Consider the following 72,089-nt stretch of genomic DNA (forward strand, 5'->3'; position numbering starts at 1 on the left):
TTAAGTAACTGTAGTGGTTAAATACAGTAATGTGTTTACACCGGATAATTCAGTGCGTTGTAGATTATGTAACGGGTAAACCGGGCCTTGGTAACCCTTTACCATTCACACTGCTGGAGACTACATGCGCTTCTATTAATGACCGTAATTAAAACCGAAAAGGAAAGCAATGAAATTAAATACGTTTGATAATTAGTCTATAATGACACATTTTCTTGTATTTCCATAGGCCTTATCTTAATCAAGCTACTGAAAAAAACCTCCAGACTATCATATAGGCCTAAACGTTTTGGGTTTTGCTTGCCTGCCCTCATATTTATTTAGGTAAATGCGTTGGTTGGGCTATGTTTTAACCGGGAACTATAGAATAAAGACCGAATCGCTGCAACAAACAAACGGCCGTGAGTTATTACATAAGTCCTGGTGACATAACCTCTGAGCGCGAGCTCGGGACGACAGCCAGGGCGCAAAGAGCAAGCGGGTTGAAACCGGAGTAGCCTGAACTGCTTGTACAAGGAAGTTCGTTGCAAAAATGTAGTTGGCTGATATTATCCTCACGTGAAGACAAGACGGAATATGGAGAGAGAGTGACAACAGAGAATGACAAAATGATAAAGACGTCAGAGTAAATGAGCGTACTGACTCTAACAGAGATGGTAGTGTATGTTTTAAAGCGCATGCGCCGTCGCTGTCTCTAGAACAGCAGGTAGTTCTATATATTTAGAATTAAAGATCCAAAGTTGTTGAAGTTATTTATGGTGCCTTGCATACTAAGTGCATAGCAAAACGTGCGGTAGAATAGACAATAAAAAGGGGTGTGTAGACACGCTTGTCCCAGGAGTGTGAAGTGCGCGTAGTGTGTGTTAGAGCCAGGTGCAAGCACACGCAGTTTGTTTTGACGGGGGGAGTTATGGAATATGAGGAGCCCGAATCACCGGAACACATCACTACAGAAGAACCAATCAAAAGAGGTGAGATATATTATCTTGATTATTGATAGGCTAGGCCAAGTGTATTCATGTATAGGCTATGGTAGGCTAGGCCTAGTCTATTCAGTCATTTACATTTCACAAATGTCAATTATTTGCAGATGCAACTATTATTGTTTTAGCTATACATTGTGGATTGGGTGAACTGAAAAGGTCACAGAATTGCATTTTAAATTAATGCACATTTAAAGGTGAATGCATGTGTATGTGTGCACATTGCAATATACTCTGTGTGTGTACGTATGTGTGCTTGTGTGTGTGTGTGTGTGTGTGTGTGTGTGTGTGTGTGTGTGCTTGTGTGCGTGGATGCACACACACAGACACACCTGTTTGCCAGTCTATACCATTGACTATTGTGTAGTGTGAGCACACCTAAGGATTACAGAAGTGCTGTATGAGTTTTGGTATACAGTCACTGCCCCTTTCTCCCTCTCCTCCCCCATCACCCTGTCCCCTCCTTTAAAAGAGCCTCATTCTAATGCTTATCTCTCCCTTCTCTCCTCCCGTTTCTCTTATCTTTAGCTCCTTCTCCCTTTTTATCTCTTATCCCTGTCACTATGTCTCTCTCTTACACATTAGTTGTCTCGTTCTCTCTCTCTTACCCCCCTCACTCTGTCTTTGTCACATCACCAAGGCTCCCGCCCTCCAAATTCTTTCTCTGCCTTCCCCCTCATATCCTCCACTCTTTCTCATCTTGCCTCATTCACTCTCCCTTCTCCCTCCTCCCATCTTCCCTATCCCTCACTCTTTTTCTTCTTAGCCCATTCACTCTCCTCCCCTCCCTCCCTACCTACCTCCTCCCCCCCTCCCTCCCCCTCTCTCTCATTAACTCACCTCTCTTCTGTTGTCCACCTGATGGTGTAACTCTTGCTCCTTGAGGGTAAACATGGCAGTAATCCTCTATAAAACCAGGGATTAGCTCTTAGCTGTGTGGGCCTGTTTTGGGCCTGCTGCATTTCCCAGCACTACACAGTCTAAAATCAAACCATGGCTTTCAACTTAGATTCCTTCAGTCTCTATCACACATACTCCATAGTCATTCATTAAATGATGTCATCCATCAGGCCTAAACCACAGGTGTCAAACTCATTCTATGGTGGGCCGAGTGTCTGCGGGTTTTAACTCCTCCCTTGTACTTGATTAATCAATGAAGGTCACTGATTAGTTAGAAGCTCCCCTCACCTGGTTGTCTACTCTAGGTCTTAATTGGACACAAATTGAAATTCAATAACAAGAACCAGCAGACACTGGGCTCTCCATGGAGTGAGATGGACACCATAGTTCAATATAGGCTACAGACTCAGATTGATATTTTCATCTTTATTCCCTAAATTTAACCAGGTCTGGCTGAGAGGGTGCACTGATACAAATATCCTGCAATGATGCCACAGTTGTCCTCTAGATACTTATCTGGCTTTAGAACCCATTAAAACCCTTTCTCATGGTGCCGTGACAATGCATGCTACTCTCTCTGTTACTCATTGATAGGACATCATGATAGCTATACAGTTATGCAACAGAAAGCTACTCTCTTCTATACTGTGTACATACATGCACGCACACGCACACACACGTAAATGCACCAGCAGTCGCTCCCTTATTACATCACATTGTGTGTGGAGTGTGTGTGGGGAGCTGATAATGTGTAACATGCAGCGGTTATCTCTCTGTGTGTTCTTCTGTCACTCTCCAGCCTGCAGCTGCTATATCTCCATACAGAGTAGGATAGAGAGACGGGGAGAAGAGAAACCCCTGGAAACAGCTTTTGATTAAATAGCGCCGTCTAAATCTTAGCAAGACTTCCATTGTTAGATAAAGCATTGATTTAAAAAGACAGAATGCTGCTGTTTGATTTGATTGAGAGAGCAAGGGAAATAGACAGATAAGGAGAGAAAGAGAGCGATAGAGAGAGATAAGATGGGGTGGGTTGGTATTGATGCTGACAGACCTGTATTTTTGAAAAGTAGAGCACATTGAGGAGTTAGAAGAAGATAGCGGTTTCCATTGCCTTCATGTTGGTCTTGTGTAACATGGCCTCTTAGTCCCCACACTGTGGCTTGGGCTGATACTCAGTGGCATGGGTCAGGTGTCACTGCAGTTCTCACTGGAATCAGATCATTAGCACTTAGGTTTAGGATTTAGTTTAGTTTGGAATCACATGAAATTGACTCATGATCCGACAGCATGGTTGACGTTCTTCCACTGAAGGTTGAAAAGCGACTCAAATCCTTACTTTTTGCGTACAATCGCAAACGGCAGTGTGTGTGTGTCTCTGCGTTTTCTGAGTCTAGGTGTGTATGTTTTCTGTGTGTGTGTCAACTGCTCTGCTCTCACCAGACCTCTGTGTTCTGCTTATGAAGCAAACGTGATTTGATGAGGAGGGGAAACAGAGGGAAGCAGTGAAAGCCGCAGCAGATCTTCTCTACCCCAGACATAAAGACCCAGGCTACCTCTGCCTCTGTCTGCCTCCACCCAGCGATGCTTATCTCCCCTGCCCTCTCTCAACACACACGCACACACACTAAAAATACACACCTCAGCTTGGAAACAACCCACATACACACACCCAGTCTAATATGAACTTTCTCACAATTGTGGTCAGAAAGCTAGACTCCCACCTTCCTCCACTATAACTGTGTCTGTCTCTTACTCACCAAGGTGTGTGTGTATAAATGTGTGTGTGTGTGTGTGTGTGTGTGTGTGTGTGTGTGTGTGTGTGTGTGTGTGTCTGCGTGTGCCTGAGAGAGAGTTCAAACTCCATCCACACTCTGCTTGTGTCAGCTCCTACTCTCCCAACTGTCTCTTTTTCAAGGCTCTTCCACACCAATTAATTTTGTACAACAGACACTATAAACACATCAGGCCCTGTGTGCAGAGGCCCAGCATCATCCTGGCATAGATTCAGTTCTCCTCTGTTGTGTCAGGGAGACATAGACTCAGTCCTCCTCTGTTGTGTCAGAGAGACATAGACTCAGTCCTCCTCTGTTGTGTCAGGGAGACATAGACTCAGTCCTCCTCTGTTGTGTCAGAGAGACATAGACTCAGTCCTCCTCTGTTGTGTCAGAGAGACATAGACTCAGTCCTCCTCTGTTGTGTCAGAGACATAGACTCAGTCCTCCTCTGTTGTGTCAGAGACATAGACTCAGTCCTCCTCTGTTGTGTCAGAGACACATAGACTCAGTCCTCCTCTGTTGTGTCAGAGACATAGACTCAGTCCTCCTCTGTTGTGTCAGAGAGACATAGACTCAGTCCTCCTCTGTTGTGTCAGAGACACATAGACTCAGTCCTCCTCTGTTGTGTCAGAGAGACATAGACTCAGTCCTCCTCTGTTGTGTCAGAGACATAGACTCAGTCCTCCTCTGTTGTGTCAGAGACATAGACTCAGTCCTCCTCTGTTGTGTCAGAGACACATAGACTCAGTCCTCCTCTGTTGTGTCAGAGAGACATAGACTCAGTCCTCCTCTGTTGTGTCAGAGACACATTGACTCAGTCCTCCTCTGTTGTGTCAGAGAGACATAGACTCAGTCCTCCTCTGTTGTGTCAGAGAGACATAGACTCAGTCCTCCTCTGTTGTGTCAGAGACACATAGACTCAGTCCTCCTCTGTTGTGTCAGGGAGACATAGACTCAGTCCTCCTCTGTTGTGTCAGAGAGACATAGACTCAGTCCTCCTCTGTTGTGTCAGAGACACATAGACTCAGTCCTCCTCTGTTGTGTCAGAGACACATAGACTCAGTCCTCCTCTGTTGTGTCAGAGACACATAGACTCAGTCCTCCTCTGTTGTGTCAGAGAGACATATACTGCGTGCACAATTATTAGGCAGGTGAGTATTGTGTTCTTATCATTGTTTCTATTCACATTTTCGAATTCCAAACCATATTAAATTGAATGCTTATTGGATTTAATCATTTTCAGGTGATACGTATTTGTGTAAGGAGGGAGGGTGTGGCGAAAGTGAATAACACTTTATATCAAGGTGTGCATAATTATTAGGCAGCCTCATTACCTCAGGTAAAATGGGCCAAAAAATAAATTTAACTGACACTGAAAAGCCAAAAATGTAAAATGCCTTTCAGACGGATGCGACACTCTTTAAATAGCTAAACTATTGAGGTGTGACCACCAGACATTCAAACGTTTTGTTGCGAATAGTCAACTGGGGCGCAAAAAACGCATGGGGAAGAAAAGATGCAAATTAACTGCAAAAGACTTGAGAAGAATTAAACGTCAAACTACCAGGAACCCATTATCCTCCAGTGCCACCGTATTCCAGAACTGCAACCTACCTGAAGTGTTCAGATGTACAAGGTGTCAAGTGCTCAGAGACACGGCCAAGGTCAAGAAGACTGAAACAAGACCAGCACTGAATAAGATTCACAAGTTGAAGCGTCAAGATTGGGCAAAGAAATACCTGAAGACAGATTTTTCAAAGGTTTTATGGACAGATTCAATGAAAGTGACTCTTGATGGACCAAATGGATGGGCCCGTGGCTGGATCAGTAATGGACACAGGGCACCACTTTGAGTCAGGTGCCAGCAAGGTGAAGGATGGGTACTGGTATGGGCTGCTATCATTGAGGATGAGGTAGTTGGACCTTTTCGGGTTGAAGATGGACTGAAACTCAACTCCCAAACCTACTGCCAGTTTCTGGAAGATTCTTTCGTCAGTGGTATAGGAAGAAGTCCTCAGCATTCTAGAAGGCCATGATCTTTATGCAGGACAATGCTCCATCACATGCATCCAAGTACTCCACTGCTTGGCTAGCCAGCAAGGGCCTCAAAGATGCCTGAATAATGACCTGGCCCCCTTCCTCACCTGACTTAAATCCTGTTGAGAACTTGTGGGCCCTTCTCAAACGTGAGATTTACAGTGATGGAAGACAATACACCTTTTTGAACAGCATTTGGGAGGCTGTGGTTGCTGCTTCAGCGAAAATTGATCGTGAACAGATCAAGAAACTGACAGACTCCATGGATGGAAGGCTCATGGCAGTTATTGAAAATAAGGGTGGCTATATTGGTCACTGAATATTTTTAAAAGGTCAAAAATGTTATATAATTGTCATTTTGTGTTACTTATCTGTTACACTTACTCTAAAAATTGAGAATAACAAGTGAGTTGAGAGAAATTATTTTTGTAATTTAGTTGCCTAATAATTCTGCACACTAATAGTTGCCTAATAATTGTGCACACTTATATATTTCCCTGAGAAAGACCAAACTCACTTTTCCTTTGTTAAACATTCAGGTTTGAGGTTCAATAACATTTTGGATTGACTGAGAGCATTGTGTTTGTTCAACAATAAAATTAATCCTGAAAAATACAATATGCCTAATAATTGTGCACGCAGTGTAGACTCAGTCCTCCTCTGTTGTGTCAGAGAGACATAGACTCAGTCCTCCTCTGTTGTGTCAGAGAGACATAGACTCAGTCCTCCTCTGTTGTGTCAGAGAGACATAGACTCAGTCCTCCTCTGTTGTGTCAGAGAGATATAGACTCAGTCCTCCTCTGTTAAGTCAGAGAGACATAGACTCAGTCCTCCTCTGTTGTGTCAGAGAGACATAGACTCAGTCCTCCTCTGTTGTGTCAGAGATACATAGACTCAGTCCTCCTCTGTTGTGTCAGAGTATTAGACTCAGTCCTCCTCTGTTGTGTCAGAGAGACATAGACTCAGTCCTCCTCTGTTGTGTCAGAGAGACATAGACTCAGTCCTCCTCTGTTGTGTCAGAGACATAGACTCAGTCCTCCTCTGTTGTGTCAGAGACATAGACTCAGTCCTCCTCTGTTGTGTCAGAGACATAGACTCAGTCCTCCTCTGTTGTGTCAGAGACATAGACTCAGTCCTCCTCTGTTGTGTCAGAGAGACATAGACTCAGTCCTCCTCTGTTGTGTCAGAGAGACATGGACTCAATCCTCCTCTGTTGTGTCAGAGACAGACTCAGTCCTCCTCTGTTGTGTCAGAGAGACATAGACTCAGTCCTCCTCTGTTGTGTCAGAGACATAGACTCAGTCCTCCTCTGTTGTGTCAGAGAGACATAGACTCAGTCCTCCTCTGTTGTGTCAGAGAGATATAGACTCAGTCCTCCTCTGTTGTGTCAGAGACATAGACTCAGTCCTCCTCTGTTGTGTCAGAGACATAGACTCAGTCCTCCTCTGTTGTGTCAGAGAGACATAGACTCAGCCCTCCTCTGTTGTGTCAGAGACATAGACTCAGTCCTCCTCTGTTGTGTCAGAGAGACATAGACTCTGTCCTCCTCTGTTGTGTCAGAGACATAGACTCAGTCCTCCTCTGTTGTGTCAGAGACATAGACTCAGTCCTCTTCTGTTGTGTCAGAGACATAGACTCAGTCCTCCTCTGTTGTGTCAGAGAGACATAGACTCAGTCCTCCTCTGTTGTGTCAGAGACATAGACTCAGTCCTCCTCTGTTGTGTCAGAGAGACATAGACTCAGTCCTCCTCTGTTGTGTCAGAGACATAGACTCAGTCCTCCTCTGTTGTGTCAGAGACATAGACTCAGTCCTCCTCTGTTGTGTCAGAGAGACATAGACTCAGTCCTCCTCTGTTGTGTCAGAGACATAGACTCAGTCCTCCTCTGTTGTGTCAGAGAGACATAGACTCTGTCCTCCTCTGTTGTGTCAGAGACATAGACTCAGTCCTCCTCTGGTGTGTCAGAGACATAGACTCAGTCCTCCTCTGTTGTGTCAGAGACACATAGACTCAGTCCTCCTCTGTTGTGTCAGAGACATAGACTCAGTCCTCCTCTGTTGTGTCAGAGAGACATAGACTCAGTCCTCCTCTGTTGTGTCAGAGAGACATAGACTCAGTCCTCCTCTGTTGTATCAGAGACATAGACTCAGTCCTCCTCTGTTGTGTCAGAGAGACATAGACTCAGGCCTCCTCTGTTGTGTCAGAGAGACATAGACTCAGTCCTCCTCTGTTGTGTCAGGGATACATAGACTCAGTCCTCCTCTGTTGTGTCAGAGACATAGACTCAGTCCTCCTCTGTTGTGTCAGAGACATAGACTCAGTCCTCCTCTGTTGTGTCAGAGACATAGAATCAGTCCTCCTCTGTTGTGTCAGAGACATAGACTCAGTCCTCCTCTGTTGTGTCAGAGAGACATAGACTCAGTCCTCCTCTGTTGTGTCAGAGACATAGACTCAGTCCTCCTCTGTTGTGTCAGAGAGACATAGACTCTGTCCTCCTCTGTTGTGTCAGAGACATAGACTCAGTCCTCCTCTGTTGTGTCAGAGAGACATAGACTCAGTCCTCCTCTGTTGTGTCAGAGAGACATAGACTCAGTCCTCCTCTGTTGTGTCAGAGACACATAGACTCAGTCCTCCTCTGTTGTGTCAGAGAGACATAGACTCAGTCCTCCTCTGTTGTGTCAGAGACATAGACTCAGTCCTCCTCTGTTGTGTCAGAGACACATAGACTCAGTCCTCCTCTGTTGTGTCAGAGACATAGACTCAGTCCTCCTCTGTTGTGTCAGAGAGACATAGACTCAGTCCTCCTCTGTTGTGTCAGAGAGACATAGACTCAGTCCTCCTCTGTTGTGTCAGAGACATAGACTCAGTCCTCCTCTGTTGTGTCAGAGAGACATAGACTCAGTCCTCCTCTGTTGTGTCAGAGAGACATAGACTCAGTCCTCCTCTGTTGTGTCAGGGAGACATAGACTCAGTCCTCCTCTGTTGTGTCAGAGACATAGACTCAGTCCTCCTCTGTTGTGTCAGAGACACATAGACTCAGTCCTCCTCTGTTGTGTCAGAGACATAGAATCAGTCCTCCTCTGTTGTGTCAGAGACATAGACTCAGTCCTCCTCTGTTGTGTCAGAGACATAGACTCAGTCCTCCTCTGTTGTGTCAGAGACATAGACTCAGTCCTCCTCTGTTGTGTCAGAGAGACATAGACTCAGTCCTCCTCTGTTGTGTCAGAGAGACATAGACTCAGCCCTCCTCTGTTGTGTCAGAGAGACATAGACTCAGTCCTCCTCTGTTATTTTTACATTTGAAATGTAACCTTTATTTAACTAGGCAAGTCAGTTAAGAACAAATTATTATTTACAATGACGGCCTACACCGGCCAAACCTGGACGACGCTGGGCCAATTGTGCGCCGCCCTATGGAACTCCCAATCACGGCTGGTTGTGATACAGCCTGGAATCAAACCAGGGTGTCTGTAGTGACGCCTCTAGCACTAAGATGCAGTGCCTTAGACCGCTGCGCCTCTCGGGAGCCCTATTGTTATTGCCAGAGAGACATAGACTCAGTCCTCCTCTGTCAGAGAGACTGAGATGAGCCCAGTTGGGAGTGAGTGGGCTGATAAGGGACATGGGGCTGAAGCTACAGTAGATCATTGAACTAAGATGTGAGAGAGGAAGTGTGTCTTGTGTTCAAGCAGCATTTAACTTGTATTTTCTTTGCTACAGGAGACACTGTGTCCAAGAAGACTCATTTGAGTAAGTGTTTGTGTTTGTGTGTGTGTTTGGTTATGTGTCAATATGCCTGTCTGTTCAAGCCCATGTGTTATGTGTGTGCTAGTTATATGAGCATGCAGTGTGGTTATGTCAGGATTGCTAGTATTTGCACACGTTTGCACCTGTGCTGAAAAATGCACACACACACACACACACACACACACACACACACACACACACACACACACACACACACACACACACACACACACACACACACACACACACACACACACACACACACACACACACACACACACACACACACACACACACAGGTTTCTCTGTGGTGCCAACATCAACATTATAGCTCTGTTATGCACCTGTGGTACTTTGTACAGACAGTATTCTCCTGTTTGCTGGATTTAGGTTTGGAGATAAACTCTATATTGGTATTCTGGCATCTGGATGCAGATAGTATCAGATAGTATCTCCTTCACATGTGGTGGTGTTTCTGGGCTGTTTCTGCTCCTGACTACAACACACCTGTTAGTTTTGAGTGTAGGGAGAAAATTGAAAAATGTCTGGTCGGTTTTCATGATACTAGTTTTCACTTTGAATAATAATGATACGGATGATGGAATGTGTATCATCAGAAAGATCTCTCTTTATTTGCTGTTTCAGATGTCAGTCCATACTCAATTGGCTAGTTAGGCTGTCACTCTGTGCTGTGGGTACAGTCCTATCCTCTTGACGTGTTAGAGAAGTACAGTATATGTCCTTTCATGCCAATAAAACTTTTTTGTGTTTCGATGTATATTTGCGGGAGATAGAACGGTGGGTACAGAGAGTGGTTAAGGCTTTGAGGGTGACTAGGTGAGTGGGTTATGCACAACAAAGAACGGGAAAAAAGTTCCGTAAGAAAAGAGCGAGAGCGAAAGGGGAAAGGCCCTCTGTCTTTCACACGCACACACACACTGTGTGACTGACAGAGCGCTTGAGCAGTGACTAGCGGAGACTCTGAGGCCTAAACATGCTGTAGGCGCACTAAGATAGTCACTCTGCAAGAGAAAGGACAGACAGAGAGAGAAGAGAGAGAGAGATCAAGACAGTGACAGTGACAATTTGACAGTGATTGTGAATTGAGGGTGAGGGTGAGAACAAGAAAGAGAGAGAGAAATAGAGTTTGTGAAAGTGGGACAAGAAGACTGAGAAGTGGAGTGAAGATGATGCGAGGTAGGAGTGATGGCCTTGATTTAATGTGTGTTACTCTGTACAGCACCGTATCTGTGTGTGTGTGAGAGAGAGAGTGTATACTGTACTGTAGCCTACATTTGATGTATGTTTGTTTGGCTTTTTTTCGTCCCCCATTCTCCTTCCGTATTCCTCCAACTCTTCAAGTACATCAACGTATCCGCTCAGTCATATTCATTTCTAAACTCAAAACCTGATCATGTAAACAGACTTTTCAGAGTGATTATAGTGCGTTGTGTTTCAGCCTGTTGGCATGTCCAACATCCTCCCCAGATCCTGGTCCTGTTTCTTTCCAAAACCTCCAACAACTTGACTCTGTAGCTGCTCTTCAAGTTTACATTTCACATTTGAGTCATTTAGCAGACACTTTTATCCAGAGCCACTTACAGGAGCAATTAGGGTTAAGTGTCTTGCTCAAGGGACACATTTTTCAGGGGTTCAGGGGCTCGGGGATTCGAACAAGCGGTTAAGAGCCCAACTCATAACCGCTAGGCTACCTGCCCCCCCAAGTGTCTGTGTATTTTTGTTGCTACCTGCCCCCCCCAGGTGTCTGTGTATTTTTGTTGCTACCTGCCCCCCCAGGTGTCTGTGTATTTTTGTTGTAGTTCTTCTAGAAGCATAATGGAGTCAGAATAGAACCGTTTCGTCTGATTCTACAGGGCTGTAGAAGTGATATAATGTAACCATTTACTTTGATAATACTCTTGAAAATAATGTATATATTTCAAAACATCTTGCACAGCATTATCACTTATTGTAAAAATACACAAGTCATGTAGTTATAAAATGTCAAGGTGGAAGTTGGGCCTAATCAGTCTTCAAAATATTTGATAGGTTTTGTCTGAATATGTAAACGGTTAACTATGACTACTTGTTTAGGTTGTTTTGAAACCAAATGAGGGATCTTTGAAGCCTCTCATTGGTTAGTAAGTGGGCACTAGGACATTTAAGTGTCATTACTGTGGTCGTGGATACTGTCCTGATATGACTAAGTATTTTACCTGCTTATGTTTCAAAGACTTAAATTACAGCAACACATGTCCATGTTCTCTCACTACCACTCACACAGTCTGTGATGTGACACACGAGAACTACCACTCACACAGTCTGTGATGTGACACACGAGAACTACCACTCACACAGTCTGTGATGTGACACACGAGAACTACCACTCACACAGTCTGTGATGTGACACACGAGAACTACCACTCACACAGTCTGTGATGTGACACACGAGAACTACCACTCACACAGTCTGTGATGTGACACACGAGAGAGGAACAGGGACTGTGTAGGCTGAAGGGGAGAGAGGGATAGTGAGTTTGGCATGAGACTGTACTGTGATGTGAGATGGTCCTCTCAGAGCATCCTCTGCACCAGTTTCTATTTATGCATCCATTTGGCGCCATAGGGACTCACCCCCCCCCCCCACCGTAGCACAGCTGCCCCTCTGTGGTTGGCGTCTCAGTGTGTGTGTGGTAGTGTGATATACACTGAGTGTACAAAACATTACCAGGTGAAAGCTACCAACCCTTATGTCACTTGTTAAATCCACTTCTATCAGTGTAGATTGAGGGGAGGAGACAGGTTAAACAAGGAGTTTTAAGCCCTGAGACATGGATTGTGTATGTGTGCCATTCAGAGGGCGAATGGGCAAGTTAAAATATTTAATTGCCTTTGAACGGAGTATGGTAGTAGGTGCCTGGCGCACTGGTTTGTGTCAAGAACTGCAGTGCTGCTGGGTTTTTCACACTCAACAGTTTCCCGTGTGTATCAAGAATGGACCACCTCTCAAGGATATCCAGACAACTTGGCACAACTTTGGGTAGCATTAGAGTCAACATGGGCCAGCATCCCTGTGGAATGCATTCGACACCTTGTAGAGTCCATGCCCTGATGAATTGAGGCTGTTCTGAGGGCAAAGGGGCTGCAACTCAATGTCAGGAAGGTGTTCTGAATGATTTGTACACTCAGTGTATATCTCCTGTGTGTTTGTCACTGAATATAACATGATGCAGATGTCATTTCTAATATTACACACACTGGGTTCTAATTTTAATGTCAAGGAAGGAAAGGTTTCACCTTAGCTCCTAAACCCTGTTAGAATAATTAACACAACTGTAGACTGTTTTACAATGATGACATTACTTAAATACAACAGTGAACATTTATGCATTTCGAATCTTTCATTTTTCTCTGAGAGTGGCCCACCATCATAGCCATATAGGCTTGATTCAGGCGACATTCTCCATTCACAAACAAAGAGTCTGCTGATGCTTCTGGGGGATTCCTGTTCAGATTGATGTTCTCTTACTTCAAAATACTTTCCTTACGCTGTTGGGGGTACATACAGCTGCACACACATACACACTTCCAAAGCACCTCACTTTACTTCAAAGAGTTGATACCAAAATCTGAAGTAACACATTCACCCCCAAACATGACAAATGAAAGCGAGCAGTCACACAGTCACACGGTCACACACCCATCACCATTACTTGGTTTACCTCACAACTCATTATTGTTCCCCTTGGACTCAGTCTGGGGTTCAAAACAGCCTTTCTAAAATGCTTATGTTGAAATACGTAAGGTGCCTTTGTTATTGATTGTGAAGATTTCAGTTCTTTTTTTACTTACTAGAGCCACAGTTCTTGTGACCAGACAGCATGGTATTACTCACAAATTACACGTTCCAAAAGAACTATTCAGAGGCTCCACTCAAAACAAATTCAGTGTGATGCGTATCATTTCATTTATGATATAGTCTTCAAGCTTGTCATGTAGAGAATTCTCATGGCAATACTGTAAAAAAAAAGTTATTTATGTTATTTATCTAGGATTATCTTGCATAAAAATTTAGTTTTACACTATCTCTCAAAGCGCTTTCAATTGTATAGCTCCCACATCCACTTTCAATATAGCACCCACCTGGGTGATGCACAACTTCCATTTTGAGGCATACTGTCCCCACATCAGCTATCACCGCTCAATAACCTACCAATAACAAATACCTTACATTAAATGGATCTCAAACGGCACAAGAAACTTCAAAATATACATTCAATTAAATGTGTCTTAAATTCCAGAGATTCCTTTACTAATTAAGTTAGTATTATAAATATGTTATAGCACATTTACAAAATGTTTTAATTGTTAAGCATTAAGAGCATATTAAGGTTAAGTGTGATGGATACGTATTTGATATTTACAGTATATATATTTCTTAGTCTCAGATGTTTAATTTAAAGTCATTTCATTCTAATTATGATATTTGCTTCTATATTTTGTAATGTTTCATATTAAGGTTTTTCAAATGTGGAATGGATTCATTTATAGCAAATTTTGAAATCTACCAAGAAGTAAGTAACATTAAGGATCAGTAATCAACCTAAATACATTTACATTTATAGCTATTTTATTCTTTGATCATATTTAATAAACATTTCTGATTCCCTTTGGAACATTTTTATAGTCAAATTTGTCCAAATACTGCTTGTCAGTAATAAGAAATCTATTCATATTTATATGATTAAAAATCATATCATATCAAGTAATCGTTATCGAGACCAACATTTTATGACAGAAAAACATGAGTTATTTTTGGTCAAAACATGTCAGTGTGCCATCAATTAGATTTAAGATTTTATTTCAAAGTATTCACACAATGTTCCAATGTTATCTCAAGTAAATCTCTTACTCTCTAAGGATAACCGTATGCCCCGTGTTCTCTTTGTCATGCATCTGTATGTTGGAGGGTGTAATTCTGCGGTGTGTTTCCGTTGGAGGAAAGTTGAGGTTTTTTGTCCGTTTACAGAGCAAAATGCAGAATGCTGACAGGGGACTTTATACAAAGACAAGGGAAAGGTGCTGAATGGCACTCGCTGCTCATGTCAAAGATATTCAACCCCTTATGAAGGACAAAGGACATTTTATATGAAAGGCCCTTTTTTTATTAGGCTGCATAGCCTCTGATAGCAGCTTTCTACTGCCCTTCTGCATTAGCTCAATGAACCTTGTCATGGAAACCATCACAACCTCACTGTATTTGATTTGACTCGCTTTATGGATAATACAGTGCCTTCAGAAAGTATTCACACCACATTTTGTTCGTGTTACAGCCTGAATTCAAAATTGATTAAAGTAAGATGTTTTGTCACTGTCCTACATACAATACCCCATAAAGTCAAAGTGTAATTGTGTTTTTTTACATTTTTACAAATGAATTACAAATTAAAATCTGAAATGTCTTGAGTCAAGTATACAACCCCTTTGTTATGGCAAGCCTAAATAAGTTCATGAGTAAAAATTTGCTTAACAAGTCACATAATAAGTTGCATGGACTCACTCTGTGTACAATAATAGTGTTTAACATGATTTTTGAATGACTACCTCATCTCTGTACCCCACACATATAATTATCTGTAAGGTCCCTCAGCTGAGCAGTGAATTTCAAATGCAGATTCCACCACAAAGACCAGGAAGGTTTTCCAAGTTTTGACTCATGGGTGTGAATACTTACAGTTGAAGTCGGAAGTTTACATACACTTAGGTTGCAGTCATTAAAACTTGTTTTCAACCACTCCACAAATTTCTTGTTAACAAACTATAGTTTTGGCAAGTCCTTTAGGACATCTACTTTGTGCATGACACAAGTAATTTTTCCAACAATTGTTTACAGATAGATTATTTCACTTATAATTCACTGTATCATAATTCCAGTGGGTCAGAAGTTTACATACACTAAGTTGACTGTGCCTTTAAACAGCTTGGAAAATTCCAGAAAATGATGTCACGGCTTTAGAAGCTTCTGACATAATTTGAGTCAATTGGAGGTGTACCTCAAGGCCTACCTTCAAACTCATTTACATTTACATTACATTTAAGTCATTTAGCAGACGCTCTTATCCAGAGCGACTTACAAATTGGTGCATTCACCTTATGATATCCAGTGGAACAACCACTTTACAATAGTGCATCTAAATCTTTTAAGGGGGGGGGGGTTAGAAGGATTACTTTATCCTATCCTAGATATTCCTTAAAGAGGTGGGGTTTCAGGTGTCTCCGGAAGGTGGTGATTGACTCCGCTGTCCTGGCGTTGTGAGGGAGCTTGTTCCACCATTGGGGTGCCAGAGCAGCGAACAGTTTTGACTGGGCTGAGCGGGAACTGTGCTTCCTCAGAGGTAGGGGGGCCAGCAAGCCAGAGGTGGATGAACACAGTGCCCTTGTTTGGGTGTAGGGCCTGATCAGAGCCTGAAGGTATGGAGGTGCCGTTCCCTTCACAGCTCCGTAGGCAATCACCATTGTCTTGTAGCGGATGCGAGCTTCAACTGGAAGCCAGTGGAGAGAGCGGAGGAGCGGGGTGACGTGAGAGAACTTGGGAAGGTTGAACACCAGACGGGCTGCGGCGTTCTGGATGAGTTGTAGGGGTGTAATGGCACAGGCAGGGAGCCCAGCCAACAGCGAGTTGCAGTAATCCAGGCGGGAGATGACAAGTGCCTGGATTAGGACCTGCGCCGCTTCCTGTGTGAGGCAGGGTCGTACTCTGCGAATGTTGTAGAGCATGAACCTACAGGATCGAAACTCAACGCCTCTATTTGACATCATGGGAAAATCAAAAGAAATCATCCAAGACCTCAGAAAATAATTGTAGACCTCCACAAGTCTGGTTCATCCTTGAGAGCAATTTCCAAATACGTGAAGGTACCACGTTCATCTGTACAAACAATAGTATGCAAGTATAAACACCATGGGAGCACGCAGCCGTCATACCGCTCAGGAAGGAGATGCGTTCTGTCTCCTAGAGATGAACGTACTTTGGTGCAAAAAGTGCAAATCAATCCCAGAACAACAGCAAAGGACCTTGTGAAGATGCTGAAGGAAACAGGTACAAAAGTATCTATATCCAAAGTAAAACGAGTCCTATATCGACATAACCTGAAAGGCCGCTCAGCCTGGAAGAAGCCACTGCTCCAAAACCACCATAAAAAAGCCAGACGGTTTGCAACTGCACATGGGGACAAAGATCGTACTTTTTTGAGAAATGTCCTCTGGTCTGATGAAACAAAAATAGAACTGTTTGGCCATAATGACCATCATTATGTTTGGAGGAAAAAGGGGGAGGCTTGCAAGCCGAAGAACACCATCCAAACCGTGAAGCACGGGGGTGGCAGCCTCATGTTGTGGGGGTGCTTTGCTGCAGGAGGGACTGGTGCACTTCACAAAATAGATGGCATCATGAGGAGGGAAAATTATGTGGATATATTGAAGCAACATCTCAACACATGAGTCAGGAAGTTAAAGCTTGGTCGGAGATGGGTATTCCAAATGGACAATCACCCCAATCATACTTCCAAAGTTGTGGCAAAATGGCTTAAGGACAACAAAGTCAAGGTATTGGAGTGTCCATCACAAAGCCCTGACATCAATCCTATAGAAAATTTGTGGGCAGAACTGAAAATGTGTGTGCAAGCAAGGAGGCCTACAAACCTGACTCAGTTACACTAGCTCTGTCAGGAGGAATGGGCCAAAATTCACCCAACTTATTATGGGACGCTTGTGGAAGGCTACCTGAAACATTTGATCCAAGTTAAACAATTTAAAGGCAATGCTACCAAATACTAATTGAGTGTATGTAAACTTCTGACCCACTGGGAATGTGATGAAAGAAATAAAAGCTAATATAAATAATTATCTCCACTATTATTCTGATATTTCACATTCTTAAAATGAAGTGGTGATCCTAACTGACCTAAGCCATGGCATTTTTACTAGGATTAAATGTCATGAAGTTTGAAAAACTGAGTTTAAATGTATTTGGCTAAGGTGTATGTAAACTTCTGACTTTAACTGTATGTAAATTACAAATGACAATTTCTGTATTGCATTTCCCCAAAAATGGCAAAAATGTCTAAAAACATATTTTCACGTTGTTAATATGGGGTGTTGTGTGTCGATGTGTGAAAATAAATTATATTTAATCCATTTTGAATTTAGGTTGTAACACAACCAAATGTGGAATAAGTCAAGGGTTATGAATTTATTTATTTTTATTTAACCTTTATTTAACTAGGCAAGTCAGTTAAGAACAAATTCTTATTTACAATGACGGCCTACCAAACGACAAAAGGCCTCCTACGGGGATGGGGACTGGGATTAAAAATAAGAAATAAATCAAATATAAATGTAGGACAAAACACACATCACGACAAGAGAGACACCACAACACTACATAAAGAGAGACCTAAAACAGCAACACATGACAACAACATGGTAGAAACATAACATGGTAGCAGCACAAAACATGGTACAAACATTTTTGGGCACAGACAACAGCACAAAGGGCAAGAAGGTAGAGACAACAATACATCACACAAAGCAGCCACAACTGTCAGTAAGAGTGTCCATGATTGAGTCTTTGAATGAAGAGATTGAGATAAAACTGTCCAATTTGAGTGTTTGTTGCAGCTCGTTCCAGTCGCTAGCTGCAGCGAACTGAAAAGACCAGGGACCCATGGATGTGTGTGCTTTGGGGACCTTTAACAGAATGTGACTGGCAGAACGGGTGTTGTATGTATGAGGGCTGCAGTAGATATCTCAGATAGGGGGAGTGAGGCCTAAGAGGGTTTTATAAATAAGCATCAACCAGTGGGTCTTGCGACGGGTATACAGAGATGACCAGTTTACAGAGGAGTATAGAGTGCAGTGATGTGTTCTTTAAGGAGTATTGGTGGCAAATCTGATGACCGAATGGTAAAGAACATCTAGCCATTCGAGGGCACCTTTACCTGCCGATCTATAAATGATGTCTCCGTAATCTAGCATGGGTAGGATGGTCATCTGAATCAGGGTTAGTTTGGCAGCTGGGGTGAAAGAGGAGAGATTACGATAGAGGAAACCAAGACTAGATTTAACTTCAGCCTGCAGCTTTGATATGTGCTGAGAGAAGGACAGTGTACCGTCTAGCCATACTCCAAAGTACTTGTATGTAGGGGCGGCTAATGCAATCCAGTTGTAGCCTAGGTATTTTCTGATGCTCATTGACAGAGAGGGAAGATGATGAGGGAGGGGAAAATAGATTATATGTGTATCTGTGGACTAGTGTTGCATAACATTTATCGCTCTCGCTCTCTCCACAGTATTTCTTGCTCTCCCTCGCTATCCCCACTCTCCCTCTCTCCTTACCAGTCACTTCTCTCTCGCTCACTGTTACTCTCATCTTCTATTATCTCTCTCTCTCTCAACTCTCTCTCCCGCTTTTCTTTCTTAATTTAGATCAGTAATTCCCTCTTTTTTTCTGTAGCTGGCCTATAGCTGGTTCGGCTAAAGAGATCAGAGATGGGATGAGGGGGGACTGAGAACTCAGTGTCAATAGTATCATGTCAGTAACTGTCGAGACCATTTCATAATTTACTACAGGGAGGGGCGATTGAAAAGTCAAGTAAAGGTTGAGAACAGTAACATGGATCCACCTGCCATCCCTAGACGAGCTGCTGTTTGTTAGTGTGTAGGATGTCCCAGGCCCATAGTGCCGTCAGAGGAGACGGAAGTGTAGGAGGTCATGTTATATTAGCTAGCTGCCATCGCTCCTCATCCGCTCCAGCAATACCACCACTGGTGCTATCAACAGATGTGAAGGAGGCTGGGTAAATGACGGCTCTGATGAAGTTGGAGAGCCAGGTTAGCTGTTAGCCAGGTTAGCAGTTAGCCAGGTTAGCTGTTAGCCAGGTTAGCTGTTGATCTTAACTAGATGGATAGGGCTGCCTGGGGTAGAGATGCCTGTAACAGTTAAAGATAGGGCTGCTGTGCACATCACAGAAGATCACTGACTGGTCTTGGTGATGGAGATCTATAGATATATTTGAGAGAGAGATTTATCTAGAGGCCTGTGGTCTGTATAGGTGGAGAGATATGAGAATAAAGGACACAGAGGAAATAGACCAATATTAGCAATGTGGCTTCAGAATAAGATGAAGAAAGAGAATAGAGAGATAGAGGGTGAGTTTGAGAGATAGCGACCGAGATGGAAACACAGTTTGCTGTGGCAGTTGCAAATTATTCCTAAGCGTTTTCAATCATCAATGATCTAATGTGGAGATGAGTCCACATCCCACACCATATGTTGTCTATGGTATTGCTGATCCTCATACAGCCCTGCAGTACATACTGGTCCTCAATCCCAAATGAATGGAAAAGATAGAAACATGCATGTGTGTATGTGCGTCAACAGTGAAAGGTTGTGGGTCAGGTTGGTTTCCTGTTGTTTGAGGTTGAGAATCAGAACTGAGAGAGCAAAAAACAGAGACCACTGACATTCTCTCTCTCTTTAGCTCTCTCTCTATACAGTTTTGCAGGCAGTCACTCTACTTGTTCTATCTACTCACCCATCCATTCTGTCTATCCACTTTCCCATTAACATTCTCACACAATTAGTCAGTCTTCATGAAGTGTTGTTCAGTTGTTTTACTGCACATAGACAATACCATGCATGCAGTCTTTAGGGTTATAGTTTGTTACTCTTTTCAGATGTGCAGTATAGTGTGTATTCTATCAGATGTGCAGTATAGTGTGTATTCTATCAGATGTGCAGTATAGTGTGTATTCTATCAGATGTGCAGTACAGTGTGTATTCTATCAGATGTGCAGTATAGTGTGTATTCTATCAGATGTGCAGTATAGTGTGTATTCTATCAGATGTGCAGTATAGTGTGTATTCTATCAGATGTGCAGTATAGTGTGTATTCTATCAGATGTGCAGTATAGTGTGTATTATATCAGATGTGCAGTATAGTGTGTATTCTATCAGATGTGCAGTATAGTGTGTATTATATCAGATGTGCAGTATAGTGTGTATTATATCAGATGTGCAGGGGGTTTCTCAGTTTCACCGCTGACTGCCCTCTCTTACGGCCTCTGGGAGATTCCTGTGGCACCTGAATAGAGGGCACAAACACTTGACACACTGACACACACACACACACACACACACATTTCACACAATTTATTGCTGTACTGTAAACACAAGGGATTGTCTCACCGCTTGACAAACTAACTTACACACACCAACACAAAGAAAGACAAACACTCTTCCCGAACTCTAAAATCACAATAGAATAGCGTATTTATTTTCATATGTTCTGAATGTAATAATGTATGATTTGTTGAATGATGAGGAGGGGGGATGAGGGAGGAAGAGGGGGGGTGGGGGGGAGGAGGATGGACATTCCTGGCAGTGTCAACCAAGATGAAAGACTCTATTACTGGCAGCACTATCCTTTATGAGACAGATAGAGAGAGAGGGATGGAGAGAGCGAGAGGTGAGATGAAAGAAGGATAGTCAGAGCAAAAGAGAAGCCAGTTAACCACTTGAAAAGACTGAGGTTGACACCTTCACCTCCTCCTCCTCTCTCCATCCGCAAATATTCCCCCTCTACTGTTGTCTCTTCTGTCTGTCGCTGTGTATTTGATGTCATTCGGTTCATTTTTAACAATGTAAGAAATGCTAATGAGAGGAAAACAGAGTGTTCATTCTTTCACTCTGATTGCAACGTTTGATGACAACCAAGCAAATTGTCTCTTTTTTAACAAGCCCGTATTATTGTAGCAAAGTTGCAATATGTGTGTTTGTGTGTGTGTTTGTGTGTGTGTGTTCATGTGAAGTGTTGTTGATTTGTTAGGGGAATGGTCAAACCTCAATGGGATAGATATACTGACATACCTGCTGAACACACAACGCAGGTCTCACGTAATCAGGTGTCACGTACACAGACCAAAAACCCGTTTTCCACTCCATATTTGTGTGGTCAACCAACTTTCTCAGTCTGATTTTGTGTTAATGTTACCTCTCTGCAGTCTAGGTTTCTCTTTCCCCTTCCTGCCCTCAATTCTCTTTACCATCTATATTTCACTTTCTCTTCTCCCCCTAAGTCTCCCTAACTCTCCCTAAGTCTCCCTTATCTCCTTGATAGACAGTTCTGAATGTGCTCACACTGTACTTCTGAAAGATCTGGGTTTGGACATTGGCTACATTGGCTCTGCTGGCCAACGTAGTCCACAGGTGTTTGTGTTACTGTGAACTGTAATGTGTGTGTTAACTGTATTGTGTTACTGTTAACTGTAATGTGTGTGTTAACTGTATTGTGTTACTGTTAACTGTAATGTGTGTGTTAACTGTATTGTGTTACTGTTAACTGTAATGTGTTACTGTTAACTGTAATGTGTTACTGTTAACTGTAATGTGTGTGTTAACTGTGTTGTGTTACTGTTAACTGTAATGTGTGTGAACTGTAATCTGTGTGAACTGTAATGTGTGTGTTAACTGTATTGTGTTACTGTTAACTGTAATGTGTGTGTTAACTGTATTGTGTTACTGTTAACTGTAATGTGTGTGTTAACTGTATTGTGTTACTGTTAACTGTAATGTGTGTGTTAACTGTATAGTGTTACTGTTAACTATAATGTGTTACTGTTAACTGTAATGTGTGTGTTAACTGTATTGTGTTACTGTTAACTGTAATGTGTGTGTTAACTGTATTGTGTTACTGTTAACTGTAATGTGTGTGTTAACTGTATTGTGTTACTGTTAACTGTAATGTGTGTGTTAACTGTATTGTGTTACTGTTAACTGTAATGTGTGTGAACTGTAATCTGTGTGAACTGTAATGTGTGTGTTAACTGTATTGTGTTACTGTTAACTGTAATGTGTGTGAACTGTAATGTGTGTGTTATTGTGTGTGTAGCTCAGATTGAGGTGATTCCCTGTAAGATCTGTGGTGATAAATCATCAGGAGTTCACTATGGAGTCATCACCTGTGAGGGCTGCAAGGTGAGACTGCAGCACTACACAGCTGATTTCACACTGACCAAGCAGACATAACAAACAGACTTATTTCCAGTGGTTTCATTGGTTATGTCAATGGTCCTCTCTCCCCCTCAGGGTTTTTTCCGGCGTAGCCAGCTGCCGTCCGTGTCCTACTCCTGTTCCAGACAGAGTAACTGTCCTATAGACAGAGCCAGCCGCAACCGCTGCCAGAGCTGCCGACTGCAGAAGTGTGTGAACCAGGGCATGAGCCGGGATGGTGAGACACGCAAGCACACATAAACAAAAAGATGGCTCCTGGAAAAATAAAGGTTGAATAAATACACACTTTCAAATCATATTACTTAAAAAAATATATATTTTATTTAACCTTTATTTAACTTTATATGAGAGTAATTAAACTCAACTCCACCACAAACTGTTTTTGTTTCCCCAGCGGTGAAGTTTGGTCGGATGTCGAAACGTCAGCGGGAGTCTCTGCGTGCCGAGGTGGAGAGACACCGTCAGCAGCAGCAGCAGCATCTCCAGGCAGAGGCCCAGCCCGCCATGCCCTACCCCAGCAAGGCATGCCGTTTCCGGACACCCCACCTGCTCCAGGCCCCGGCTCTGGCCTACTCCTTCCCGGGAGAGCCAGAGCTGCCACCCTGCCCGACAGATGTGCTCCCCTACCTGGTGTGCTCCCCAGGCGAGTCCCAGGCTCCAGGTCTGGCCTACCAGGGCTCCTGTGTGTCTCCTGGCAGTGGGCACTCAGATGAGAGAGGTAAGGGAGTGGACACATACACACACTCAAAACACATAATCAGACTAACACTGTTTAATATCTATTACCCCTTTCCCCTTCTCACTCCCTCTTCTTCAGGGTTCGACTCCCGTCAGCCGTCTCCTGACCAGACGATAGGGATGGGAATTAGATCGTATGACCCAGAAGACCCCTACTGCCCTTACCGCCCCTCCCTGCTACACATAGAGGAGCTGTGTGACAGTATCGTGCGGTCCCATAGGGACACCAGTCAGTTCAGACTGGAGGAACTGCAGGCTCTGAGATGGAAGTTGTTCAGCAGAGAGGAGATCCATGCCTACCAGAGCAAGGTACTGTACCAACACATCACTGGTCTCTTATAAATCATCAGTCAGTCGTCAGTAATAAATAACAGTTTCGTTAGTAAGTTAAAAGAAGTCTGACCCCTGAAATCAAGTTTTTCATTTGACCTTTATTTAGCAAGGTAAGAACAAATTCTTATTTTCAGTGACGGCCTAGGAACAGGGGGTTAACTGCCTTGTTCAGGGGCAGAATGACAGATTTTTACCTTGTCAGCTCGGGGATTTGATCTTGCAACCTTTCGTTTACTAGTCCATAGCTCTAACCACTAGGCTACCTGCCGCCCCAGGTGTCAAGAAATCTTGTCTCTTTCTTCTCACCTCTTTTTGGAATTCCTTCTCCCCTCACATCTATCTTTTTCTCTTGTCTCCCCCTCTCCCTCCCTCTCCCACCCTCTCTCTCTCTCACTCCCTCCTGTCCTCTCCCTCCCTCCCTCCCTCCCTCCCTCCAGTCAGTAGATGAGATGTGGCAGCACTGTGCCGTGAGGCTGACTGAAGCAGTACAGTACGTGGTGGAGTTCGCCAAACGCATCCCAGGGTTCCGTGGGCTCGGACAGAACGACCAGATCACCCTGCTCAAGACTGGTGAGCCAAACCCACCTTTCAATCACTACTTACTCTACTATCCTCTCAAGAAAAGTCTTCCTGTAAGAAGTGCACATTGCCATTATTAAATATTCTCTCCCCTCTCTCTCTCTCTCCCTCCCTCCATCTCTCTCTCTCAGGTTCGATGGAGGTGGTTCTGGTCAGAATGAGTAGGTGTTTTAACACAGAGAACAGCACCGTCTTCTTCGATGGGAAGTTTGCCAGCACTGAACTTTTCAAGTCTCTGGGTAAGTCCATTGGCTCCTAGTCTTAGCTGTTGAATGGATGCTACAGTGCCCTCAGTCATTATTGGGAAAGTGAAGTATTTTTTATTCTTACGGCTCTATACTCCAAAAGTTTGGATTTTAAATCAAACAATGACTGAGGTTAAAGTGCAGACCGTCCACTTTAATTTGAGGGTACATAGCACCACCATTTTAGGGGACCAAAATGATTGGGACGAATTCACTTATATGTGTATTAAAATAGTAAAAAGTTAAGTATTTGGTCCCATATTCATTTTTACATTTACATTTTACATTTACATTTAAGTCATTTAGCAGACGCTCTTATCCAGAGCGACTTACAAATTGATTCATAGCACACAATGACTACATCAAGCTTGTGACTCAAAACATTTGTTGGATGCATTTGCTGTTTGTTTTGGTTGTGTTTCAGATTATTTTGTGCCCAATAGAAATTAATGGTAAATAATGTATTGTGTCATTTTGGAGTCACTTTTATTGTAAAGAAGATAATATGTTTGCTAACACTTCTACGTTAATGTGGAGGCTGTATGATATTGGTGTGTCTAACCTTATGATCTTTAACTTCAAATACAAACTTTTGGAGTATAGAGCCAAAATAATAAAAAAATCCTTCACTGTCCCAATAATTACGGAGGACATGATCTCATATTAACTTTGCCAATTGGTTCCTAGTCTTAGTGATGCTAACTGTGCTAACTGTGTTGTTGCAGGCTGTGGTGATCTGATGGTGGCGGTGTTCGACTTTGCTCACAGTATGTGTGCCCTGAGACTGACTGAGCTGCAGATGGCTCTCTTCAGCTCACTGGTGCTCATTAACACAGGTAAGACACACAAATGCACACACATTCTGTATATTGATACTGCAGATAATATTAGTACAATAAAGTTATAGATCAGTAGTTATAGAACAGTAAAGTCCTGGAACAGTAAAGTCATAGATCTGTAAAGTCATAGATCTGTAGTCATAGATCTGTAAAGTCCTGGAACAGTAAAGTCATAGATCTGTAAAGTCATAGATCTGTAAAGTCATAGATCTGTAAAGTCATAGATCTGTAAAGTCATAGAACAGTAAAGTCATAGATCAGTAAAGTCATAGAACAGTAAAGTCATAGAACAGTAAAGTCATAGATCCATAAAGTCATAGATCCATAAAGTCATAGAACAGTAAAGTCATAGATCTGTAAAGTCATAGATCCGTAAACTCACAGATCCGTAAACTCACAGATCCGTAAACTCACAGATCCGTAAACTCACAGATCCGTAAAGTCATATATCCTGTGGCAAAGAAGGGGGTCGAGTGATAAATGGCAGTCGGCCATTTTGTGATCTGTAGTTCTGATCGGGGTGGCCATTTTAGTGATCGGGCAGAGCCCGTTTATTAGTTCTGCCCTCACATATCTGCCATTTATCACTCGACCCCCTTCTTTGCCACAATCCATAAAGTCATAGATCTGTAAAGCCATATATCCATAAAGTCATAGATCTGTAAAGCCATATATCCATAAAGTCATAGATCCGTAAAGTCATAGTCATAGATCCATAAAGTCATAGATCCGTAAAGTCATAGTCATAGATCCATAAAGTCATGGATTCGTAATGTCATAGAACATAAGCTGATTAATGGTATCAAATGATCTATTCTATCTAATCTTTTATTTTTTATTTTATTTATTTTTTTGTGTGTGTGTGTGTGTGTGTGTGTGTAGATCGCCCCTGTCTTGAGGATAGAGGCAGAGTACATAGAATGAGGAAAGACTTGGAGGGATGCCTCAGCCACATGCTACGCAGAGACAACCAGGAGAGCCTTCAGCACAAGGTAACACACACAGGCACTTGCACATACACACGTGCACACACACTCACGCATTCAAGTTTGACGGAGTAGTGAGTGGAGAGCGTTACCAGTGGTGTAAAAATACTTTAAAGTACAATTTAAGTCGTTTTCTGGAGTATCTGTACTTTACTTTACTATTTATATTTTTCTCAACTTTTACTTTTACTTCACTACATTCCTAAAGAAAATAATGTACTTTTTACTCCATACATTTTCCCTGATACCCAAAAGTACTCGTTACATTTTGACAGGAAAATGTTCCAATTCACACACTTATCAAGAGAACATCCCTGGTCATCCCTACTGCCTCTGATCTGGCAGACTCACTAAACACAAATGCTTCATTTGTAAATTATGTCTGAGTGTTGGAGTGTGCCCCTGGCTATCCGTAAATGTTTTTTGTTTATGTTACCATCTGGTTTGCTTAATATAAGGACATTGAAATGGTTTATTCTTTTACTTTTGATACTTAAGAACATTTGAGCAATTCCATTTACTTTTGATACTTAAGTATATTTTTAACCAAATACTTTTGGACAATTTACTCAAGTAGTATTTTACTGGGTGACTTTAACTTTTACTTGAGTCATTTTCTGTTAAGGTATCTTTACTTTTACTCAGGTATGACAATTGAGTACTTTTTCCACCACTGGTGTTTACCCTCTATGACATCACTAAACAGTGTGTAGAACTATCATTGACTAGCTGTGTGTGTGTGTGTTGTCCCCAGCTCTACCAGAAGGTGTCAGTGTTGCAGTCTCTGTGCAGTCTGCATGTAGAGAAGCTGCACTGGTTCAGCCAGCTCTACCCGCTCACCGTCCACTCTGTCTTCCCTCCTCTATACAAGGAGCTGTTCACCTCCGACCTGCCTTCTGTGGACTCCCTCTGAACTCCCTCTGAACTGCACCGTACATGTTGACAGATAATTAGACATGCATACAGTAGTAGACAGACACACACACAAACACACACAGAGACACAGAGACACACAGAGACACAGACACTCAGAGACACAGAGACACAAACACACACACAGACACACACAGACACTCAGAGACACACAGACACACAAACTTAGACACACATAGACACAGACACATGAGAATGCATTGATAACATGAGATGAAATTACTTTGAATGCTTCACTTGTTGAATAAAAATATTTTTGTCATTTCAGAGAGCAATGATTTGATGAAACTATTTCAGTAGCCAATTAGTGATTGGACATTGAAGCGATTTTCATGCAAAAAAATGTTTTATAGATTGTTGTTTTGTTTTTCCTTTTTGAGAGTGTTATTTGGTCCTTGAGACGATGTATGTTATTTTGACTCAGGGTGGCTGTTGTGACTGTATCCAGACCAGTTGCTAGCTGGTATAAATGACCATATTTAGATGATCACTATGAAATCTAATGGGTGTTTTCTGAGTTGTTTTTAAATGTGTGACTTTACAGAGTCGGCTAACCCATCAGACTGAGTACCTGAGCTATAGCCCATGGGCCCCACGGTTCAGGACCCAAACACACAGTCAAGTATATAGCTAGTCTTCTCAATGGACTGTGTGTGGATCGAATTTCACCAACAATCCCATCTGTCTCTATCGAGCTTTAAAAGAGCCTGTGTGTTGCATTAAAACAGAGTCAGAAATCCTAGACAGGCAGAAATGTAAATATGAATAATCTAGAACATAAACTTGGATGCTGGGTAATATTACTGTAGGCCTACAGTATGTAGGCATTTGAATGACTAACTTTGGGCATGACTGTTATTGTAAACAGATTTCACAAACATTACCGGTGTTTCTTTAACATTCTCCCTGTTAGTTTGTCTCCTAGGTGTTACTATTGTGATTCCCATGGAAAAGGCTTCCAATAAACTGCTGACATGATTTAAAAAATGACTGGTGTTCCTGTATTGTCATTTTTCCCAATGTACAAAAGAGGATGTTTAATTGCATACCAGGAAGGGAAAGAGCTTGAAGAAACATAGCGGGGAGAGCTCAGTGCATGCAGCTGCACACTGGTAGAATTGACATGTTTTAACGACACATCTATGACAAAACACACATAGACATTCCTGCTTTGAGCCGTCCTCAACGGTGTGTGTGTGTGTTTGATTCATAGACTATCCAATGAGCTGAGTGTGTTCTATCGACATCTGTGTGTATTTGTGTGTGAGAGAGCGTGGTGAAAGCAAAGTAGACCCCAGCACACTGCTGAATGCTGCGGCTGTTCATCGAGTGCAATGTCCTGGCTTGAATCATAATTTCCACTTGAGTTTCAAATGTAACTTAGTCATGCATTGATGTCATTGAGAGTCAAAATTCAACTTAAGTGGAAGTTAAGATTCACCAATTGATGAACTGCAGAGGCATTCAGCAGTGTGCAGATGTCTGTTTTTCTTTCATGACTTTACCTTCGGTACCTCGTAGCTGAAAGTAGCCTAACTGGATGTGGGTACAGGACACCACTTCTTAACTGTGTGTGAGAGTGGCGGTGGCTGACATTCAGCTGAGCTTTGTTGTGTGTATGGGAAGACTTGTTCGGTCTAAGAGTTTGTATGAGAGAACTGAAGAATGTTGTTTACTGAGCTTCCAAGGAGAAGTGACTAAGACCCGGGTGAGTTGTTAGGACATGATTAACCTCTCTGGGCAACTGGGACGTGACCGTCCCACTCTATTCAACAGCCAGTGGAACGGCGTGGCGCGAAATACAAAAACCTAAAAAATGCAATAATACATTTTTTTTCAAACATACGACTATTTTACACCATTTGAAAGATAAGACTCTCGTTAATCTAACCACATTGTCTGATTTCAAAAAGGCTTTACAGCGAAAGCAAAACATTAGATTATGTTAGGAGAGTACATAGACCAAAATAATCACACAGCCATTTTCCAAGCAAGCATATATGTCACAAAAACCCAAAACACAGCTAAATGAAGCACTAACCTTTGATCTTCATCAGATGACACACTAGGACATTATGTTATACAATACATGTATGTTTTGTTCAATCAAGTTCATACTTATATCCAAAAACAGCTTTTTACATTGGTGTGTTATGTTCATTCCCACCAAAAACTTCCGGTGAATTTACTAAATTACTCATCATAAACGTTGACAAAATACATAACAATTATTTTAAGATTATGCAATCTTTTATGCAATCGCTATGTCAGATTTTAAAATAGCTTTTCGGCTAAAGCACATTTTGTAATATTCTGAGTACATAGCTCAGCCATCACGGCTAGCTATTTTGACACTCGCCAAGTTCGAAGCACACTAAACTCAGAATTAGTATTAGAAATATTGTATTACCTTTGCTGTTCTTCGTCAGAATGCACTCGCAGGACTGCTACTTCCACAAGAAATGTTGTTTTTGTTCCAAATAATCCATAGTTATGTCCAAACACCTCCGTTTTTTTTGTGCGTTCAGGTCACTATCCAAAGGGTAACGCGCGAGTGCATATCGAGACATGAAAATTGTAAATGTTCCATTACCGTACTTAGAAGCATGTCAAACGCTGTTTAAAATCAATTTTTATGGTATTTTTCTCATAAAATAGCGATAATATTCCAACCGGACAATAGTGTATTCATTCAAAGAGGAAAAGAAAAACAGCCTGGTCGTGTGAACGCGCATATCCAATCTCTTTGTCACCAGGCAGACCTCTGAGAAACTGAGCTACTATACTCTGCCCAGAGACAGGAGATGCCTCAATCCGCTTTCTGAAGGCTTTAAGGAGCCAATGGAAGCCTTAGAAAGTGCTACGTAACCCCACAGATACTGTAGTTTTGATAGAGAATCAAAAGAAGAACTACAAATTCTCAGACAGGCCACTTCCTGCTTGGAATTTTCTCAGGTTTTTGCCTGCCATATGAGTTCTGTTATACTCACAGACACCATTCAAACAGTTTTACAAACTTCAGAGGGTTTTATATCCAAATCTACTAATAATATGCATATTCTCGTTTCTGGGCAAGAGAGGTAACCAGTTTAAATCGGGTACGTTTTTTATCCGGCCGTGAAAATACTGCCCCCTAGCCCCAACAGGTTAAGACAACCACTCTCTCTCCGCCCTACAACCACAAACGCTTCAAATCCGGTCAGAGAGGTTGCCCAGCGGTCAGGGACTAGGATCAGTCCCACACAGTAACAGTGAGAGGTAGAGTTACATGTGGTCTCTCTCTGAGTTGTTTTTTGCTGTGCTCTCTGGCCTTTCCTGGGGAATGTGTGTTCTGTTCCAGCACAAACACACATTTCTGATTTACTGGTTCTTCAAGACACATCTTAGAACAAAAAGTCTCAGTCAAATCTGGCATACAATCTCTGTACCATCAAAAGTACTAATTCTGTGAGATTAAAGTACCGTTTGAAGATTATCGGTAGATTGTCCCTTGAGTTTTAGTCATATAAGCTATTTTACTCTTCCTCCTCTTAATTCTGCTTTTCCTGGGAAGTTCTAAAGCTGAGAAACACTGCTCAGGGACATTGTGTTTGTGTGTCACCCATGAAGGGGAGGAGGGATGAAGGGAGAGAGGGAAAGGAAAGGGGTAAAAGGGTGAGGCAAGGGGGAGCCACAGTCTGTGGATTTACAATGGAATCCTTCAGTGTTAACTCTGCACTGGATTAACTGGGACGACAGATAGCCTAGTGGTTAGAGTTTTGGGCCAGTAACTGAAAGGTTGCTGGATCAAATCCCCGAGCTGGTAAAAAATATGTCGTTCTGCCCCTGAACAAGGCTATTCCCCGGTAGGCTGTCATTGTAAATAAGAATTTGTTCTTAACTGACTTGCCTAGTTAAATCAAATTATTATTATTCTGCGTGTGCACAGTAGCTATGTTTCCAATAACTTGTCCTTATTGGAAAGTACTTGTCCTGTGATTCTTAACTGACTTGCCTAGTTAAATAAAAATTAATAAATATAGAGCTGGTGGTATTTTCCATTTATCGGCAGGACAGAGAAGCTATGTCTGGTAAGATGAGGGGTGGGGGTGTGAGTCTATGTCACAGCGTCCACGGAAGGTGGCGCCCCTCCCCGGTCGGGCGGTGCTCGGTGGTCGTCGTTGCCGGCCTACTAGCTGCCACCGATCTACGTTTCTGTGTCTTTTGGTTTTGTCTGTCTAGGTCCGCACCTGTTCCCTGTTAGTCATTAGTGGGGGGGTATTCAATTTGTCTTTTTTGTTTGGGAATTCATGCGGGATTATTACATGTCATGTTCTGTGTGGTAGTCGGCATTTTACGTTGCTTCAGCTACGCCGCGTAATTTTGGATTAGGCGTTAGGGTTGCCGGGCTGCGCCCTGTATGTTTTGATTTTTGGAGCTGTCCTCCTGTCTTGTGTTCTGTGCAACTTTATTTATCGGTGTTTATTAAACATCTGTTCAAACGGACCTCAGTCTCCTGCACTTGACTCTACCCCTTCCTGCTATCAAGGATAGCTTTGACAGAATCCCGCACCCCAGATGGAGTCAGCAGGAGCAGAAGCGCCGTCCATGGCCGAACAGGTGTCGCAACATGCCAGCCTCCTCCACCGCCTGCGCTCGGCTATGGATCAGGTGCTAGCCCGGTTGAAGAGCTGGGAGAGAGGTGCTTCCCCATCCACAGCAGCGCCGGTTCCCCATCCTGCGTCCCGACCGGCACCTACAGAGTCAAGCTCGAGTGGGATCAGGGTCACGCTTCCCAGGGAGTTCGATGGGACGGCCGCTGGGTGCAAGGGGTTTCTACTCCAGTTAGAGCTGTACCTGGAGACCGTCCGCCCCTCTCCCTCTGATGAAGAGAGGGTGAGCGTCCTCGTCTCATGCCTCATGGGTAGAGCCCTAGAATGGGCCAACGCAGTCTGGGATGGCCCAGACTCGGCTAGGGGCGACTACCCGGAGTTCGCTCGCCGCTTCCGGGCGGTATTCGATCATCACCCGGAGGGCAAGGCGGCGGGTGAACAATTATTTCAACTGAGACAGGAGACGAGGAGCGCCCAAGACTTTGCCCTGGAATTCCGGACTCTCGCCGCAGGATCGGGGTGGAATGAGCGGGCCCTGATTGATCACTACAGATGTAGTCTCCGAAAGGACGTCCGCCGGGAGCTGGCTTGTCGGGACAACACCACCACCCTAGACCAGCTTATAGATTTGTCCATCAGGCTGGACAACCTGCTGGCTGCCCGGGGACGTTCCAGTCGGGGCCTGTTTGTTCCACCTCCCAGCCCTCCTGCTCCAATGCCCATGGAGATAGGAGGGGTTGCAGCTAGGAAGACCGGAGGGGGGGGGGGGGCTCTCCTGCACTCACTGTGGTCATAGAGGACACACTGCGGACCCGTGCTGGAGAGGTCCACCAGGGAGTTTGGATGGCAGGCAGAGCACCACATCAACCCCCAGGTGAGTCAGCACCAGCCACACCCAGAGCCCCATGTCGACCACATGTACACCTCAGTTTGTTTTCCTGAGTTTTCCCCTCACTTCCAGTATAAGGCACTAGTCGATTCAGGCGCAGCTGGGAGTTTTATGGACCGTGGGGTAGCCAAGAATTTAGGGATTCCCCTGGTTCAGCTGGACCACCCCTTCCCCGTGCACGCCCTAGATAGTCGACCGCTAGGGTCCGGCCAAGTGGGGGAGGTCACAGTGCCACTGGTCATGGTGACGTGGGGGGGCATGAGGAGCGTATCAGCCTGTTCCTCATTGACTCCCTGGCATTTCCGGTGGTTCTGGGAATCCCCTTGCTAGCCACTCACAACCCTCAGATTTCGTGGAGGCAGAGGGCTCTTAAGGGGTGGTCGAGGGAGTGCTCAGGTAGGTGTATAGGAGTTTCCATCAGTGCAACCACAGTGGAAAGTCCAGACCCAGTCTCCACCGTGCACATTCCCTCAGAATATGCCGATTTGGCTATCGCCTTCAGTAAATCGAAGGCGACTCAATTACCCCCTCATCGATGAGGGGATTGTGCGATAAACCTCCAGGCTGACTAGGGCCATCCTAGGAGTCACGTGTATCCTCTGTCTCAGGAGGAGACAGCGGCTATGGAGACATACGTCACTGAGTCCTTGAGACAGCGATACATTCAGCCATCCAAGTCACCCGTCTCCTCAAGCTTCTTTTTTGTGAAGAAGAAGGAGGGAGGTGTGCGCCTGTGCATTTACTATAGAGGTCTAAATTCTATCAGGTTGGGTTTCAGTTACCTGCTACCTCTCATTGCTACGGCGGTGGAGTCATTTCACGGGGCGCGCTAGACGTTCCGCTAGCGGAACACCTGCTCCAATATCCAATGATAGGCGTGGCAGGAATTACAAATTCCTCAAAAATACAAAAACTTCCATTTTTCAAACATATGACTATTTCACAGCATTTTAAAGACAAGACTCTCCTTTATCTAACCACACTGTCCGATTTCAAAAAGGCTTTACAGCGAAAGCAAAACATTAGATTATGTCAGCAGAGTACCCAGCCAGAAATAATCAGACACCCATTTTTCAAGCTAGCTTATAATGTCACAAAAAACAAAACCACAGCTAAATGCAGCACTAACCTTTGATGATCTTCATCAGATGACAACCCTAGGACATTATGTTATACAATACATGCATGTTTTGTTCAATCAAGTTCATATTTATATCAAAAACCAGCTTTTTACATTAGCATGTGACGTTCAGAACTAGCATTCCCACCGCAAACTTCCGGTGAATTTACTAAATTACTCACGATAAACGTTCACAAAAAACATAACAATTATTTAAAGAATTATAGATACAGAACTCCTTTGTGCAATCGAGGTGTCCGATTTTAAAATAGCTTTTCGGTGAAAGCACATTTTGCAATATTCTGAGTACATAGCCCAGCCATCACGGCTAGCTATTTAGACACCCACCAAGTTTAGCCCTGACCAAACTCAGATTTACTATTACAAAAGTTTGATTACCTTTGGTGTTCTTTGTCAGAATGCACTCCCAGGACTGCTACTTCAATAACAAATGTTGGTTTGGTCCAAAATAATCCATCGTTATATCCAAATAGCGGCGTTTTGTTCGTGCGTTCAAGACACTATCCGAAGTGTAAATAAGGGTCACGAGCATGGCGCAATTCGTGACAAAAAAATTCTAAATATTCCATTACTGTACTTCGAAGCATGTCAACCGCTGTTTAAAATCCATTTTATGCCATTTTTATCGTAAAAAAGCGATAATATTCCGACCGGGAATCTGCGTTTAGGTAAACAGACGAAAGAAAACAAAGCATTCTGTCGACGCGGGCACGAGCCTGAGTCTCACAGTACTGTAACCAGCCACTACCCAAACGCGGTACTTTTTTTCAGCCAGAGCCTGCAAAGCCACGATTCAGCTTTTTGCCGCCTTCTGAGAGCCCATGGGAGCCGTAGGAAGTGTCACGTAACAGCAGAGATCCTCTGTAATGGATAGAGATAATCAAGAAGGGCAAGAAATTGTCAGACAGGCCACTTCCTGCATGGAATCTTCTCAGGTTTTGGCCTGCCATATGAGTTCTGTTATACTCACAGACACCATTCAAACAGTTTTAGAAACTTTAGGGTGTTTTCTATCCAAAGCCAATAATTATATGCATATTCTAGTTACTGGGCAGGAGTAGTAACCAGATTAAATCGGGTACGTTTTTTATCCAGCCGTGTCAATACTGCCCCCTAGCCCTAACAGGTTAAATTCCTTGGCGTCCACATCACCAACAAACTATCATGATCCAAACACACCAAGGCAGTTGTGAAGAGGGCACGCCAATGCTTATTCCCCCTCAGGAGACTGAAAAGACTTGGCTTGGGTCCTCAGATCCTCAAAAAGATCTACAACTGCACCATCGAGAGCATACTGACTGGTTTTATCACCGGCTGGTATGGCAACCGCTCGGCATCTGACCACAAGGCACTACAGAGGGTAGTGCGTACGGCCCATTACATCACTGGGGCCAAGCTTCCTGCCAGGACCTCTATACCAGGCTTTGTCAGAGGAAGGCCCTAAAAATGGTCAAAGACTCCACCCTAGTCATAGACTGTTCTCTCTACTACCGCATGGCAAGTGGTAAGTCTAGGTTCAAAAGGCTTCTTAACAGCTTCTACCCCCAATCCATAAGACTGCTGAACAATTAATCAAATGGCCACCCGGACTATTTGCATTGACATCCACCCCCCTTTGTTTTTACACTGCTGCTACTGTTTATTATCTATGCAAAGTCACTGTACCTCTACCTACATGAATAAATTACCTTGACTAACCTGTGCCTCACACACTGACTTGGTATCGGTCCACCCTGTATATAGCCTCGTTATTGTTATTTTATTGTGTTACTTTTTATTTATTGTTACTTTAGTTTATTTAGTAAATATTTTCTTAAAACCTGTTAGGGTCAGACGTTCCTCTAGCGGAACGCCTCACCAATATCCAATGGTATAGCGTGGCGTTAATTACATATGCCTCAAAAATGCAAATACTTAAATTTCTCAAACATATGACTATTTTACACCATTTTAAAGACAAGACTCTCCTTTATCTAACCACATTGTCCAATTTCAAAAAGGCTTTACAACGAAAGCAAAACATTAGATTATGTCAGGAGAGTACCCTCCCAAAAATAATCACACAGCCATTTTCAAAGCAAGCATATATGTCACAAAAACCAAAACCACAGCTAAATGCAGCACTAACCTTTGATGATCTTCATCAGATGACACTCCTAGGACATTATGTTATACAATACATGCATGTTTTGTTCAATCAAGTTCATAATTATATCAAAAACCAGCTTTTTACATTAGCATGTGATGTTCAGAACTAGCATACCCACCGCAAACTTCCGGTGAATTTACTAAATTACTCACGATAAACGTTGACAAAAAACATAACAATTATTTGAAGAATTATAGATACAGAACTCCTTTATGCAATCGCTGTGAAACGCTTGATGTAGTGGGTGTGGAGTCAGGCGCAGGAAACAAGAGCGTTTGCTATCGGGCTTTTATAAATGCACCGTCAAAAGAATATACACCCAAGAACAACAACAGGGTTTAATCAAAAAACACAAGGATCCAAAAACACCTTCCACTACACGAAACACAGTGAACGACAGAAATAAGCCCACACACAGAACAGGTGGGGAAACGGGCTTAAATACCCAACTAAACACAAATGGGACACAGGTGAAACCATTAAAGACAAAACAAACAGAAAAGGAAAAAGGGATCGGTGGCAGCTAGTAAGCCGGTGACGACGACCGCCGAGCGCCACCCGAACAGGGAGAGGAGTCACCCTCGGCAGGAGTCGTGACACGCTGTGTCAGATTTTAAAATAGCTTTTTGGTGAAAGCACATTTTACAATATTCTGAGTACATAGCCCGGCCATCATGGCTAGCTAATTTGACACCCACCAAGTTTGGCCCTCACCAAACTCAGATTTACTATAAGAAAAATTGGATTACCTTTGCTGTTCTTCGTCAGAATGCACTCCCAGGACTTCTACTTCAACAACAAATGTTGTTTTGGTTCGAAATAATCCATAGTTATATCCAAATAGCTCCGTTTTGTTCGTGCGTTCAAGTCACTATCCGAAGGGTGACAAGCCGGCGCATTTCGTGACAAAAAAATTCAAAATATTCCATTACCGTACTTCGAAGCACGTCAAACGATGTTTAAAATACATTTTTATGCTATTTTTCTCGTAAAATAGCGATAATATTCCAACCGGGCGACGTTGTATTCGTTCAAACACTGAAAGAAAAAAATTGAGTCGTCTCCAGTGTCATCGCTCCAGTGTCATTGTTCTCAGCAGGATCACTCACAAAAACTCCTGCTGTTTTTCGCCCAGAGACTGGAGAGCTATCATTCCACTTTCTGGCGCCTTCTGAGAGCCAATGAAACCCTTAGAAAATGTCACATTACAGCAGATATGCTGTATTTTTGATAGAGATGCCCTAGAAGGAGAACAAATTGTCAGACAGGTCACTTCCTGTATAGAATCTTCTCAGGTTTTGGCCTGCCATATGAGTTCTGTTATACTTACAGACACCATTCAAACAGTTTTAGAAACTTTAGAGTGTTTTCTATCCAAATCTACTAATTATATGCATATTCTAGTTTCTGGGCAGGAGTAATAACCAGATTAAATCGGGTACGTTTTTTATCCAGCCGTGAAAATACTGCCCCCTATCCCAAAAAGGTTAACTCTTATTTTTTCTTTACTTGCATTGTTGGTTAAGGGCATGTGAGTAAGCATTTCACGGTGTTGTATTACGCACATGTGACAAATAAAATGTGTGCCCGACAGGTGGGGGCGAAGGACAGTCTACTGGTGTGTACTAGCTATAACTAGCTACCGTTGTCGCCCCTGCCTCTTCTTCAGTGGGGTTGATCGGTGGTTGGCATCCAACATTATGGTACATTACCGCCACCTACTGTACTGGAGTGCCCCTGCCTCCTGCACATGTACTGGAGTCAGCTTAAAAATGTACCAGTAGAAGTATAAAGAAGGGTTCCTGCAGATGCGAGGAATGCCCACTTGCAGGAACGCCCTTGAATTGCGGGCTGCAGATGCACCTTTCTCCACTAGGGTGCGTTTCCATTGAACTATCTTGTGTCGATAAAAACTGCTGGACGTAATGACGTCACACATAAAAAAAAACGTTTCCGCAAAAACCTAGTGTTGAATAAAAATATAGTGGTAGAAGTGTTTCCATTAGCCATTTAAGTAAATTGCCCATTAACAAATTGGCCCTCCCACCTACCTGTTTCATGTCTCAGGTAGCCTGCGAAAGTCAGCATGGATACTATTATTCTAGGTGTAACAAACATCTAGAGTAGAGAATTCACAGCATGATAATTAAAGGTGCAATATGCAGAAGTTGCTCCGCAATTTCCTGGTTGAAGCTGGTATACAAAACCAGAAGCAAAAATGTAACTTAAAACCTTTTTAGGATCATTCCTTTTTTTTCCAATTTTCGCTTAAAATGACATACCCAAATCTAACTGCCTGTCTCAGGCATTGAAGCAAAGGTATGCATATTCTTGATACCATTTGAAAGGAAACAATTTGAAGTTTGTGGAAATGTTAAATGAAAGTAAGAGAATATAACACATTAGATCTGGTAAAAAATACTACAAAGAAAAAAACAGCCGTTTTTTGTATTTTTTTGTACCGTCATCTTTGAAATGCAAGAGAAAGGCCATAATGTATTATTCCAGCCCAGGCGTAATTTATATTTTGGCCACTGATGGCAGCAGTGGATGTGCAAAGTTTTAGACTGATGAACCACTCCAATGAACCACTGCATTTCTGTTCAAAGTTTTGTCTCAAGACTGCCGAAATGTGCCTAATTGGTTTATTAATAACTTTAAGTTCATAACTGTGCACTCTCCTCCAACAATAGCATGGTATTATTTCACTGTAATAGCTACTGTAAATTGAAAGCAACTCTAAGAAGCGGAAGATCTGTTCTATGTGCGCTTTATCTATGAAGCTCTTTCTTAAACTTCTTCGGGATCGGTGGGTCCCCCACGGGCCGGTTGAGCTAACGTAGGCTAATGCGATTAGCATTAGGTTGTAAGTAACAAGAACATTTCCCAGGACATAGACATATCTGATATTGGCAGAAGGCTTAAATTCTTAATCTAACTACACTGTCCAATGAGAATAACAGATCTATAAGTCACATTTCTAGCAATGCCTCCTCTCTTCCATGTGGACGAAACGTTCTATGACTCTGTCATACAGTACACGCTTTTATTTTTTGTTGTCCTAGGCTACCTGGCTATAATGCTTGCTCGCTAGCCTAACTTGCTCTCATGGGAAACGATGAGCCAGCTGGTTAACATTGGCCTTCTACATCTAGCTACATATTGAACTGCCATCCTCTCAGGCAAGAGACACAATCCATTTTATGGTTGGATCAGAATCGCTGTCATAATCATTGGCCAATATGGAGAATTAAGTAAAACCACAAGTCCAAATCCCTATATTCATCCATGGCTAATTTAGGAAAGGGACAATTTTAGCTAGCTAGTCACTGGAGGACAACAACACAACAAGATTCAAATTGTTTCTGTCAATGACATTTGACTCTGGATGTGACGTGATGTCATTGGACTGCAGCCAAATCCAAACTTGTTTCCTTGACACTTTTTGGTGTGTAACGGCTGTCGTGAGAGAGAGTAGACCAAGGTGCAGCGGAGTTAGTGTTCATCATTGAATATTTAATAGCAGAAAGAACACTATACAAAAATAAGAAAAACCGACAGCCAAACAGTCCTGTCAGGTGCAAAACACTAACAGAAACAATTACCCACAAAACCCAAAGGAAAAACATGCTCCTTATGTGTGACTCCCAATCAACAACAACGAACTACAGCTGTGCCTGATTGGGAGCCACACACGGCCCAAAACAAAGAAATACAAAAAACCTAGAAAACGAACATAGAACGCCCACCCAATGTAACACCCTGGCCTAACCAAAATAAAGAACAAAAAACCCCTCTCTATGGCCAGGGCGTTACATGGTGTGCCAGGACCATTCACAGTTGAGCTCACTAGGTTTAGTTCAACACAGCTATTATTTTATAAGTGTTTTATCAAGGAAGACCAAATGCTTGCTAGCTTCCCTTGCATTCGATATTACAAATACAGAGAGGCGCTGCTTCGCACGATCAGTTGCTTTCCGTAGTGTGATATTTTCAACCTCTTGCGAAATGACAAATATTTATTTTGTTATTGGTCAATTTTGGGGGGGGGGGGAGACTGGCTTCCATCCATGAATACATAGCACTGCTGACTAATGGTGGGAAAATATCCTCCTTCTTTTTCCTCCAATCACAAAACAACCATACATGTATTTATGCTCTCTCACAGCTCTTACACACTCATTCTCTGTTTCATACCACTCCAAAAGGACATAACGGTTTGAAAAGAAGGGACTCCAGCTGTCATTTGTCGAGTAGTTTCCTGTACTTGGCGTGGCTTTGGAACAACTTTGCTAAACACAGGGAAAGAGAGTGGGGGGTGAAAGAGGGCAAAACAGAGGGAGTTGAAACAGTCCAGTGAAAGAGGACAAGGATAACTCCCGTGTCAGTACTCAAAATGGGTTGGTCTTGGGCTCTAGCCTGCTGGTGTGCATTAGTGCTGGTGTGCGCGTCTGAAGGTTTGTACCCTACAAGATTTTTGCATGTAGTCATCAGTTCTTTCTGTCGTTGTTTTATGTCCTGGTATGTGTTTATGGCTCCCCTTCTGTTTGTGCATGGTCTGTTAGAAGTGCACAGAAGAGGCCATTTTTATGCCCTATCAAGATCATGAAGAAAAACATTTGTTGGACGTGATACATTCTATTCCACCAGTTTAGCGTGGAACAACTTTGTCCAAGTCTACTAACAGCATAACTATTATTCTAGGTGTAACAAAAATCTAGACTAGAGAATTCACACCATGTTAATTAAAGGTGCAATATACAGAAGTCGCTCCGCAATTTCCTGCTTGATAAAATTCAAATAGTTAGCCTAATTTCAGTTTGTGACAAAACAAGCAATGTATAGTGTAGAGAATCATTGTACCATCTAAACCGCTATGTAATACATTTTCAATAACCAAAAATATTTGTATTTTCAGCTGTTTGAAGCTGGTAAACAAAACCAGAAGCAAAAATGTAACTTAAGAAATGGGAATCATAGAAATAGTACACATAGAACAGATCTTCCGCTTTATAGACTTGCTTTCAATGAGAATAACAGATCTATAAGTCACATTTCTATGTGAATTGGGTCACCCAAAAAGTTACATATTAGCTTTAAGTATTCTGATTTCCAAAAATCTAGGTGGTAGACAACAGTACTGACATCACATGGTCAGAGTGCTATGGCTTATTTATTAACTAGTATGTGTGGGCGTGTGTGTTTACATTCTCTCATCCCTTCCACAGATAACAGATCCCTTCCTGACATGTTACAGAGAGTGGCCTCCTTTGACATAGAGGATTTCCTGCAAAGTTAGTGTGACATGTATTGTATATATACGTGTGTGTGTGACTGTGTGTGTGTGACTGTGTGTGTGTTTCAATGCCCTCACAGTGCTGTGCGTATATCTGTCTTCCAGACATGACCCAGAGGGAGATCACCCCGCACCTGAACACAGACTTTAGACCTGGAGTTCGGACAATGGCTGGGCCTCGTTCGTTTGGGGATTCCCACCCCGGTTTCCTCTTCCCCCCTGGCCGGCCGTCCCCTAAGAACCTCCAGGCCATCTGTCTCCATAGCAGCCATCGTCCCCGGTACCCTTCCTACTCCCTCCCCCGGGACGGCAGAGGCCACTTTCGTCATCGAGCTGAAGCAGTCAACCGGGTAGAGTCCTGGTACAGCGCATGTTGCCATGGGAACGGGACACAGCAGGTCCAGGAAGTGACGCTGTGCTGCGTTACACAGGCGGTGAGTGTTTCTGTGGCAACATTGGATTCTGTCCTGTTCCATTCTGTCCTTTCGTGTTGTGTTCAGTTCTGTTTAGGTCCATTCACTCCTAGTGTACCAACAGAACCACCTTCTATGTGCACAGATGCAGTAGTGATGAGGACAGAGGATGTCTAGGGAAGATGAGACAGTAGTAGTGATGAGGACAGAGGATGTCCAGGGAAGATGAGACAGTAGTAGTGATGAGGACAGAGGATGTCCAGGGAAGATGAGACAGTAGTAGTGATGAGGACAAAGGATGTCTAGGGAAGATGAGACAGTAGTAGTGATGAGGACAGAGGATGTCCAGGGAAGATGAGACTCAGTAGAAGGAAAGCCCATACAGACACAACAGATCAGCCTTGGAGTCTATATGTATAGCTGTGTAGCTGTGTAGAAGGGAAGGTGTTTATGAGTCAGGCCCACTAAAGCTGTACCTTCACCATTTTAGGACTTCTTTTACCTCTATTTTTCATCTGTGAATTGATGTTTGTATGTCACTTACAGTGGGAACAGACCCTGTCCACATTCTGTACTGTTGAGTTCTCATTGAAGACAAACCACCACCACTGCTGCCTGAAAGAGGGCGGGGCCAGACTGAGCTGTTTCGATAGGGAAAACCCAAACGCAACCTACCTGCCGACCACCCCCATACCTGAACCTGGCTTCACCTTTAACCCCAACACATGTCACAAGTAAGGGAGGGAGAGTTTTACTTTAGTTTTAGGGCAGGGCTGTTATGGTGACGGTATTACCGCCACACTGGTGGTAACGAGTCATGACCGTCATGAGAGCCCATGAGCTCATGTTGCGCAACAGTTCTATAGGCTTTTCAATTGCAGGATTTTTTGGGGCCTCTATTAAAAGAGGATCCCATCAGCTTTCTATAGGCTAAGCCTACTATATTTATTTCTCAACTTTCCTAATAGTAAGCACATTGCTTCGCTTTACAACAGGAGTATAGCCTGCGTGGCTGCATGAATATTAACCATGGGAAATGCGCCGTCCATTTGCTATTTAAGTGTATTTACATCAAATCAAACTATATTTGTCACATGCGCCGAATACAACAAGTGTAGACTTTACCATGAAATGCTTACTTACAAGACCTTAACCAACAGTGCAGTTCAAGAAGAGTTAAGAAAATTTACCAAGTAGACTAAAATAAAAAGTAATAATAAAAGATAACACAACAAGAATAACAATAAAGAGGCTATATACAGGGGGCACCGGTACCGAGTCAGAGTGCGGGGGTACAGATTAGTTGAGGTAATTTGTACATGTACAGTTGAAGTCGGAAGTTTACATACACTTAGGTTGGAGTCATTAAAACTTGTTTTCAACCACTCCACAAATGGCTTGTTAACAGAGAACGGTTGATTGTCAAGGGCAATGAATTCCATTATCTTGGCTTTAATGGATTTCACTTTTGAGTTATCTTGCTGAAATGTTTACTTGTTGACTGCTCGATCCACACAGCATACATTGTGGTCTAGTTTAGGAATGCTGTGTTGCACATATAGCGCAAAATTTTACGTGGCGTCATTACGTCATGTACCTTCGTTCAAATCGAATCAAATGTATCATACACATGGTTAGCAGGTGTTAATGCAAGTGTAGCAAAGTGCTTGTGCTTCTAGTTCCGACCATGCAGTAATATCTAACAAGTAATATAACCTAACAATTTCACAACTACCTTGTACACACAAGTGTAAAGGAATGAATACGAATATGTACATAAAAATATATAAATGAGTGATGGCCGAACGGCATAGGCAAGATGCAGTAGATGGTATAGAGTACAGTATATACATATGAGATGAGCAATGCAGGGTATGAAAACATTATATGAAGTGACATTGTTTAAAGTGGCTAGTGATACATTACATCAAGATGGCAAGATGCAGTAGATGGTATAGCGTACAATATATACATATGAGATGAGCAATAGGTATGCACGCCAGCTTTGACATCGGTTTTGCAAATTTGGCGTTGAACTAGACATCGGCTGATACCGATGTTGGCATTTTTAGCTAATATCGTCCGATTCCGATATGTTCACGATATATCGAGCAGCCCTATTTAGTATATGTAAAGACAAGATTAAACTAGTCTAATGGGTGACAATATTATAATGTGTTAATGATGCCCAGTATGTGCAGTAAGGCAAGAAACAGCGCATGCTTTTTTTGTGCAACTTTTTCAAATCATAGTCGCGCACGTCATGTAGTCTAGCCCATAGGCCTATATGTTTTGACAAGATTTGTATCATAACTAACGTGGCCAAATAACTCCAAACGCAGCATGCACACCTAGAACCCCTGGGACACTGTAAGAGAGCACATAGCCTACAGACCTAGAACCCCTGGGACACGGTAAGAGAGCACATAGCCTACAGACCTAGAACCCCTGGGACACGGTAAGAGAGCACATAGTCTACAGACCTAGAACCCCTGGGACACGGTAAGAGAGCACATAGCCTACAGACCTAGAACCCCTGGGACACGGTAAGAGAGCACATAGCCTACAGACCTAGAACCCCTGGGACACGGTAAGAAGAGCACATACAGAGAGAGTCTACAGAGCGTAGTGAAACATGTGCTCTTATAAACCCAGTCATTGCAGAGTTGCGTGTGAAAACAGAGTTTTGACTGGCCACTATATAAAAGAGGATCACAGCTTTCTTGTGCTGATATATTTATGTCTAAATTCTTAAAATTAAGCACATGAATCTGCTTCACAACCGGTGTAGCCTAACTGGCATACATAGGCAGTGCGTGAGTTTCATATTTGGGGAAGATATTTTTCACCATAAAAATGCACCTTTTATAATAATGCATTACATGCATATAATGCTGTTTCTTATGTAAAATAGCCTACTATTGGAAATGTGATAGTAGATTGGATGGTCATAATTTAGGCTAATAATGCATGGCTGTGCGTGTGTAGCATAGAGCTTCCCAAACTGGGGTAAAAAAAACTTTTTTTCTTCCCATTTTCAAACAGTCGATTTATATTTTCCAACAGGGCTATACATTTCGGTGTTTTTTTTTCTCTCCTGAGTAGCCTCATTTCACTGCCAAAAATAGAAGTAAACCATCTATTGTTCAGCGAAATAACAACACAATGTCAAATACAGGTAGCCTAGTCAAATAATTAACATCCAATCACATTAAATTGCATCTAGGCGTAGACCAAAATAATCACACAGCCATTTTCCAAGCAAGCATATATGTCACAAAAACCCAAAACACAGCTAAATGAAGCACTAACCTTTGATGATCTTTATCAGATGACACTCCTAGGACATTATGTTATACAATACATGTATGTTTTGTTCAATCAAGTTCATATTTATATCCAAAAACAGCTTTTTACATTGGCGTGTGATGTTCAGAACATGTATTCCCACCAAAAATTTCCGGTGAATTTACAAAATTACTCATCATAAACGTTGACAAAATATATAAAAATGATTTTAAGAATTATAGATACAGAACTCCTTTATACAATCGCTATGTCAGATTTTAAAATAGCTTTTCGGCTAAAGCACATTTTTCTATATTCTGAGTACATAGCTCAGCCATCACGGCTAGCTATTTTGACACCCGCCAAGTTCGGGGCAAACTAAACTCAGAATCAGTATTAGAAATATTGTATTACCTTTGCTGATCTTCGTCAGAATGCACTCCCAGGACTGCTACTTCCACAAGAAATGTTGTTTTTGTTCCAAATAATCCATAGTTATGTCCATATACCTCCGTTTTGTTCGTGCGTTCAGGTCACTATCCAAAGGGTAACGCGCGAGCTCATTTCGAGACAAAAAAGTCAAAATGTTCCATTACCGTACTTAGAAGCATGTCAAACGCTGTTTAAAGGGAGTGCTCCTAACCGCAGCTTGTTACCTGTAAAAAAGACACCTGTCCACAGAAGCAATCAATCAATCAGATTCGAAACTCTCCACCATGGCCAAGACCAAAGTGCTCTCCAAGGATGTCAGGGACAAGATTGCAGACCTACAAAAGGCTGGAATGGGCTACAAGACCATCGCCAAGCAGCTTGGTGAGAAGGTGACAACATTTGGTGTGATTATTCGCAAATGGAAGAAACACAAAAGAACTGTCAATATCCCTCGGCCTGGGGCTCCATGCAAGATCTCACCTCGTGGGGTTGCAATGATCATGAGAACGGTGAGGAATCAGCCCAGAACAACATGGGAGGACCTTGACAATGATCTCAAAGCAGCTGGGACCATAGTCACCAAGAAAACAATTGGTAACACACTACGCCGTGAAGGACTGAAATCCTGCAGCGCCCGCAAGGTCCCCCTGCTCAAGAATTCATATACATGCCCGTCTGAAGTTTGCCAATGAACATCTGAATGATTCAGAGGACAACTGGTGAAAGTGTTGTGGTCAGATGAGACCAAAATGGAGCTCTTTGGCATCAACTCAACTCGCTGTGTTTGGAGGAGGAGGAATGCTGCCTATGACCCCAAGAACACCATCTCCACCATGCAAACATGGAGGTAGAAACATGATGCTTTGGGGGTGTTTTTCTGCTAAGGGGACAGGACAACTTCACCGCATCAAAGGGACGATGGACGGGGCCATGTACCATCAAATCTTGGGTGAGAACATCCTTCCCTCAGCCAGGGCATTGAAAATGGGTCGTGGATGGGTATTCCAGCATGATAATGACCCAAAACACACAGCCAAGGCAACAAAGGAGTGGCTCAAGAAGAAGCACATTAAGGTCCTGGAGTGGCCTTTTTATTTGTGCAAATATTCTCCGGTTCACATACATTTGATACTGCCACAAAATTGAGGCTATGATTTAGAAGTTGGAGCTCTATTCTGTCTGCATTAACAAGGACAACACACAGGTCTTTCCATCATTGTATGATTTTTTTGTGTGCAAATGAGCTCAAGCTTACGGACGATATCTAATGTGATATAGCGAAGCACCTGAGTGAGTTGGGTGCGCAATTGCGCAGGTACTTTCCCGAAACGGATGACACAAACAATTGGATTTGTTATCCCTTTCATGCCCTGCCTCCAGTTCACTTACCGTTATCTGAACATGAGAGCCTCATCGAAATTGCAACAAGCGGTTCTGTGAAAATTGAATTTAAATCAGAAGCCACTGCCAGATTTATGGATTGGGCTGCACTCAGATTATCCTGCCTTGGCACTGATGCCCTTTGCAACCACGTACCTATGTGAGAGTGGATTCTCAGCCCTCACTAGCATGAAAACTAAATACAGGCACAGACTGTGTGTGGAAAATGATTTAAGACTGAGACTCTCTCCAATGCAACCCAACATTGCAGAGTTATGTGCATCCTTTCAAGCACACTCTTCTCATTAACCTGTGGTGAGTTATTCACAATTTTCGATTAACAAATAAGGTTTATATGTAAGATGGTTAAATAAAGAGAAAAATTATTGATTATTATTATATTATTATTTGTGCCCTGGTGTTATAAGAGCTCTTTGTCAGTTCCCACGAGCCGGGTTGTGACAAAAACTCACACTCATTTAATAAATGTATCGTATGTGTGGCAGGCTTACGATGATGGCAAAAAACAACATTTGAGAGTGCGCTGACCCAGGTGCTAGAGGGGGTACACAGCTGGAGGTTGAATGTTTGAAGGTGTTAGTGTGACAATATATCTTCTGTCCCTCTCCTCGCCCCTGCCTGGGCTCGAACCAGGGACCCTCTGCACACATCGAGAACAGCCACCCTCGAAGCATCGTTACCCATCGCTCCACAAAAGCCACGGCCCTTGCAGAGCAAGGGGACCAATTACTTCAAGGTCTCAGAGCGAGTGACGTCACCGATTGAAACGCTATTAGCGCGCATCCCGCTAACTAGCTAGCCATTACACATCGATTACATTAGCAGTTGATGATATTCTTCAAGAAGACAAACCCCAAAGCAAATCAGGGGGAGGAAAATAGGTTTATTCAAAGAGAACAAATCATGGGGGGAGGTAGATATTCATTCTCCCCCTGTCCTCAGTGATGCTCCTACCGTGATCCTCTCATGTGGTTCTCTCCACAGAGCAAAGGGACAGCATGTAGTTTTATATCCGAGCCCTAGCCTGTGGTTGACCAATTAGAATTCCTTGCAATAAAACTAAGCCAATGGTCAAATCACAAGTATCCTATTTCAGGCTCACTGTATAGACAAATTGATTCCATTTCTCTGACCCATTGCTCATTAATTCCATATTACAGAAAAAAAACACTTTCCATTGATCGTTAGTGCTCTGTTGACTCTCGTCCTCTTGACCTCTTGTACTCTGCATTGTGTATTTATCTTCAACATATTCTTACAAAGGGGTACGGGACTATAAAACATTTGGGAACCTACTGGCTTAGAGTATGTCTAGGCTATATCAGATAGGCCTACATTTCTTCTTTCTTTGAATGTGAAAAATGTGACCTTTTATAAACACATTTCATGCCATTCTACTACACTTTATATATGACTGGAGACATTAGCAGAATCTTTTTTTAATAGGACAAATTAAAGGGTAGCCTATTCTGCTGACAGTGACAGAAATATCAATTAAAAACGACATTGTCCATGTAATAGGCCTATGAGAAGGGGAGACATAAATAGAATATGACGTCCATCTAAACTGGAGGAGGAAATTATTGTCCAAAAACAAACTTTAAAGTAGTACTGAAAAATTGTGAATATGCGCAATGTGCACTCACCAAGGATATTGCTGTTGCTCTCGGCTGGTTCCAATAAAATAGGCTTTACTGTTGTTCGCTCAACTAAATTGAGAATTTTGATAACTAAAAGACAGATTAGTCCTTTCATTGTCTTCTCTTTACAGCGATAACCATTTGCTTTCCAAACTACGTTTTCCCACAATTGTATTTTGAAATACTGCGATATGCCTGGCTTGGCCTCTACTTTTCACAGATAGTCGCAACTCAACAATAATCTGCCCAAATTGCGCGTTGCCTTTCCTACCGACTGTAGGCAAGTCTATTTAAAACAATCCACAACAAAATAAATATCCTCTGTGGCCAAATCATGCTTTAGTAGCCTATTTTGAGTGATTTAATTTATTTCTGTATAGACAGGAGTATGCTATTTAGGCTATATAATTTTGGCAATTTCATTCAATTTACTTTAGGAAAAGCTTCTCCTAGCCTTATGGATGCGCCGCCTATGCTTGCATTTTAAAAACATACAGTAACTGCACATAACCTCCATTCGCTATTCACTATTGAAGTGCAGGCTACGGATGACATGTATTTTGTTTTGTGGACCATTCTAATCAAAAGTAATTTCACACATATTGGTAGGCAATATGTAAACCCCAGATTAAGTTGAGAATAGTCTGATGGGTGAGAATATGATCAAGTGCTTGTCAAATTGTGAATGAGAGACTGATGAAGTGTGTGCAGCCTGTGGAAGAAACAGAGCAGAGCACATAACTTTCATGCGTTTGTTTATTCAAATCATCATTAGTCACATCATGCAGCCTTAGAATGTATTAAACATCAAAACATATAGCCAGTCAAAAGTTTGGACACACCTACTCATTCCAGGGTCTTTCTTTTTTATTTTACTATTTTCTACATTGTAGAATAATAGTGAAAAAAATCTAAATTATGAAATAACACATATGGAATCATGTAGTAACCAAAAAAGTGTTAAACAAATCAAAATATATTTTATATTTGAGATTCTTCGAAGTAGCCACCTTTTGCCTTGATGACAGCTTTGCACACTCTTGGCATTCTCTCAACTAGCTTCATGAGGAATGCTTTTACAACAGTCTTAAAGGAGTTCCCACATATGCTGAGCACTTATTGGCTGCTTTTCCTTCACTCTGTGGTCCAACTCATCTCAAACCATGTCAGTTGGGTTGAGGTTGGCTGATTGTGGGGGCCAGGTCATCTGATGCAGCACTCCATCACTCTCCTTCTTGGTCAAATAGCCCTTACACAGCCTGGAGGTGTGTTTTGGGTCATTGTCCTGTACGCCATCCAGGTGGGATGGCGTATCGCTGCAGAATGCTATGGTAGCCATGCTGGTTAAGTGTGCCTTGAATTCTAAAACAAATCACTGACAGTGTCACCAGCAAAGCACCCCCACACCGTCACACCACATTCTCCATGCTTCACGGTAGGAACCACAAATGCAGAGATAATCCGTTCACTTACTCTGTGTCTCACAACGACACGCCGGTTGGAACCAAAAATCTCAAATTTGGACTCATCAGACCAAAGGATAGATTTCCACCGGTCTAATGTCCATTTTTTGTGTTTCTTCGCCCATCAAGTCTCTTCTTCTTATTGGTGCCCTTTAGTAGTGGTTTCTTTGCAGCAATTCGACCATGAAGACCTGATTCACGCAGTCTCCTCTGAACAGTTGATGTTGAGATGTGTCTGTTACTTGAACTCTGTGAAGCATTTATTTGGCCTGCAATTTTTGAGGCTGGTAACTCTAATGAACATATCTTCTGCAGCAGAGGTAACTCTGGGTCTTCCTTTCCTGTGGCGGTCCTCATGAGAGCCAGTTTCATCATAGCGCTTGATGGCTTTTGCGACTGCACTTGAAGAAACTTTCAAAGTTCTTGAAATTTTCCAGATAGACAGACCTTCATGTCTTAAAGTAATGATGGACTGTCATTTCTCTTTGCTTATTTGAGCTGTTCTTGTCATAATATGGACTTGGTCTTTTACAAAATATGGCTATCTTCTGTATACCAACCCTACCTTGTCACAACACAACTGATTGGCTCAAACGCATTAAGAAGGAAAGAAATTCCATATATTAACAAGGCACACCTGTTAATTTAAATGCATTCCAGATGACAACCTCATGAAGCTGGTTGAGAGAATGCTAAGAATGTGCAAAGCTGTCATCAAGGCAAAGGGTGGCTACTTTGAAGAATCTCAAATATATTTTGATTTGCTTAACACGTTTTTGGTTACTGCATGATGCCATATGTGTTATTTCATAGTTTTGATGTCTTCACTATTATTCTATAATGTAGAAAATAGTAAAAATAAAGAAAAACCCTTGAATGAGTAGGTGTGTCCAAACTTTTGACTGGTACTGTATATCACAACTAAAGTTGCATTAACAACAAAACATTAAGCATACAGGAGGACCTGTTTCTTTGTTAACCGCTCAACACAGAATAGCAGCATGTGTTCATTCCCTCGTAAATCATTTGGAGAAAATATCCTTTCTATTTTATTCAGCTATGTTCATTTGTATTCTTCATAATATAAAACAATGCCACAGAATTCTAAGAAAAGATTTTCTGCTAAATGAACTAGTGTAGCCCACAGCCATATGGCATAGCCAGATCAGGACCTAACATAAGGACAACTCAAAGTATGCTATTCTGTTAATCTGAAAGAGACTACATTTTCGTCATATCATGTTTCTTTAAACCTGTCTAAAATAAATCCTGGATTTATTGTGATGGTGTAGGCTATATTAAATGGATTTATTAGACTTCTTAAAATGTAGATGTTCCAAAGGTCTGCATCAGTGGCTTGTAGGCTATGTGTGGAAGCCAGGAGATGCTAAACGTGTTAATGTTAATTAACTTCAATTACCATGAGACTGGCAGTCATTTGCATGACAATCACAGGCTGACAAAATGTCATGACCGCCACAGCCCTGGCAACTAATGACTACATGTATTGTGTCCTTTCCTCCCAGGTCCCAGCCTGGTCCATGTGCTGTCAGAGGGGAGGTGCACAAGGAGAGCCCCCAAGCTACTCCCAGAGACTCTGACATCAGCTTCCCCCCTGGACGCCCCACTTCCGACAACATTGAATTGCTCTGCTGCCTACACAACCACCGACCCCTCTCCTCCACCAAGTGCCTGCCACGTACAGGCTTTGGCTGCCTGGACCACCAATCAAAGGCCATGAACCGGCTGGAGAGAGGATTCAAACACTGTTGTAAGGGACAGGAGGACGTGCTGCCCTGTGCTGAGGGAAAGGTAAGGAGCATGGTGTGTGTGTGTGTGTGTGTGTGTGTGTGTGTGTGTGTGTGTGTGTGTGTGTGTGTGTGTGTGTGTGTGTGTGTGTGTGTGTGTGTGTGTGTGTGTGTGTGTGTGTGTGTGTGTGTGTGTGTGTGTGTGTGTGTGTGCGTGTTATGGCCTGCCTACCTGCACTTGTCAATGTGGGAAAAATAAGGATCCCATTCATACCTACACTGAAGAAGGCTGATAAACCGAAACATCTGTATAAACTATCCTCTACAGTGAACAATAATACATAGTTTTTTTAGGTATCTTTTTGTGTGCAGATCTATACATGGTTTTGCAGGCATTAAGGTTCTCCCCTGGCATTCAGAGTGCAGAACAAGCTTAGATGTACAGTTCGAGTGTTGATCAATTCAAGTGTTTACAGTACATCTCTCCACCTCTCTCTTAGTGGCGTAAGGTGCTTGACAGGTTCTGTGAGGAAGAGCAGAAGGGGAGGGGTCACAACACCTCCTGTTGTGATGTGGGAGAAGGTGAGAAGAGGTACACCTGTTTCTCCTCCCGCGCCCCTCATTCAGACTATGACCAAAAGCTTGACTCTGCCGCACCTCAGACCCACAACCTCGGACACATCTGTGAAACATACAAGATCATCAAGAAGTAAGGGTTTGTTTAGGATTAGTGTGTGTGTGTGTGTGTGTGTGTGTGTGTGTGTGTGTGTGTGTGTGTGTGTGTGTGTGTGTGTGTGTGTGTGTGTGTGTGTGTGTGTGTGTTTTTAATTTGACCTTTTTCCTCCTCAGTCACATTTTTATGCTGCCCAACCTGATTGTTTATCTTTCTGGGTGACAGAACCAGAACTTTCAGAAAGGGTACATTTCACTGTAGTTGATGGTGACTGTAGCTAGGATTCGATCCAGTTGGTGACAGATTTTAAATATTGCCATTTTCCCACCAGTGGTATGTTTTCACCAAACTGAGTTGTTGCTGATTTTTGTAGTGCACACAAAAGGTACTTTTCCCTTAACATGTCATGTACCGAATACAAATCTGAAGTTCACTGTGTCTCCATCATATTTCCAACTCTACCGATAGATTTGTCACAAAAACGGTTGTTATAAATAGTATATGTGCCCACTCTGGTCTTGGCACATGCGCTCTAGCAAACGGATACAGTGCGGGTAGGCTAGTCTAGATGATGATATTATTATGGATAACAGTGAGAATATATATATTTTTCAAACGGCAGCCAAGCATCGATCATCATGTCACCAGAATAAAACCCTCGATATTTACTGGAAAGGAGCATCACTGTGCATCTTCACCACCCTGTGAAGTTCATCATTTATTTAATCTGTAGCCTAATAAACTGCATAGTTTCCTGTGTCGTAGTGGAAGGACCACACACCATATTATCGAGTGACTGCAAGTTTACATTGATATGATGGTTATTATATCAATACTTGCGCATAAAGGCATTTCCACCGCCATTTCTCACATAACTAATTTTACAGACGAAAAGATCCCACCATGTCAAGCGAACAAATTATCTGTCAGTATTTATACAATTTTACGAACAATTCCTGTTTCCATTACAGTTGTTGTGGTTTTGTTTTATATGGTATGAGCTTACTCGCATAAAAACTGTGGATGGAAACGTGGTTAATGACATTAAAATTCCAGATTTGCATTGTATCAAAGACCAGTATAGAATAACTTTCACAAGTATCTTATTACAGCAGCTAGTTTGATCCAAGCACATTTGTACATATCTGTCTAACAAAGCCCTTTGACTGATTTGATTATCGAGTAAAACAAAGATGTAGTATACTGAGATAATCTTGCAATCTGGTCTCTCAGGTTCCCTTTGGCTCTTCCTGTCCAGAACTTAGTGGTCCAATGCTGCCCCCTGCCAGCAGACCAGAGAACTGCATGTGTTCAGATACAGGTGAGTTCGACACTTAATAATGCAGGTTCACTCAGACAACCCCATATCTCATATTAACCAGGTTGTCCCATTGGGATAAAATGAACATGATTGGCCATCAAGTGTCTACAGGATCTTAGACTGCGAGTTAAGTTAGTTATAAACAATTTTATTTTTATATTGTGGCTCTTTGCATATTGCAGGCTTTTTGATATTGTTGTTTTCATAATTTCTCTCTTTGACTGTGAACCCAGCTATTGATGCTGTCGCAGAGACGCTGTCTTGAGGGGAAGCCCTCCTCTTCCGCTGTCTTGCAGAAGTCCTGCCCTTCCTCCTCCTTCTCCCAGGACTCCTCTATGTGCCTCTCCAGACTGCTCATGAATGCCATCACCAAGGCAACCAAGTCCCCACACCTTAGAAAGAGGAAATTCCTCCTCACCTGATTTTGTTTTTACTCTGATGGCAGTGGGCCAATCCGAATTGGCGGTCAGGGGATTTCTGCAGTAGTCACTAGATGACCATGAAAGGATAGAATTTGCTAATACAGAAGAACTGTTGAGCAAGTGCATGATTTAGTCAAACAGGGGATAGGGTGTGGGTAAGAGTAAGCAGAATTTATAGTTAGAAAGTGCCATTTATTCCATATTCTCTAGCATGGCCAGATGACAACCAATTAATGTATGGTATCCAAGTGCACATAATATTTCAGTATTACTGTCAGTGTCTGTCATTAAGAGGGTGTTATAATGATAGAACACAGAGAGCTGATACGAATATAAAAAATAAGTGGTAATTCAAATGGTGATTTGTTTTGAAAAGCAGATATGTTTCAGATTTGTTAGTTGTATTTTTCATATAGTTCCAGAACTGCTAGTCCAGTTGTCCTGTTCTATTTCTAACGTTTGAAATAAATCTTTCTAGAATATGTCTTAATCATTTTGGAGTGAAGCACTGCCAGTTATTGTAATTTGTCGTTATCTGACACATGAACAACATTGAAATTATTATTTGAATAAACTGAAATGTTGATGGAAGTGGACCTTATGTTATAGTGACTGTGTGACTAAGTTAGTGTAGTAGAACTTGCATTAATAGAGACAGACAGGGTCCTCACTAGCTGTCACAGCCACAGAGTTTAGCCCAAAGCCTGGCAGATGGCGACATTGAGTCGTTTCATCTTACCGTCCAAAGGCATTGTATGAAGCCGGTTATATACACTTGTATCCTTAGTGGACCGGTTATTACATGAAACATTCTCCATTCAGGCTGCAAAGGCATCGATTTCCTCCGTAATTTGATTTAATGGCGAGAAGGCAGAAGAAGAAAAAAATCGGGGAACTGAGTGTTTCATAAAGAAAGCAATTTTCCACCACCATGCTAGAGTGGCTAAGAATGTTAGTCCCAGATGTTGCATATTGCGTTCAGCCAATCAGGTTGCAGAAGTCTGTGTACCTTACCCCAGTGACGCTGGGTCAGGACAGGAGAGTCTTCACCTTTCTAAGCCTGTTATCGTACAGGCTCTTATCAGCTTGACTACAGTGTTTGTTACAGTTGATCTTTCCTTGGTACTGTAGTAGCTAGCCAGTTTGAGTCAGGTCATGAGAATAGACAGGTCTGTTTCGGTCCCACAATAACAAGCCTGATTGCTTTATGGGAATCTAAGTCTGAATACAGGACTGCGAACTAAGGCAATGAACACACACATACAAATGTTACAGGGTGTTCTCACTATATACAGTACCAGTCAAAAGTTTGGACACACCTACTCATTGAAGGGTTTTTCTTTATTTTGACTCTTTCTACATTGTAGAATAATAGTGAAGACATCAAAACTATGAAATAAGACACTATGAAATAATGTAGTAACCAACAAAGTGTTAAACAAATCAAAATATATTTTATATTTGAGATTCTTCAAGTAGCCACCCTTTGCCTTGATGACAGCTTTGCACACTCTTGGCATTCTCTCAACCAGCTTCATGAGGAATGCTTTTACAGCAGTCTTGAAGGAGTTCCCACATATGCTGAGCACTTGTTGACTGCTTTTCCTTCACTCTGTGGTCCAAATCATCCCAAACCATCTCAAATGGGTTGAGGTTGGCTGATTGTGGAGGCCAGGTCATCTGATGCAGCACTCTATCACTCTCCTTCTAGCCCTTACACAGCCTGGAGGTGTGTTTTGGGTCATTGTCCTGTTGAAAAACAAATGATAGTCCCACTAAGCACAAACCAGATGGGATGGCGTATCGCTGCAGAATGCTGTGGTAGTCATACTTGTTAACTGTGCCTTGATTTCTAAATAAAACACAGACAGTGTCACCAGCAAAGCACCATCACACCTCATCATCCATGCTTCACGGTGGGAACTACACATGCAGAGATGATCAGTTCACCTACTCTGCGTCTCACAAAGACACGCCGGTTGGAACCAAAAATCTCAAATTTGGACTCATCAGACCTAAGGACAGATTTCCGCTGGTCTAATGTCCTTTGCTAATTTTTCTTGGCCCAAGCAAGTCTCTTCTTCTTATTGGTGTCCTTTAGTAGTGGTTTCTTTGCAGCAATTCGACCATGAAGGCCTGATTCACGCAGTCTCCTCTGAACAGTTGATAGGCAAGATGGCGCCTGACAAATAGGGCAGTTCTGCTTCTAGCTCCCAAGCAACTTTGCAGTATTTTGCTTTTTGTGTGTTATTTCTTACATTATTAGCCCAGGAAATGTTTGTGTTATTACATACAGCTGGAAATAACTTTTGGATATCAGAGTGGCGGTAACTCACCAGCATTACCACCAGGAATACGACTTTCCCAAATTGGATCTTTTGTTCGTACCCCCAGGGCAATTTATCTGATTCCAGAGGCTGATCCAAAACACCGCCGGCGGAGAAGAGGTATTCGGAGTGGACTTCTAGTCCGACTCAGGAGGCGCACACACCATCCACTGCTTCCTAGTGTATTACTTGCTAATGTTCATTCTCTGGATAATAAATTAGATGAGCTCAGGTCGAGAATCTCCTTCCAGAGAGACATTAGGGATTGTAACATACTCTGTTTCACGGAAACATGGCTGTCTCGGGATATACTGTCTTTTTACATACAGCTAACTGTCTGTACGATGTATTGAGAACCCATCTCAATACATCGTACAGACAGGAATAAAGAACTCTCTGGGAAGAAGAAAGGCGGGGGTGTATGTTTCATGATTAACTACTCATGGTGTGATTATGATAACACACAAAAACTCAAGTCCTTTTGTTCACCCGACCTAGAATACCTCACAATCCAATTTTTCGTATTACCTCACAAGAGAATTCTTTGGTTATAGTCACAGCCGTTTATATTCCCCCTCAAGCCAATACCGCGATGGCCCTCAAAGAACTTCACTGAACTTTATGCGAACTGGAAACTATATATCCTGAGACCGCATTTATTATAGCTGAGGACTTTAACAAAGCAAATCTGAGGAAAGATCTGTGGTGATAAATCATCAGGAGTCATCTGCGAGGGCTGCAAGGTGAGATTGCAGCACTACACACCTAATTTCACTCTGACCAAGCAGACATAACAAACCGTGTGGTCAGATGACTTATTTCCAGGGGTTCCATTGGTTATGTCAATGGTCCTCTCTCCACCTCAGGGTTTTTTCCAGAGTAGTTAGCTGCTGTGTGTGTCCTACTCCTGTTCCAGACCAAGTAACTGTCCTATAGACAGAGCCAGCCGCAACCGCTGCCAGAGCTGCCGACTGCAGAAGTGTGTGTGTCACGTCCTGACCAGTAAAAGGGGTTATTTGTCATTGTAGTTTGGTCAGGGCGTGGCAGGGGGTGTTTGTTTTGTGTGTTTCGGTGTTTTTGGTTTAGGTTCTATTTCTATGTTTAAATCTAGTTTTCTATTTCTATGTTGGGTTTTGGTAGGACCTCCAGTTAGAGGCAGCTGGTTGTCATTGCCTCTAATTTGAGGCCATATTTAATTGGGGTTTGTTTCACTTGTGTTTTGTGGGTGGTTGTTTTCTTCTATAGCCTGTGGTGCCTTACGGAACTGTTTTGTTAATTTTGTTAGTGGTTTCTTTAACCTCTTACATCTAGACGTTCCGCTAGCGGAACACCTGCTCCAATATCCAATGATAGGCGTGGCGCGAATTACAAATTCCTCAAAAATACAAAAACTTCAATTTTTCAAACATATGACTATTTCACAGCATTTTAAAGACAAGACTCTCCTTTATCTAACCACACTGTCCGATTTCAAAAAGGCTTTACAGCGAAAGCAAAACATTAGATTATGTCAGCAGAGTACCAAGCCAGAAATAATCAGACACCCATTTTTCAAGCTAGCATATAATGTCACAAAAACCCAGAAGACAGCTAAATGCAGCACTAACCTTTGATGATCTTCATCAGATGACACACCTAGGACATTATGTTATTCAATACATGCATGTTTTGTTCAATCAAGTTCATATTTATATCAAAAAACAGCTTTTTACATTAGCATGTGACGTTCAGAACTAGCATACCCCCCGCAAACTTCCGGGGAATTTGCTAACAATTTACTAAATTACTCACGATAAACGTTCACAAAAAGCATAACAATTATTTTAAGAATTATAGATACAGAACTCCTCTATGCACTCGATATGTCCGATTCTAAAATAGAATATTGCAAAATGTGATTTCACCAAAAAGCTAAGTACATAGCCCAGCCATCACGGGCTAGCTATTTAGACACCCGGCAAGTTTAGCCTTCACCAAAATCAGATTTACTATTATAAAAGTTTGATTACCTTTTGTTGTCTTCGTCAGAATGCACTCCCAGGACTGCTACTTCAATAACAAATGTTGGTTTGGTCCAAAATAATCCATCGTTATATCCGAATAGCGGCGTTTTGTTCGTGCGTCCCAGACACTATCCGAAATGGTAAATCAGGGTCGTGCGCATGGCGCAATTCGTGACAAAAAAATTCTAAATATTCCATTACCGTACTTCGAAGCATGTCAACCGCTGTTTAAAATCAATTTTTATGCAATTTATCTCGTAAAAAAGCGATAATATTCCGACCGGGAATCTCCTTTTCGGCAAACAGAGGAAAAATCACAAAGACGGGGGCGGCCAGGGCATGCGCCTAAGCCCACAGTCCCTTGATCGGCCACTTGAGAAAGGCGATAATGTGTTTCAGCCTGGGGCTGGGATGACGACATTCAGGTTTTTCCCGGGCTCTGAGCACCCATGGAAGACGTAGGAAGTGTCACGTTAGAGCAGAGATCCTTTGTAAAAGATAGAGATGGCAAAGAATTTCAAGAAATGGTCAGACAGGCCACTTCCTGTAAAGGAATCTCTCAGGTTTTGACCTGCCATTTGAGTTCTGTTATACTCACAGACACCATTCAAACAGTTTTAGAAACTTTGGAGTGTTTTCTATCCAAAGCCAATAATTATATGCATATTCTAGTTACTGGGCAGGAGTAGTAACCAGATTAAATCGGGTACGTTTTTTATCCAGCCGTAAAAATACTGCCCCCTAGCCATAACAGGTTAAATAAATTAAGAAGATGAGCACTTTACCCGCTGCGCCTTGGTCCAATCCTTACGACGCCTATGACAGTGTGACCCAGGGCATGAGCCAGGATGGTGAGACACGCATGCACACCTAAAAAAAAAAGACAGTGGATCAGCGTCTACAGATCGTAAATTGTAATGCAGCAGACGACTCCTTTCTGGTCTTTAGTATGGGTGAATGGAATGTCCAAAACTTCAACATCAAACAATGAACACTGGGACAATATTTAAAATGCTGGGAATGATGAGAGATGGAATATGGAAAATGTATAAAGACATTAACGAAAGCTTTAACACCAGGTTTACATCCTTTACTTGGTGTAGAAAATATCAAGGATGAAGAGAATGTTTTTGTGATGATAGGATTGTGATTTTAGTTCTCTAATAAGATCATAGTGATTAGAGTACTTTGCCTCGTAACTAGCCACGCCCCAGGGAGCCCAGAGAGTGTGTCAGCATGATGAAAACTCACCCCCTTTTTTTTAAAGGAGTGGATCACCTTAATATTGCAGAAAGATTGTTGCTTCCAATGTAATTGTCTGCATCATTTCCAATAAATATACACTGCTAAAAAAATTAAGGGAACACTTAAACAACACAATGTAACTCTAAGTCAATCACACTTCTGTGAAATCAAACTGTCCACTTAGGAAGCAACACTGATTGACAATAAATTTCACATGCTGTTGTGCAAATGGAATAGACAACAGGTGGAATTTATAGACAATTAGCAAGACACCCCCAATAAAGGAGTGGTTCTGCAGGTGGTAACCACAGACCACTTCTCAGTTCCTATGCTTCCTGGCTGATGTTTTGGTCACTTTTGAATGCTGGCGGTGCTTTCACTCTAGTGGTAGCATGAGACGGAGTCTACAACCCACACAAGTGGCTCAGGTAGTGCAGCTCATCCAGGATGGCACATCAATGCGAGCTGTGGCAGAAAGGTATGCTGTGTCTGTCAGCGTAGTGTCCAGAGCATGGAGGCGCTACCAGGAGACAGGCCAGTACATCAGGAGACGTGGAGGAGGCCGTAGGAGGGCAACAACCCAGCAGCAGGACCGCTACCTCCGCCTTTGTGCAAGGAGGAGCAGGAGGAGCACTGCCAGAGCCCTGCAAAATGACCTCCAGCAGGCCACAAATGTGCATGTGTCTGCTCAAACGGTCAGAAACAGACTCCATGAGGGTGGTATGAGGGCCCGACGTCCACAGGTGGGGGTTGTGCTTACAGCCCAACACCGTGCAGGACGTTTGGCATTTGCCAGAGAACACCAAGATTGGCAAATTCGCCACTGGCGCCCTGTGCTCTTCACAGATGAAAGCAGGTTCACACTGAGCACGTGACAGACATAACAGAGTCTGGAGACACCGTGGAGAACGTTCTGCTGCCTGCAACATCCTCCAGCATGACCGGTTTGACGGTGGGTCAGTCATGGTGTGGGGTGGCATTTCTTTGGGGGGCCGCACAGCCCTCCATGTGCTCGCCAGAGGTAGCCTGACTGCCATTAGGTACCGAGATGAGATCCTCAGACCCCTTGTGAGACCATATGCTGGTGCGGTTGGCCCTGGGTTCCTCCTAATGCAAGACAATGCTAGACCTCATGTGGCTGGAGTGTGTCAGCAGTTCCTGAAAGAGGAAGGCATTGATGCTATGGACTGGCCCACCCGTTCCCCAGACCTGAATCCAATTGAGCACATCTGGGACATCATGTCTCGCTCCATCCACCAACGCCACATTGCACCACAGACTGTCCAGGAGTTGGTGGATGCTTTAGTCCAGGTCTGGGAGGAGATCCCTCAGGAGACCATCCGCCACCTCATCAGGAGCATGCCCAGGCGTTGTAGGGAGGTCATACAGGCACGTGGAGGCCACACACACCACTGATCCTCATTTTGACTTGTTTTAAGGACATTACATCAAAGTTGGATCAGCCTGTAGTGTGGTTTTCCACTTTAATTTTGAGTGTGACTCCAAATACAGACCTCCATGGGTTGATAAATTGGATTCCCATTGATTATTTTTGTGTGATTTTGTTGTCGGCACATTCAACTATGTAAAGAAAAAAGTATTTAATAAGATTATTTAATTCATTCAGATCTAGGATGTGTTATTTTAGTGTTCCCTTTATTTTTTTGAGCAGTATATTTTATTTCCAATAAATATATATATATATATATATATATATATATATATATATATATATATATATATATATATATATATATATATATATATATAACCATATACATACATATACACATATATACATACACATACCTATATAGACATATACTTTTTTTTAAATATACCTTTATTATTCCTGCAAACCCTACCACCCTTCCCCCAATTGGAGTAAACTATTAAACAATAACACTTTGGCTTCTACCTTCAATTTATACATCTTATACACATTTTACAGACACAATCTATTTTACAATAGTTATATTTTTTGTTTTTAGTCCTTCCTCTACTTCTGATGTCCATTCAGTTTGATTTCTATTTGTCACTGTGCTATTTCACAAAATTCCTGAACCTATATACATTTTACAGACCCAGTATGTTTTACATTGGTTATCTTGTTATTAGTCCCATCCTTCAACTCCATTCAACCCCTCCCATCTATCTCTCAACACCATCCATTTTGGATTTCTATTTGCCATATATTTTTCAACTGTGCTGTGATGCTTGACAAAAGTACTGAACCTTTCAATTCTCATAGCTTCTACAGATTGTAAATTAAAAATAAACATTTTTGCTAAAATAATTATTATATTATTGATTGATTGACTATCGCTTTTCAAATCACCCAGTATTGCTATCTGCAGCGTTACTTCTAGGCAAATGTTGCAATTCTTCAGCCATTCCTGGACCTGTGACCAAAAACGAGCTACATACGGACAATAACAAAATAAATGATCTAATGACTCTGCCTCCTCACAGCAAAATCTGCAGAGCTGGGAAGATTGTATCCCCCATATATATATAACATTCTATTGGTTGCAAGAATTTTGTATAGACATTTAAATTAAAAAAATGGGAAGTTTTGAATCCGGCGTTGTTTTCGGTATCAATTTATAAACCATGTGCCATGGAATGGGTACATCAAAAATCTCTACCCAACTATTTTGCAATTTATATGGCACAGCTGTCAGTTTTTTGGTCCTTAAATGAAATTGGTATATGTTTTTATTTATCACACTTTTCTTTAACCATTTATGTTCTTTAATACAAGTAAGTTCCTTACTTTTTCCCTCTTCTACTTGCCTCTTCCATTTTTGTGGTAATGCTGCAATTAGTTGGTGGTAATTTTGAGCAGACACTTCCATATGTCTGTGTTAGCTGCATGTGTGACATCACTACACCAGTCCTATTTATTATATCATTCACTAAAATCATACCTTTTTTTAAACATTTCTTCGAAAAATATGTTTTTTTATCAATTAGTATATTTGAATTTAACCACAACATTTGTTGTATTATTTGTTCTGTCTTTTCAGGTGGATTAAACTGAAATTGCAACCAACTTTCTAAGGCTTGTTGAAAAAATAACGATATTTTGGAGATTATTTCCTTTTCAAACAACTGAAAGTGAGCAGGTGTAATCTGAATAAAGGGAAAAAGGCCATTCTTGAACATAGGATGAGACATTCCTAACAATTTACTAGAGAACCAGTTTGGATTTAAGTGTAACTTTTGTATGACTGATGCCTTTAGTGAGAGGTCTAATGCTTTAATATTTAATAATTTTTGCCCTCCGAATTCATATTCGTTATATAAATAGTCCCTTTTAATTTTGTCTGGCTTGCCATTCCAAATAAAATTGAATCTTTTTTTGTTCATATAATTTAAAAAGCAGGTCACTAGGTGTACACAAAACCATAAGCAAATAGGTAAACTGTGATATGACTAAAGAGTTAATGAGGGTGATTTTTCCACAAATAGACAGGTATTTTCCTTTCCATGGTAGCAAGATCGTATCTATTTTTTGCTAACTATATATAAAAACGGTATATGCTGGGGCCCCCTCGATGTCCAGAGGGGGCGGAGGAACCTCCCGTACCTCCGACTGCTGGAGCGGACCAGTCACCACCGGCCTGAGGAGAGACACATGGAACGAGGGGTTAATATGATAATCAGGGGGATAGTTGTAACCTAGAACAAACCTCGTTCAATCTCCTCAGGACTTTAAATGGCCCCACAAACCACGGACCCAGTTTCCGGCAGGGCAGGTGAAGGGGCAGGTTTCGGGTCGAGAGCCAGACCCGATCCCCCGGTGCATAAACCGGGGCCTCACTGCGGTGGCTGTCGGCACTCGCCTTTTGGCGCCTGATGGCTCGTTGAAGACGTACATGGGCAGCGTTCCATGTCTCCTCCGAGTGCCCGAAACCATTCATCCACCGCAGGAGCCTCGATCTGGCTCTGATGCCATGGTGCCAGGACCAGCTGATACCCTAGCACACACTGAAACGGGGTAAGGTTAGTGGAAGAGTGTCGTAGGGAATTTTGGGCCATCTCCGCCCAACGGATAAATGATGCCCACTCTCCCGGCCGGTCCTGGCAATAGGACCGTAGAAACCTACCCACCTCTTGGTTGACTCTTTCCACCTGCCCGTTACTCTCGGGGTGGAACCCTGAGGTAAGACTGACCGAGACCCCCAGGCGTTCCATAAACGCCCTCCAGACTCTAGACGTAAATTGGGGACTCAGAGACTATATCCTCAGGCACCCCGTAGTGCCGGAATACATGGGTGAAAAGGGCCTCCGCAGTCTGTAGGGCCGTAGGGAGACCGGGCAAAGGAAGGAGACGGCAGGACTTAGAAAACCGATCCACAACGACCAGGATCGTAGTGTTACCCCGTGACGGGGGAAGATCCGTCACGAAATCCACCGATAGGTGTGACCATGGTCGTTGCGGAACGGGAAGGGGTTGTAATTTCCCTCTGGGCAGATGTCTAGGTGCCTTGCACTGTACGCATACTGAACAGGAGGAGACATAAACCCTCACGTCCTTGGCTAACGTGGGCCACCAGTACTTCCCCGTAAGGCAGCGCATCGTCCGACCTATACCAGGATGACCAGAGGAGGGTGATGTGTGGGCACAACAGATCAAACGATCGCGAACATCAAACGGCACGTACACGCGCCCAACGGGACACTGGGAGGGAGTGGGTTCTGCACGTGACGCCCGTTCGATGTCCGCGTCCACCTCCCATACCACCGGTGCCACCAGGCATGAGGCTGGAATTATGGGAGTGGGCTCTGTGGACCGCTCCTCTGTATCATACAGCCGGGACAGTGCGTCTGCCTTGACGTTCTGAGAACCTGGTTTGTAGGAAAGAGTGAAAACAAAGCGTGTGAAAAACATAGCCCACCTAGCCTGGCGAGGGTTCAGTCTCCTCGCTGCCCAAATATACTCCAGATTTCGGTGGTCAGTCCAAATGAGGAAAGGGTGTCTAGCCCCCTCAAGCCAATGTCTCCACGCTTTCAGAGCCCCGACAACAGCTAACAACTCCCTATCCCCCACGTCATAGTTTCGCTCCGCCGGGCTGAGCTTCTTCGAAAAGAAAGCACAGGGGCGGAGTTTTGGTGGGTTACCCGAGCGCTGAGATAGCACAGCCCCTATTCCAGCCTCGGATGCATCCACCTCAACTATGAACGCCAAGGAGGGATCAGGATGCGCCAGCACTGGAGCCGTGGTAAACAGAGCCTTCAGGTTACCAAAAGCTCTGTCCGCCTCAGCCGACCACCGCAACTGCACCGGTCCCCCGTTCAGTAAGGAGGTAATGGGAGCCGCCACCTGGCCAAAGCCCCGGATAAACCTCCGGTAGTAGTTGGCAAACCCTAAAAACCGCTGCACCTCCTTTACCGTGGTTGGAGTCGGCCAATTACGCACGGCTGAAATGCGGTCAGTCTCCATCTCTACCCCTGACGCGGACAAACGGTACCCAAGGAAGGAGACGGACTGTTGAAAGAACAGACATTTCTCCGCCTTGACGTAAAGGTCATGCTCCAACAGTCGACCAAGCACTGTACGCACCAGGGACACATGCTCAGCGCGGGTGGTGGAGTATATGAGAATATCATCTATATACACCACTACACCCCGCCCGTGCAGGTCCCTGAAGATCTCATCCACAAATGATTGGAAGACGGATGGAGCATTCATTAACCCATACGGCATGACGAGGTACTCATAGTGCCCAGATGTAGTGCTAAATGCCGTCTTCCACTCATCCCCTCCCCTGATACGCACCAGGTTGTACGCGCTCCTGAGGTCCAATTTTGTGAAGAAGCGCGCCCCGAGCAATGACTCTGTCATACTGGCGATCAGAGGTAGCGGGTAACTGTATTTCACAGTAATCTGGTTCAAACCTCGATAGTCAATGCACGGGCGTAAACCTCCATCCTTCTTCTTCACAAAAAAGAAGCTCGAGGAGACAGGTGAAATGGAGGGCCGAATGTATCCCTGTCCCAGAGATTCAGCGACATATGTTTCCATAGCCGCCGTCTCCTCCTGTGACAGAGGATACACGTGACTCCTGGGAAGTGCAGCACCCTCCAGGAGATTTATCGCACAATCCCCCGGTCGATGGGGTGGTAATTGAGTCGCTTTCCTTTTACAGAAGGCGATTGCCAAATCGGCATATTCGGGAGGAATGTGCAAGGTGGAAACCTGGTTTGGACTTTCCACCGTAGTGGCACCTAAGGAAACACAAACACCTCCCTGAACACTGACAGGACCATCCCTTGAGAACCCTCTGTTGCCACGAAATAATAGGATCATGAGAAGCCAACCAGGGAAGCCCCAACACAACGGGAAACGCAGGAGCGTCAATCAGATAGAGACTAATACTCTCTTCATGACTCTCCTGTGTCACCATAGCAATGGGAACTGTGACCTCCCTAATTAGCCCAGACCCCAAAGGACGACTATCTAGGGCATGTATAGGGAAGGGAACATCAACGGGAACAATAGGAATCCCTAATCTATTGGCCAAAGACCGATCTATAAAGTTCCCAGCTGCGCCTGAATCTACTAGCGCCTTATGCTGGGAATGCGGGGAAAACCCCGGAAATCTTATAGATAACCACATGTGAGCAACAGGGGGGTCTGGGTGAGTCGTGTGCCTACTCACCTGAGATGAACCACCAGTGTTCCGCCTACCACCTCGACTACCTGGAAAACCTCCCCAGCACCGACCAGCAGTGTGTCCTCTGCGGTCACCTCTGGTGCATGGAACGGTTTCCCCTCCGGTCTCCCTAGTACCAGCCCCGCCCAACTCCATCGGTGTTGGGTCTAAGGGACTGGAGGATGGAACCAACGGACCCCGATCTGGACGTCCGCGGGAGGCCAGCAGGTTATCCAGCTGGATAGATAAGTCCATCAGCTGGTCCAGGTGGAGGGTGGAGTCCCTGCAGGCTAGCTCCCGACGAACGTCCTCTCGCAAACCACACCTGTAGGGATCGATCAGGGCCCGCTCATTCCATCCTGCACCAGCTGCCAGAGTTCTAAAATCCAGGGCAAACTCCCGAGCGCTCCTCATCTCCTGCTTTAAATGGAACAAGCGCTCTCCCGCCGCTTTTCCGTCTGGTGGATGATCAAATACTGCCCGAAAGCGGCGGGAGAAGTCCTCGTAGTTATTCCGAGTCGGGTCTTCCACCTCCCAGATGGCGTTGGCCCACTCTAGGGCTTTACCAGTCAAACAGGAGATGAGGGCGCTCACTCTCTCGCGTCCCGAGGGCGGCGGATGGACAGCTGCCAGGTAGAGCTCCAGCTGGAGTAGGAACCCCTGACACCCGGCAGCTGCTCCGTCATACGCTCCTGGGAGCGAGAGCCGAATCCCACCGGATCCAGACGGCGGCTTGATAGGATCCAGAGGTGTGCCGGGTGGTGGTGTGGCTGGGTCAACGGGACATCCTCTCTTCTCCACTCTCTCCATGGTCCGTAGCACGCAATCCATGGCAGTTATAAGCTCCTGGATCATACTCGCCTGCTGCTGAACGCGCTCGTCTATCTGAATAGGCGAACTGGCTGCTCCTGCTGACTCCATTGTGGTCGGTAATTCTGTCATGATTATATTTAGGAGAAGTAGAGGAGTCAGGCGCAGGACACAGGGATCAATGTAAACAAACGTGTTTACTTAAATAATCAATAAGTCTTCTCGGAGGACAATACATAAATCGGAGAAAACACCTCCGTTCACACACAACAGGAAACAATTACCGACAAGACAAACAGGAAATGCAAAGGTTTAAATAATAAACATAATTAGGGAAAATCAAAACAGGTCTACACAATAAAGACAAAACCAAACGAACAGTGAAACATCGATCGGTGGCAACTAGTAAGCCGGTGACGTCGACCGCCGAACGCCGCCCGAACAAGGAGAGGGGTCGACTTCGGCGGGAGTCGTGACATATTCTTAAAGTACTTTACTTCCTCTTTCAAAATATCATTCGATGAATCATGCGTGACTCCATCATTTGTAACAAGTTTCAATAAGGTTTTTTGTAGCATTTCTATATTGAAGATTGAAAAAGAATTTGGTGCATTTTTCCCCATATTCCATCCAGTTCGCTTTATTTTTTATAATATTACACTGGATCTTTCTTGAATAAGTTCCTCCATTTCTTTTTCCCTGAACTTATTCTGTGCCTCTATGGTACAGTTTTTATTGCTATCTAACTATACTGTTAGTCCTTCAATTTCCTTTGTTAATATGGACTCTTTTGATCTAAACTGCTTTTGTTTTATAGATGAATACTGAATTGCATGGCCTCTAAAGGCACATGTAAAAGTGTCCCATATGATAAGGCGATTTGCTGTACCTATGTTATGTCTGAAAGTCAGTTATAAATTCTTCTGTCCTAGTTCTAAACAATTTATGTTCTGGTAGGCTTTGATTAAATTTCCAATATCCTCGCCCACGTGGAAATTCAGTAAGAGTAATAAATTCTTATATATATTTTCAAAGAAACTTGGATCATCATTATTTGGACCGTATAGGTTAATAAGCCATATCTGTTTATTGTCCAATAACATATTTAAAATAATCCATCTACCTTGATGATCTGTTTGGACAATTTGCACATTTGGATCAAAATTACTGTTAATTAAAACCATCACCCCTTTTGAATTTCTTTGCCCATGGGAGAAATATATTTCGCCCCCCAGTCCTTTTTCCACAAAACTTCATCTAAAATTGTTGAATGAGTTTCCTGTAAACAATAGATATTATATTCCTTCTCTTTTAGCCAGGCAAATACTGATCGTCTGCTAAGCCATCTGCTAAGCCATTACAGTTGTAACTGGCTATACTTATTTCACCACTTACCATAATGAGACAACTTTCAATTCTATTTATCAAAATATATGTTTGTAAACGTGCCATTAAAAGTAACATGATGATTGAGTGTCTATATAGCTGTACCATGATATTTGCATTGCTACTAAGTAAACCTCCAATTGGTCCCCACTATTCCACCCGCTAAAAGCCCTCCTCATCCCGAGTTGGGTTGTCATCCCAATGCCCGACAGACCACCCCCGACCCCCGTATCTTATAGCCCTGAAAAGACTGGGATCCATCCTTCGAAAAGAGCATACAGTGCCATTTACAGAACAGAAGTAGATCAACCGCCAAATGCATTTCCATCGCCCTCACCTCGATTTGCATTATATATAGCAAAATCCTGTTTCTTAATTTCCATAATTAGCTGTTCATATTTGTAGTAATGTAGGCAATTTATGCAAAGGATTTTACCTCTCACCGGTCTCGCCATTACCAAAATTACATTATTGCAAGCAATTATTATATTAGCAAACAATTATTGTGAATCATCCTATATTGTCCCTAACATCTTTATTCCTTCGCAACAGTTGTGGGATACACACATACACACTCAACCCTTTCCCCCCACACAACCATAGGCTCACATTCTCAACAGTTGCACCATCCCAGAGCCCAACTCAAGAAAGGTCTTGATTTACGAATGCATATACAGTTGCAGCTGTATGAGAAGGCCTGCAAGACTGCAAAAAAAAATGGGCAGAAATGGAGAGATTTTATTAACCATTGTCACGTCCTAGATGATGGAGGTCAAATGTACACCTATTTCCTGAAACACCCACAACACGGTCCCCTGTATTGACCATATTCCCAAGCATCTCCATGCAGTCAGACTTATGATTTTGTGCCACCAGGGCCAGAATAATATACCCCCTCTCTGAATGTCCGAGTGTGACCCCCTCCCCATGGGTTACTGCAGCTAGTGTTTCCAGCACTTTTTATCTTCACCATGTTGAATTAGTGCTTTTGTGTTCCAATTAGTTATATTTGAAGATATACAGAAAGGATATATTTTTTATTGTATTATTACAATCCATAACCGGGCTAGAATTGTGTTCCATTATCTATTACCCCTTCCTCCTTATCACTCCCTCTTCTTCAGGGTTCGACTCCCGTCAGCCATCTCCTGACCAGACAATAGGGATGGGAATTAGATCGTATGACCCAGAAGACCCCTACTGCCCTTACCCCCTGCTACACATAGAGGAGCTGTGTGACAGTATCGTGCGGTCCCATAGGGACACCAGTCAGAAGACAATGTACAGTGAGACACAGGTTTTATCTTGGCCATATGAAACATAGGAGGGATAGAGGGTGAGGGGCAACAGAAGACGAACAGCAGAGGGGCTAAGGATTTTAGAGATAGGGAAATGTCAGAAAACGGGGGAAAGTTTACAGGACTCCACCCGGAGGGGCAGGTCCCGAGTCGATAGCCATACCCTCTGCCCGAAGCCGATGGTTTGGAGCAGGGGTCCAGTGGCAATACGCTTGTCGAAGATACCTGAATGTGGTCTTCAAAAGAGTGGCCTGGGATCTCTTCCAGGTACGGCGACAGCGGCGGATGAACATCTGGGCAGAGGGTATGCTGGCTTCTTCTTCTTGCTCAGGGAGGAGCGGGGGCTGATATCCCAAGGAACACTCAAAGGGCGAGAGACCAGTGGCCGAGCAGGAAAGGGTGTTACGGGTGTATTCCACCCACACGAGTTGCTGGCTCCAGGTGGTGGGGTTGGCGGAAACGAGGCAACGAAGGGCCGTCTCCAGGTCCTGATTGGCTTGCTCCGACTGGCCGTTAGATTGGGGGTGGAAACCAGAGCACAGGCTGGCTGACAACCCAATGAGGGTGCAGAACGCCTTCCAGAACCGGGACGAGAACTGGGTACCATAAGGCATTGCTGTAACTCCTTGTGTCTTCCAATGGTGGCTCTTTGCTGTGAGACAGCATTGTGGAGCTGGTCTGAGTCTTCTGGGTCATTCATGGGCAGTTCATACTATAAACGACTCAGGATGTGACCCAGATGCAGACACAGGAGGCGGATAATACAGTTTTCAATAATTTCTTATAACACGGGGCAAAGGGCAGGTCGTGGACAGGCATAGGTTCATAATCAGGTCAGAGTCAGGCAGGTACAGGATGGCAGGCAGAATGGTTAGAACAGGAAAACGGGAAAGCACGCTGGTAACACAAGACAAACTGGCAACAGACAGAGAACACAGGTATAAATACACAGGGGATAATGGGGAAGATGGGCGACACCTGGAGGGGGGTGGAGACAAGCACAAAGACAGGTGAAACTGTTCAGGGTGTGACACACTCGCCCCCTTAACCTCTCTCTCCCCCTCCTTCCCTCTTTCTTTCTCCCCCTAACCCCCCCATCCCTCTCCCCCTCTCTCCCCCTCTAGTCAGTAGATGAGATGTAGCAGCACTGTGCGGTACACTACGTGGTGCATCCCAGGGTTCCGTGGGCTCAGACAGAACAATCAGATCACCCTGCTCAAGACTGTTGAGCCAAACCCACCTGTCAATCACTACTTACTATACTTTCCTCTCTCAAGAAAAGTCTTCCTGTAAGAAGTGCACATTGCCATTATATGATTTGAAATCAAACAATGACTGAGGTTAAAGTGCAGACTGTCAGCTTTAATTTGAGGGTACATACCACCCCCATTTTAGGGGACCAAAATGATTGGGACGAATTCATTTATATGTGTATTAAAATAGCAAAAAGTTTAGTATTTGATCCCATATTCATAGCACGCAATGATTACATCAAGCTTGTCGTGTCTTTGTATCATTAAAACTGAAGACTTATTTATCAAATAACTCTCTGTAATTATTATTACGCGATTAAACTGATTAATCATGTAACTGCAATTAACTAGGAAGTCGGGGCACCAAGGAAGATATTCAGATTTCAAAGATATAATATTCATAAGAGAGAGGGGGATGGTGCAATTTCAGATATTTTAATATCTGATCAATTAGTCTTCGAATTAATTAATTATTATTTACCTCACGTTAGTCTCATTCCAAACGTCGTAAATTGTTGGTTATCTGCACAAACCCAGTCTTCACTATGAGTCATCCATACATCAATTGTCTTAAATACTTTATTTACTAACTAAGTGATTCACAGAAATGCATAACAAACAGTAGATATGGTTACAAGGAAATGATAGGTTGAATGTTCACTAGTGGGCTAAACTGGCATGGCGGCTTGTTAGACAAAAAGGGAAGTGGGGGTCGACTGAGATAAGACAACACACAGTTGATAATTATAACAATTGAAATGCTAATCCTTTGCAATTATTCCCGAATGAGTGAGCGTTCATGTGCAATCAATATATATATTTACGCTCAGTGTGTCGTCCTGATATCTGTTGGAAAGTTTGTTTCTGTTGGAGAGTTTGTCCGCCCCCTCTCTCTCTCTCGTGGTTACAATGGATAGTTCAGAGTAACATTCATTCATGTCGTTATAGAGTAGATGTTTCGGCGGTTGTCGGTCTTCGCGTTCAATGATACCGAATTCCTAGCTGCAGACAAGTAATTAGTATCTGCCTCTGATCTGGCGGACTCACTTAAACACAAATACTTTGTTT

General features: G+C 43.0%; 2 protein-coding genes across 4 annotated transcripts; both read left to right on the forward strand.

The window, feature by feature from the left end:
• The first annotated feature begins 438 nt into the window (after positions 1-438).
• LOC106575322 (nuclear receptor ROR-alpha A-like) lies at positions 439-28,159 on the forward strand. Of its 3 annotated transcripts, XM_014151790.2 has the most exons (11): positions 439-971; positions 9,418-9,447; positions 22,395-22,480; positions 22,592-22,733; positions 22,911-23,234; positions 23,334-23,563; positions 24,025-24,157; positions 24,298-24,405; positions 25,137-25,247; positions 26,133-26,242; positions 26,991-28,159. In XM_014151790.2, exons 1-11 carry the CDS (start codon positions 911-913, stop codon positions 27,147-27,149), a joined length of 1,494 nt encoding a protein of 497 aa, XP_014007265.1. In that variant the 5' UTR covers positions 439-910; the 3' UTR covers positions 27,150-28,159. The 3 variants fall into 3 exon arrangements, with proteins under 3 accessions (XP_014007265.1, XP_014007276.1, XP_045554568.1); XM_014151801.2 differs by lacking the exon at positions 9,418-9,447; XM_045698612.1 differs by lacking the exons at positions 439-971; positions 9,418-9,447 and adding an exon at positions 9,795-10,641.
• An 11,931-nt stretch (positions 28,160-40,090) lies between these two features.
• LOC106575366 (extracellular matrix protein 1) lies at positions 40,091-54,633 on the forward strand. Its single transcript, XM_014151857.2, has 8 exons — positions 40,091-40,397; positions 41,169-41,234; positions 41,342-41,670; positions 42,196-42,383; positions 51,400-51,685; positions 52,122-52,330; positions 53,528-53,615; positions 53,849-54,633. The coding sequence occupies exons 1-8, from the start codon at positions 40,337-40,339 to the stop codon at positions 54,035-54,037; spliced, it is 1,416 nt and encodes a 471-aa protein (XP_014007332.2). The 5' UTR covers positions 40,091-40,336; the 3' UTR covers positions 54,038-54,633.
• Positions 54,634-72,089: the final 17,456 nt, after the last annotated feature.

Source organism: Salmo salar, chromosome ssa02 (assembly GCF_905237065.1).
Source record: "Salmo salar chromosome ssa02, Ssal_v3.1, whole genome shotgun sequence".
Taxonomy (NCBI): domain Eukaryota; kingdom Metazoa; phylum Chordata; class Actinopteri; order Salmoniformes; family Salmonidae; genus Salmo; species Salmo salar.

Bases quoted from the DNA above. Each gene is read 5' to 3' on its own strand.
- LOC106575322 (XM_014151790.2), top strand. From the start codon at position 911: ATGGAATATGAGGAGCCCGAATCACCGGAACACATCACTACAGAAGAA. The intron at 25,248-26,132 runs GTAAGACACACA...GTGTGTGTGTAG, and splicing joins ACTGGTGCTCATTAACACAG to ATCGCCCCTGTCTTGAGGAT. The intron at 26,243-26,990 runs GTAACACACACA...TGTTGTCCCCAG, and splicing joins AGGAGAGCCTTCAGCACAAG to CTCTACCAGAAGGTGTCAGT.
- LOC106575366 (XM_014151857.2), top strand. From the start codon at position 40,337: ATGGGTTGGTCTTGGGCTCTAGCCTGCTGGTGTGCATTAGTGCTGGTG. The intron at 41,235-41,341 runs GTTAGTGTGACA...TCTGTCTTCCAG, and splicing joins CATAGAGGATTTCCTGCAAA to ACATGACCCAGAGGGAGATC. The intron at 42,384-51,399 runs GTAAGGGAGGGA...CTTTCCTCCCAG, and splicing joins AACCCCAACACATGTCACAA to GTCCCAGCCTGGTCCATGTG.